At 41.5% G+C, this 72,089-nt stretch overlaps 2 protein-coding genes across 4 annotated transcripts in view; both read left to right on the forward strand.

Moving 5' to 3' along the window:
- The first annotated feature begins 5,816 nt into the window (after positions 1–5,816).
- On the forward strand, positions 5,817–37,843 carry BUB1B (BUB1 mitotic checkpoint serine/threonine kinase B). 2 transcript variants are annotated; one of them, XM_081934226.1, is made up of 23 exons: positions 5,817–6,054; positions 6,556–6,711; positions 7,198–7,257; positions 7,359–7,503; positions 9,142–9,338; positions 10,904–11,082; positions 11,162–11,361; positions 11,718–11,812; positions 13,220–13,437; positions 14,297–14,403; positions 14,514–14,653; positions 14,842–14,891; positions 16,834–16,915; positions 17,047–17,149; positions 19,899–20,173; positions 20,766–20,920; positions 21,173–21,316; positions 23,850–23,959; positions 24,886–25,044; positions 25,287–25,429; positions 28,341–28,512; positions 28,741–28,847; positions 37,294–37,843. In XM_081934226.1, the coding sequence occupies exons 2-23, from the start codon at positions 6,572–6,574 to the stop codon at positions 37,490–37,492; spliced, it is 3,180 nt and encodes a 1,059-aa protein (XP_081790352.1). In that variant the 5' UTR covers positions 5,817–6,054; positions 6,556–6,571; the 3' UTR covers positions 37,493–37,843. The 2 variants fall into 2 exon arrangements, with proteins under 2 accessions (XP_081790352.1, XP_081790353.1); XM_081934227.1 differs by having other exon boundaries at positions 5,817–6,014.
- A 33,305-nt stretch (positions 37,844–71,148) lies between these two features.
- Positions 71,149–72,089, forward strand: part of LOC309385018 (serine/threonine-protein kinase PAK 6-like) — a 45,860-nt gene continuing 44,919 nt past the window's right edge. The window contains exon 1 of one of the 2 annotated variants that reach the window (XM_081939057.1): positions 71,149–71,333. The gene's annotated coding sequence lies outside the window, so the exon portion shown is untranslated. Of the gene's footprint in view, positions 71,334–71,576; positions 71,751–72,089 lie in introns of those variants that run through there. The other variant, XM_081939056.1, reaches the window with a different exon arrangement.

Genomic DNA, 72,089 nt, shown 5'->3' on the forward strand with positions numbered 1-72,089 from the left:
GTGGGTTTCTGCCGGATCGCACCGGATCGCGCGATCCGGTTGGTCAATGAACCCGGAAGTAATTTCCTGCCCCGCCCCCTTAGCGTTTTTTGCATCGGGGCTTGCTGCAAGAGACAGGGAGTAAAGACCTTTTCCGGATTGTTGGTGGTGGAGGTGCGGGCCCGTGCTCACGGAAGCAAGTCCGGGGAAGTCCTTTGCGCCAGCTGGAAAAGGTCTTCACTCCCCCCCTTGCAGCATGCCCCCGATGCAAAAAATTGCGAGATCGACGCACTTGGGGCTGCTTCTGCGATGTCCAAGCCGCGTGCCTCTCCCAGCCACTTTTGTAGCTTCCCGGAGCGCCAAGAACCTTCGCGCTCTTCTCCGCGCTCCTCGGCTCCTCGCAACGGTGATCTGAGCAACACGCGATTGACCTCACTCACTGTCTCCCTGGCGATGGGACGGCGCTTGCCTGCGCTCCACCAGCTTGGGCGCGACCGGAGAAGTTTCTCTTCAAAGAAATGTCTTCAGTGGAGCGGTGGCAGCCTGCATCCCTTTCAGGAGCTCCAGTGAGGAAACTTCTCTGTTCGTGCCCAAGCTGGTGGAGCGCAGACAAGTGCCATCCCGTCGCCAGGGAGACAGTGAGTGAGGGGAATCGCGTGTTGCTCAGATCACACGGGCGCAGTCCGGTCGAGCACCAGGCAATGGGCGGTAGTTTGTTAGGGCAGCAGAGAACGAAAGTAGATAGTCTAGCCGAGGGCAAAGGATCCTGCAGCCTCCTTTATTCCTTCCTTCCCTCAGCGCCCTCCAAAGCGTTCCCCCTGCTCGGCTGCTGTTGCTGCCGCCACGCCGTCTCTGCGTGCCCGCCCGGGCTCCCCCTGAGTGGTAGTGAGCAATGGCGCAGGGTGGCTACTGCTCCGGGGCTAGCTGTGGGTCGCGCTGCTCAGCAGGTAGCGCCCTGACTCCCCGCTGCCACCGCTGCGCTACCTCATGTTCCTTGTCTTCTGGCCGCGGCCCCACTCCGTGGAAAACATAGGCGCAATTACAGCCCGGAGCAGGACCAAAGCCCCTTTCACAACTGGCCCTTCCTCCCTCGGAAGGCTTTGGAGCGAAGCTTCTGCCGAAGCCCTGGTGAGTGACAACAAGTTCCCACCGTTACGAAGTCTCTGAGGCTGTAATTTTCTGAGCTGTGTGCGCGCACCTGTTTTCCACGGCGTGGAGCAGCAGCAAGGCTCTGCGCGGCCAGCAATGATTCCGGAGGCCATCAGTGGGGGGCAGGGTCCACTGTTCCCTTTAAGGTGTGTGGCTGCGCGGCCGCACAGGTAGCAAGAAAACACCGCGCAGCAGTTTCCAACTGCTGCGCAGTGATTTCTACTGTCACAGGCTGGGGAGGTCCTTTGCAGACGGCTAGAACTGGCCGCCCGCAAAGGACCTACCCGGACTTGTTTTGATGAGCGTGGGGCGACTGAGTTCAGCAAAGCAAGCCCGGGGAGGTCCTTTGTTGGCAGCCAATCCTAGCTGCTTGCACCCGGCTAAATTAAACCCCCAAAGCCCCTGCTGCTACCGGAATATCTGCTGCCTCCTCCTCCTCCTCCTCTAACAGCACCACCACATTTGCTGCCCAACACTGCGGCCGAGGTGAAGCCGCCAAAGCTCCCGCTGGCGCCCCCACCCATGGCAGCGGCGCCTCCCCCTCCGTTCAGAGCATCTGAGCTGGGCCCCGCGTTACCCCTGCCCTCTCCTCCTCTGCTGTGCTTTTGAGGAGCCATGAGGCCACAGGAGCCAGTATGAAGGCGGCAGAGGTGGCGGGAGCAAGGGGAAAAGGCCTCATGGCTTCTCAAAAGCACGGCGGAGGAGGAGAAGTCAGCAGGGGTAACGCAGTGCCCAGCTCAGGTGCTCCGAGTGGAGGGGGACACGCTGCCGCCGCTGCCACAGGCGGTGGCGCCAGCGGGAGCTTTGGCGGCTTCACCTCAGCCGCAGCGCCGGGCAGCAAATATGGTGGTGCTGTTGGAGGAGGAGGAGGAGGAGGAGGAGGAGGAGGAGGAGGAGGAGAAGGAGGAGGAGGCAGCTGTTATTCTGGTGGCGGCAGGGGCTCGTCGGCATCTTCAGCAGCAGCCCTGCCCCCTGTGAAAAAAACTGAAGATGGAGCAGATCCACGTAGATGACGTCGCCGCAACATGACTGGAGATGGAATTCTGGGAGTTGAAGTCCACAAGTCTTCAAGCTGTCAGGTTTGAAGACCACTGCGTTTTTTTTCCCTAAAGGGTTAGTGGTGCCAGGATCTTGCAACTTGACAGCTTGAAGACTTGCATGCTTCAATGCCAGAGTTCCTGAGCCAACATGACTGGAGGAGGAATTCTGGGAGTTGAAGTCCACAAGTCTTCAAGCTGTCAGGTTTGAAGACCCCTTGGGGTTTTTTCCCCTAAAGGGTTAGGGATGCAAGGATCTTGTAACTTGACAACTTTAAGACTTGCCAGAGTTTCTGAGCCAACATTTTGGTTGCTAAGCAAGAGCGTTGTTAAGTGATACTATATAACACTTTTAATTAAGCGGGTACCTTGAAGAAACATAACTTTGAGTTTCAAATAATACTGATTTTGTTGTTGTCTTAGGTGACACCTGTGAAAAAAATTCAGGTGCTGCTCAGGCATGAAAATGTGCCACTCAAACACTATACTTTTCTGCTCACACTGAAAAAAAATTAGAGGGAACATTGGCAGGGTCCCCCCTTGCGTTCCTCGTCTTCCCAGATGGCCTCCAGAGTCATTGCCGGCCACACAGAACCTCGCCGCTGCTCCACGCCGTGGAAAACAGGCACGCGCGCACAGCTCAGAAAATTACAGCCTCTGAAACTTCGTAACGGCGGGAACTTGTTGTCACTCGCCCGGGCTTCTGCAGAAGCTTCCCTCCGAAGCCCTCCAAGCGAGGAAAGGCCAGTTGGAAAAGGGGCTTTGGTCCTGCTCCGGGCTGTAAGCTTCCCTCTGAAGTCTTGGGATGTTCTGAGGAGCCCCCCCAAGGAAAAACGCCACTGCCAGGTACTTTTAACCATATATTTTGGTCCTATGACTGCAGAATGCTGCAAAATACCATAAATGCAGGCCAGTTGTTGAGTGTTTCAAATGTGATTGGAACACTCAACAAGGTGACCACAGTGTGTGTGTGTGTGAGTGAGACAGACAGACAGACAGACAGAGAGGGGAACAAAGAGAGACAGAGAGAGGGAGTGAGTGAGGGAATCAGAAAGAGACTGACAGACAGACAGACACAGAGAGAGAGAGAGAGACAGAGAGGGGGAGGGAGGGAGAGAAAGATAGACAGAGAGACACACACACACAGAGTGAGTGATTAAGTGAATGAGTGAGAGACAGACACACCCACATACACGCACAGTGACAGAGAGAGGGAGGGAGGGAGATACAGACAGAGAGAGAGACACAGAGAGAGACACACAGAGTGAGTGATTAAGTGAATGAGTGAGAGACACACACACATACATACACACACAGAGTGAGAGAGAGAGAGGAAGGGAGGGGAGAGAGTCCCGGTGTTTGGAGGCCGTACGGGTCTGGATGGATGGCAACCGACTAAAACTCAACCCTTCCAAGACGGAGTGGCTGTGGCTTCCGGCCTCCCAGTTCAACCAGTTGCTTCCATCTCTGGCCATCGGGGGCGTCCAACTAGCCCCCATGGAACAGGTGCGCAATTTGGGCGTCCTCCTAGATGCCCGGCTGTCCATGGATGACCATGTAACAGCCGTGGCAAGGGGGGCGTTCCATCAGGTTCGCCTGATGCGCCAATTGCGCCCCTTATTGGACCGGGATGCCCTACGCACAGTCACCCATGCGCTAGTGACGTCTCGCCTGGACTACTGCAATGCTCTCTACATGGGGCTTCCCTTGAGATGCACTCGGAGACTACAGTTGGTCCAGAACGCGGCCGCGCGGGTGATTATGGGGAGGACTAGATACTCCCCTGTAACACCTCTCCTGCGCGAGCTGCACTGGCTTCCTGTGGTCTACTGAGTGCGTTTCAAGGTTTTGATTATGATCTTTAAAGCGCTTCATGGCACAGGACCTAGTTACATGCAGGATCGCATCCTGCCCCACACATCCCTACGACCAATTCGCTCACACAGAGAGGGACTTCTCCGGGTGCCGTCCGCCAAACAGTGTCGGGGGGCGACACCCAGGAGCAGAGCCTTCTCTGTGATGGGCCCAGCCCTGTGGAATGACCTCCCCCGTGACATCAGGATTACTTCCGATCTCCGCTCCTTCCGTGTACAGCTGAAGACCCACCTCTTTCAATTATCTGGCCTGGCTCAACCGTAATTTTTCTTACTCCTCCTGACTGTCTTTTTAAATTTTAAATTTTAATTGTACATTGGGCTTCTTACAATTGGGGTATTTTAATGGTGATTTTTAACTGTCTAAATGTTGTAATTTGTTACCTCCTCCGTGCATGTGTGTCTTTGTATATATGTATGTTTATGTGTTTGTACTCATGTTTTATGTTCTATATGCTCCATTGTACGCCGCCCCGAGTCCTGTCTGGAAAGGGAGCGGCTAATAAATTCAAATTATTATTATTATTATTATTATTATTATTATTATTATTATTATTATTATTATTATTATTATTAAAGTTCTACATTTAGGCAACAAAAACGGAATGCACAGGTACATTATAGATGATACCTTGCTCAGTAGTAGTAACTGTGAAGGGATCTTGGAGTCCTAGTGGACAACCATTTAAATATGAGCCAGCAGTGTGCAGCAGCTGCCAAAAAAGCCAACACAGTTCTAGGCTGCATCAACAGAGGGATAGAATCAAGATCACGTGAAGTGTTAATACCACTTTATAATGCCTTGGTAAGGCCACACTTGGAATACTGCATTCAGTTTTGGTCGCCACAATGTAGAAAAGATGTGGAGATTCTAGAAAGAGTGCAGAGAAGAGCAACAAAGATGATTAGGAGACTGGAGGCTAAAACATATGAAGAACGGTTGCAGGAACTGGGTATGTCTAGTTTAATAGAAAGAAGGACTAGGGGAGATATGATAGCAGTGTTCCAATATCTCAGGGGTTGCCACAAAGAAGAGGGAGTCAAACTATTCTCCAAGACACCTGAGGGTAGAACAAGAAGCAATGGGTGGAAACTAATCAAGGAGAGAAGCAACTTAGAACTGAGGAGAAATATCCTGATAGTTAGAACAATTAATCAGTGGAACAGCTTGTCTCCAGAACTTGTGAATGCCCCAACACTGGAAGTCTTTAAGAAGATGTTGGATAGCCATCTGTTTGAAATGGTATAGGGTTTCCTGCCTAAGCAGGGGGTTGGACTAGAAGACCTCCAAGGTCCCTTCCAACTCTACTATTGTATTGTATTATTGTAAGAGTTTGAATTTTGCAAACTACTTATGTAACTAGAGCAAACTCTGAAGTCCAGATACATTTTACTTGAAGAAATTGCTAAAATGGATTCCCCCCCCCCCCCATTTTAAATAATCAACCGTCCTTTTGCAATATTTCAAACGGGTTAGGGGAGGCCTGGATGTGTCTGAATTTAATTTTTGAAGATATTTTTATTGAATAAAGCAGTGTGCGATCATGTGTTGCATGGCTTGACTGAGCTGTAGTGTAGTAATAACAGCGTCTATCAATTTATCTCCTCCTAGTGCCGAAATCTGCGATTCCTTGGCCACCTGGGACAAAGTGAGTCTACAAATAAAATCTCTTAAATAAAATCATAGTCTTATCGCCCTCTCGCGGGACATGAATTAATTACAGTGGTTCCAGCCTTAAAAAAGCCCCGCCCCGCCCACGAAGAGTTAAGTCTACCACGTTCTACGCCAGCCGGCGGAAGCCTGTCTATTTTCATGTTCTGTCCAATCAGAGACGACAACGTTAAGGAAAGAGCCAATCAGACCGAACGAGTTGCTGCGGTTGGTGGCGGTTAATATTTGAACGCAGACGGTGGAGGAAGCGACCGAGCAGCCTTGGGGAATCTGGTGAATACGTTCCGGCTGTGGCGAATGAAGGTGTGGAGGCTCTGTCCTGGGTTGTGTTGGGCCAAAACAGGTGAAGGAGAGACGCGCGTGTTTGCCCGTGTGTTATAATGGTGGGATTTCCGCGGGGTGAAGGAAAATTAAAAGGATCTCTGCCGCTCCGTGCAGCATTTGCGCTGCTTTAATTACTAAGTTAGCTTCTTGGGAAAAAAAATATTGAATTAATTGCAGCAATAGTTCACAGGAACACGTGAAGCCGGAGAAGCGAAAACCATTTAGACTATTATACCAGCGCTCTTCTAATCCTTTGAGTAAAGTTACAACATGCATACATACATACAACTTACGTAAAATTGTTTTCTTTTCTTTTTTAAATGGAGTTTTCTCCCAAAGAAGAGTCATTTGTAAAAGCGATGTCAGGATTTCTGGTGTAATTATAGTTATAAAGCCCTGAACAGGCTATCCTTCACTCTCCACGTTTATTTTGACACATGTTATGTGTAATGTTATGTTACGTTATGATTGCCCTCTTTCGGCACTTACCTTTGGATCTGTCTATGTTATTGAATAATAGGCCAACACAAATTACCATGGCTTCGGATGGGAATGAATGGGAATTGAGCAAAGAAAATGTGCAGCCTCTGAGACAGGGACGAATAATGACTACTTTGCAAGGAGTTTTGGCTCAGCAAGATGTTTCTACTCACACAGTTATTCAGCAGCAAAAGAGGTGTGTGTGACAGTCATTTAACATTACTATATGCATCCATTTACTATTCTTGCTTTAAAATAAGACATGGTTTTATTTTACATACAAATAGAATAGCTGGGTGTTTAATATGGCTCCTGCTGTGAATATGTATTTCATGATTAAACAATTCTGGACATACACATGGTGCCTAGTAGGTTTTTCTCTGTGTTGAAAGTTTAAATTTGGTGTAATTTCAAAATAATTTTTAAGCATGTACAACTACACTTTTCATTTACCATTGCTGTATTCTTGGTCGGATTTTTCCAGTTTATAGCATATCAAATATACACTCTGTTCCCTAAAAATCTGAATTATATGCATGCTATTTTAATTTGAAAATATTTTTTCTAGCTCTTTAGATATTTATCTAGACAGCAGCTTACCGTAAACTAACTCAGCAATATTAGAAAAATCAACAATTAAAACTATGTAATGTAAAAATTATACATTTGATTATTATTTCAGGGCATTTGAATCTGAAATTCGCTTTTACTGTGGAGATGATCCATTGGACATCTGGGACAGGTATGCTTAACTTTGTAATTGAAATATGAAAAAAAACCATAATTTTCAAATCTAGTTATTCTTTTTTCCCTTGTGTTTATATTTATTTTTAAAATCACTAGGTACATCAAATGGACAGAACAGACCTTTCCTCAAGGAGGTAAAGAAGGCAATCTTTCTGCTGTTTTGGAGAGAGCTATTCAAGCTTTGAATGAACAGCAGCGATACTACCAAGATCCCCGTTATCTTAGCCTCTGGCTTAAATTTGTGAGTAATGCTATATTAATTTGGTGTCCAGTTCATTGGCAAACTTTATTTAGATATGATACCTTGTTGTGCTGTGAACAGCAATATTTTCACACAAAACATTCTTTATGGGAATTGTCCCCATTTATGTGTTCATAGAGCAGCAGTACTACACTAATGTGTAATGTGTTGGAAGTATCTGAATAGTTCATCAAATCATGCTTAATCTTCTCCCCTTAATAAAATCACAGCATTACAACAAGACCAGACTAAAACTAAACTGAGCATATGTATACATATCTTCACAAGTTTTCCTTTAAATCAAAAGACCACAGACCACTGGATCAGTGCTTTCCTTGACCATTTCTCAGTAGATCACCAACGCAATATTGTTTTGTCCCAAAGTAAGCCTGAAGCCTGACTAGAATTGATTTAGCTATATGAGTTTTATTCAAAGGCACTGTATCTGAAATTGGTTAACAATCTGCAGAAGGGGTTTAGCCAGAGAGATGTATTAAAGTGGATTACAATGTTAAACTTTTAAGAATAAAATAGACAAATTTAGAAGTCCTGGGTGTAATCAGAAATTCCATCCCTATTAGATGTAATAAGCACAAAATGAAAGGTAATCAACCACATTCCCTAAGTAACATGATCACATACTTGATTCTCAGTGTCATCATATTAGTTTAGAACTGCATAAAATAGATAACACGGTTAGACAAGTAATTAGAATGAAATAAGAAAAAAACGATTACTTGGCCTCAATAGTAAGGAGCGTTTCTAAGGAACAAAAATAACTTTGCTAGATAATATTTCAAGGCAACTAAAATGGACCCCATGTGTGTACCTACGACTTAATAATTCATTTGTTCATCTGTTTCAATCCTTGTAAATTGAGAGAACACAAGCGGGATGCAGTAATGTATGGTAATGTATCTATTGCCATGAAATCCAAGCCCCAAAATAAAGACAAATCTAGGGCCCACAAAACTCAAATTTAGAGACTTTAGAGAAGAAAGAAAATAATTTTTGGCTACTAATTAAGACAGGATTCTATTTCACTTCAGTAAGAATGTGTACAAAAGAGAAATGTGTTTTACGTATGAAACAAACCTTTATGTTCAAAAAATTGTGCCAAACCATTTCAGATCAGGCATGATTCAGCAGAATTAAAACTCAGAATTTTGATGTACTGGGTTTCAGCCAAAACAAAATTGGAGGGTATGTCTGGCCTGAGTAGAGCAAAGTAGTGAAATCTCACTCCTCTACTCCAATTCCATCCTCTGTATCTTATGTGTCCCCCACTGTTCTTTACCTCAGCCATCAATGTCCCAGCAAGGATCAACTCACTGATCTCTGATTTTCCAAGTCCTTCTTTTCTTTTTGCATGTTCCATAGCCAAATAAATCTCTTAGCTTTGTTTCATGCTCCTGCCCATTATCACCTGAAACCACTTCTCAGAGTAAAAATGTTTTGGTCTGCATCTATTACAAAACAACTTTCTGAATAGTTTCTGCATTATTGTAATGTCTGTTTTATCTGCGGATATAAGGGCTAGACATAGGGCTAGATGGAGTTTCAAGTTACTGAATTCTGAGTTCCTCTTTGAAAAATAGTTTATAAATGAGCATTTTTTTTCTTCGTTCTGTTTTTTAGGGGAACTGTTGCAGTGAACCTTTGGATCTTTATAGCTACCTGCATAGCCAGGCGATAGGCACTTCACTAGCACAGCTTTACATTACTTGGGCGGAAGAACTGGAGGCAAGAGAGAATTACAAGAAAGCTGATGTGATATTCCAGGAAGGGATCCTTTGTAAAGCAGAACCTTTGGATAAATTATTGTCCCACCATAGGTAATTGATGAAAATTGAGAGGTGCTTGCTTGACTTTACAGAAAATTTATTGAACACAGTTTTTCTTAGCCCATTGTAATAATTAATTGGTAAGTATTTGTAATCTGTCTTGCATGTAACCTGCAACTGCATAATCAATCTCTCTTCCTCCCCCCAAAACTTTGGCCAATTTAATCACACATTAGCCATTGTATGCCCCATGCAGTGAGCTACAGCTTACAAAGTTTTTGCATTTTAATAATTTAGTTGACCCAAATGCTACCGGACTTTGGATAAGGAATGATAATTGCATGGCTGCACTGGGAAGAATTTAGCGGAATTTGTTGTTAGTTGCGAAGTCGTGTCCGACCCATTGCGACCCCATGGACAACCTTCCTCCAGGCCTTCCTGTCCTCTACGATCCTCCGGAGTCCATTTAAACTCATGCCTACTGCTTCGGTGACTCCATCCAGCCACCTCATTCTCTGTCGTCCCCTTCTTTTGTCCCCAATCTTTCCCAGCATTAGGCTCTTCTCCAGTGAGTCCTTCCTTCTCATTACCGTATTTTTTGAAGTATAAGACGCACCTTTTCCCCCCCAAAAAGAGGCTGAAAATCTGGGTGCATCTTATATACTGAATATAGCTTTTTTTGCCTCCCGAAGCCCAGCGCCCTTCACCAAAATGGCCGTGCATACCCTTATGGAGGCTTTCAGAGAGCTCCTGGGGGCTGGAGAGGGCAGAAATGAGCAAAAAACGGGCCTTTTTTTGCCCCCAGCAGCACTCCATAAGGCTATGCATGCAGTTTTTGTGACGAAAAATGGGCTGTTTTTTGTTTGTTTTGGGGCCCCCACCCCCCATGAACACTCTGCAAGCCCCCCCCCCCCGGCTTTTTTCGTGCCCTTTTTTTTTAAAGGGCCCGTTTTTGCGAAAAACAGGCCATTTTGGGGAGGTTTACAGAGTGCAAAAACTTTTTTTTTCCTTTTGGAAACCTCTTTTACTAATTGATGAGAATTACATTGATCAAGTGCTGTGCCAGCAGAAACACCTACCTATCTACTGTAATTCTCTCTCCCTCTATTTTTTTCTCTCTATCCCTCTGCCTACCTACCTACCTACACACTCTGTCTCTCCCTACCTAGCTACTGTATTTCTCTATTTCTCTCTCTCTCTATCCCTTTATCTACCTAACTACTCTCTCTCTCTCTCTCTCTCTCTCTCTCTCTCTCTCTCTCTCTCTCTCTCTCTCTCTCTCTCCACCTACCTACCTACCTACCTACCTAGTGTATTTATCTTTCTCTACCTCTCTATCCCTCTATCTACCTACCTACTTTTTAAAAAAAAAAAGCCTCTTCAAAACCTTAGGGCGTTTTATACTCCGAAAAATATGGTAGGTGGCCAAAGTATTTGAGTTTCATCTTCAGGATCTGGCCTTCTAAAAAGCAGCCAGGTTTGATCTCTAGGACTGACCAGTTTTAGCAGAGGTACTTTGCTGCAAGAAATCTCCTTGCATAGATTACTTTGGATTCAGACATTAGGAAGCAAAAAGGCAGGAATGATAGCTGAAGTCTTGCTATTTCTGTTTGTAGGGAATTCCAAGCCCGTGTGTCTCGACAGGTTTTGGAAGAGCTAGAAAATGATTGTGATGTAGAGGAGCAGTTGGACAGTACTGTTTCTGAACCACAGAGAACCACACTGGCAGAACTGAAGGGGAGAGGAAAGAAAATCATAAAAGCCCCAATTAGCCGTGTAGGAAATGCTGTAAGAGGTAAGTTGTTGTTATGCTATTATAATTTGCCAATTATTTATGAAACATGGATACTTCATTATGCAATGATGTGTTGTAGTCCCAAGCCAAGGACAGAGATCCCAATACCCACCATCTCAGCAAGCATCAGTTCGTCCCACTTTTTCTGTGTTTGATGAAAACAAAGTGGCAGATTCTACACCTGATTTTCCAGTACTTACACCACAGCCTTGGGTTGCTCCTCCACCCACCAAATCAAAGGAGAATGAATTGAAAGCAGGTCCTTGGACCACAGGCAGGGTAAGAAATAGAAAATCTACTTAATGCTGTTGAAATATATATAGTGTGTCAATGTAAAACAACTTAATGCATTCTTCAGGGGGGAAAGCAACCTATTCTTAAGGATTCATTGTTATCTTAGCACTGTCTTTAGATAGGTTTCTTCTAACCCTTCCTCCCCTAACTAGGCTCCACAAATTTTCAAGGTATTATGAGCGTTTTCTGCTATTTGCATTACTTTATAAATGTGACATAAGTACACTTTTGCTTTGCTTACATCAACTGTCTATTAATCAGACTATAGATAAAATATCTACAAATCAAACATGGTCCATCAGTTGCTGTATTAACATAAAAATGGTTTTATCTTGTTTCAGCGTCCTCGAACCAATACGGATTCCAGTGTTGTGGCTTCTGCTGCAACCCCCAGCTTTACTCCATATGTTGAAGAGACTGCACAGCAGCAGGCCATGTAAGATTTCAGCCTTAGACTATTAAATAACTTGAGTAAGGGGGCGGGGGATAGTACTCATATATCTTCTCTAGTGGGTTCTGCTATTCTGTCATCTTACTCAAAAAATCTGAGAATAAAGCAATCCATATGGGAACTGTCTTTTTTTTTTGAGATTATTTTATTTTGTGTAATCCCAAAGAACAAAAATTGTCTTCCAATTTCTAGGTCAAAGGATAAATTGCTTAGATATTTTAATACTTTTTCTTCCAGCCTCCAAGAATGAAACTAAAACAAAAACAATGAATATAATTTTGCCCTGAAACGGTTAGGAATAAAGCAATTTGCAGTAAATATTTATTTACCCTTACTTATTTTATGAGATGTAACTGACTCCTTCAGTAGTGAGTGTTACCATTTGTATGTGTCTTTTTGGTGGAACTGCTTGTAAGGAATAATGAGGGACAATTTAAACATTTTAGAGGGTTAGTTTTGTTCCCAGTATTCTACTGCATTAATAACCTTTCTAATTATTTGTACTGTTCATAATTACTGTTGTATATTTATCTGGATATATTATTTGCTAAATAAAGTAGTCCTCATGTGGGAAAGGATGAGTGTGATTGTGTTAGGATGCTATGTGAATGATATTGTTTGAAGTGTTAATTGCTTGCAAAATCAGTAGTTGTAAATAGCAAAACAAGTTTCCTATTTGAAAATTTGGCCTGCAGTTGTACCCATTATATAAAGTCAGTTGGGTGCTCTGAATATTTTTATTGGCAAATATGGGCAATAATATAGAAATCAATAACTGCCTCGTTACAAGCTGAGGAATAGTTGTGGGGGAAATTCATCCCTAAAAAGTTTGAACACCTCTTCTGTGGAAGACGTTGGTATAGTTGCAGAAAGTTCCCTCCATACAAACTACAATTAGTGGCAACTTTATGGGGACAAAAAACATCCTTTCAAAGGAAATGCAAAAGCAGGCCTTTTTAAAACCAAGGCTTTCCCTGTTCTCTTGTGAAGCATCAGCTTATGTGAGTTCCACTTTTTTTCCACATGTGTTTTCTTTACCTTTGGAATAAATGGGAGAGATTTTTTTTAAACTCCAAATTTAATGATAACTGAGATTATGATGAATTTAGGTTTGCTCAGACTTGGAGCATAGGTTTTCAAAGTGGAAGTCAGTTTGGAAATTACACCTATGTTCCTTTCACCATCTCCTCCAAAGCTGCTTGCTGTTACTTTTATTTTTCTGGGGAAAATATGTAATTTCTCTTATAAATTTTTGCAACAATTGTTTTTCATTAGAGACTGGGTTTTTTTTATGTACCTTTTCTTTTATGACAAAAAGAAATTAGGAAATAACCCTAGTTCCTTGATTATTTATACTTGGTCCATCCTCTCTTTGTTCCATGTTTCTTTCAGGACTCCTCATAAAATAGAGCCCAGCATTAACTCTGTATTAAGTGCCCGAAAACCTGGAAAAGAGGAGGATCCACTACATCGTGTGCAAAGCCATCATCAAGATGGTCAGGAAAAGAAAGAACAACCCATGTATTGTAAAGAGAGAGTCTATGCTGGAGTAGAGGAGTTCTCCTTCGAAGAGATTAGAGTTGAAATCTACAGAAAAAAGAGAAGGGAAGGTATTAGAGCCAAAAATTACAAAGCAACTTCCAGAATTGCTAAATGTCAGTATTTTAAGAGTTATGAGGGGAATGCACTGATAATTTCCAAAGGTTGCTATATTTAGCATCATATGATTGAAAGAGATTTGAAAAGCACCTTTGGGTTATTCTACAGTTGAAACCATTCCTGTCCTGCCATTGAAATATGGCACATATTTTTTTTTAAAGGTACTCTTTCCCCCATCCCACGGTAGAGGTTTTCCTTAAGCTGGGATAAGAATGCTGCAATTTTTATTTTCTAATGTGCCCTTAAATGTAAGTGGCAAGACATGCCTTTTATGTGCCCAAGTCATTTTTTTTTCTAAACAAAAGTAATGAAGATTTTAAAATTATACAAAAACTATTTTCTTTTGTTTTATTCTAGAATATTTGTGCTAGTTTGCAAATCCTTTTTTGTATTGATTTTACACAACAGTTTTGTGGCATAGGAGTCATATGTTTATTTTAATTATGCTTTAGAATGGGGTTACACACAGTGCTGCCATTATAAATGGCAGGTTCTTTCTAAGTTTCTTTTTTAAAGATCTAGAGCAGTGTTTCTCAAACTTGGCGACTTTAAGTCCTGTGGACTTCAACTCCCAGAATTCCCCAGCCAGCTATGCTGGCTGGGGGATTCTGGGAGTTGAAGTCCACAGGACTTAAAGTCGCCAAGTTTGAGAAACACTGATCTAGAGAATGCTGTTGGTGTTACGATGCTGAGTAGCTGGAGTTATATATTACATAGCAGTTTAAGCAATTTTTTTAATGCAATCTCTAGCATTTTGCTACACAGCTTTTTGCTATGAAGATTATATCTTGTTTTTATTTCATATAAAAGAGCTGCAGGCTTTAGCGCAAAAAAAAGCTGAGTTGCAGAGAAAGATTGAAGAAATGGAAAAAGCGGTGAGAGAGCAGCAAGAAAATAAGCAGAAATCAGGCACTCAGGTAATATTCTAGTTGGCTTTACCATATACATATTATTATTATTTAACTTCGGTGCAATTGCATTATTCTTAATGCACATTGTCAATTTTTTATTTATTTAATGATCGCAGCAACAAGTAGAACAAGAGGCTGCAGCCGTATTTTCTGCCGCATCAAAGGATTTGAAATTTTCCCCAACTGAACAGCAACATGTTTTAGATACTGAAGCAGTTGTTGAAGAATTTCTTCCAGAGTGTTTTTCTATGAAAAGGTAATAGGAAAATTGCTTTGGTGGAGGGAGGGAGGGAGGAAGAAAGAGAGAGAGATCTTTTTTTTTAAAAGCCAATAATTCAAAATTCTATGCTGAAACAAGCGATTATTTGCACACATACATTTAAATAAGTATTAGTAGATCTATTTATTAACCTCTTTTCTGTTTTACATCCTGTCACCTTAAAGCAATTTTGAGTTGGCTGAAAGTAATCAGTGCAAGAATTCAAACTCAAATGGTAAGTTATATTTATAGATTTTTTTAAAAATCCAATCATGAGTCCAACCAAAGGGAAGATGGGAAGTATTTTTATATGAATCTCCTACCTGCTGGTAAAGTGAGTTAGGGTTTTTTTTAGGAGAGCATGAAAATAATCAAATTGCAATTTAAACTTCCTACATTAGTTTGCTTTGCAGGGAAAGAAATTCTTCAGTTCTAGTGAGGGACATACTGCTTCCATCCCAGCCATTAAACAGCCACTCGCCTAGTTTACCAAATTTAATCATGTAGCATCTCAAATTATATTTGTAAGTTTATACAAATATACAATGTTATGGTGTTGATGGGAAAGCATGTAACCATTTTATGGACCATTGGGTTCCCCTTTTCCCCCTCTTCCTATGTTCCTTTATAAAGAGGCTGAATCTGGAAAACTTGGTTTGGATGCTTTAATTGTCTGAAAAGGGATTTGGCCATCTAATCTGCTTGAAAAATTTATCTGAGTGTATCTTTGAGGAAGATGGATACAAAAGACTAGAACAAAGTACAAACAGCAACAGTTGGCAGCTGCTGAGAGGTTTCTTTAAAGCCTATGGACATTGAGAAAATGGAAGAAAAACTCACCTATCACATAATGATATTGTTAAGGACTTTTAGTGGAAAAGCCAGATAACAGTTTTTGGTATGATACTTTTTTATTTTATAATAAGAGAAAGAATTCTGAGACTAGGAATGACTATTGTAATTATATCTCACACTGCTTGGGAGAGAGATTTACATACAGACAATTCTCATGCAGCAACCATTTGAAATTAAAACAGTGAAAAGTTTATAACCAATTATTGCATTTATAGCCATCACAGCATCCTATGATTTCATAACTGACTTGCATACTTTCTGACTTGCATGTATTTATGTCTATTGCAATGCTCCTTGTCATATGATCACCATTTGTGTGTTTTGCGATCACTTGTGGCAAGCAATGTCATTGGAGAATGTGGACAAATGAACATAAAATATGTTGGAGTCACGTGATTGCTTGCATTGCAACTGCATTGCTTCATTTATCAATTGAAGGGGAAGTACGGTTGTAGTCTGTTGTAATTGTGTGATTTTCTGATTAGTAATCAAATTTCCAGTCACAATTGTGAGGATTACCTATAGTGCCTTACTTCCGATATGGTTTCTTCATACCAATTAAATAGGTTAGACCAGTCTTGGCTAACCATTTTGTTGTTAGGTGCCAAAAATGCCAGAGTGCGCATGTGAGGGCCGGCACACATAATGCAAAGCGTGCCCGCACGTGTGCACAACCGCTACCACATGCGCTGCACTACTCTCCTCCAAGCTGAGCTTGGTTATTTCCTCCAGGAAAGCCTCTGGGGCCTGGGGAGGGCAAAAATAGCTCTCCTTTCTGAATTTCTGGTTGTCCCCTTGGTCCCATTTTTCGCCCTCCCCAGGCTCCAAAGGCTTTCCTAAAGCCTGTGGAGGGTGAAAACAGCCTCCCCTGGCCCTCCAGAAGGCTGAAAATCAGCTGGCCCGTGTGCACATGCGTGCTGGAGCTGACAGCTCACATGCCGGCAAATATGACTCCGTGTGCCACCTGTTAGACTCAGTCAGGGTTAGACTGTTATGGTGTTTAAGCCAATAAACCTGAGTATGAGTGGGGATTTGAGCCAATTCAGATATAAACCGTGTATTAATTTTTCTGCTGGAAGACTGACAATTGCTAACAGTTATAGTTGACAAAAGTTGTGTAGATTTTTTAAAAAGTGAGATGTAATTCTCTTTACTATAATAATACAATCTGCTTGTGAGCCGATACCAGTTTCAGAAAAAAATTATAAAGTCAGTGAATGTAGAGTTAGGATATTAAAGTGCTCTTGATAATTATATTAATGTACTCAATCTCTGGAAAATATTAAGCTCTCCACCATAAAACTCAACAATTTATCTTTCAGAAGCTGAGATTTGTCCGGTTGTGACTTCTATGCCTTTCTCTATTTTTGATGAGTCATCTGCTCTAGAAAGTAAGACTGCCAGGTAAATATAAACTTTTAAAATATTAATAAATGGTATATTTCAGCATGTTGCAAGTCCGGTATTTTAAATAACATTCTAGAATTCAGTGAATGCTCAGTGTCATCAAAATAGGCATTTGTTTTATCTTTTAGTTTTTCACTTGGCCTTTTACTGGCAAATGGTAGTCATCCCCTTGCAGCCCGCAAACTTTCAGAAAGTGTCACTGCTAAGGAAAACATACCTCCTGCAAATTCTGTAAGTGTTCATAGTTTGATTGATGCATATTATGAATATATTTTGCTCTAAAAATCCATTATAGCTTCCTGCCTCTAAAATACTACTTTCATAAAAAATATGTTTGCATGCATTAGCACACTGCAAGCCAACAAATTTTGGGTTCTACCACCTTGCATCTGTGAATGTACATATTTAAAAATACATAGATAGGTCTAGGGCAATGGTGGGATTCAAGTTTTTTTACTACCGGTTCTGTGGGCGTGGCAGGGGAAGGATACTGTAAAATCTCCATTCCCACTCCAGGGAAAGGTTACTGCAAAATCCCCATTTCCTCCCGATCAGCTGGGACTCAGGGGGCAGAGAATAGATGGGGGTGGGTACTGTCAGAGGTGGTATTTACCAGTTCTCCGAACTACTCAACATTTCTACCGTTTCTCCAGAACTGGTCAAAACCTTCTGAATACCACCTCTGGTCTAGGGGTCAGGAGTCTGAGCTGGATCTGTAAACCTGTTTCTTAACAACTGATGATTTTCAGTTTAAGTTTCATCTACATATAAAAGCTTTGTTTCAAGCCTGAAAAATAAATGTTTTTGATTAAGGCTGCACTCCACTTAAGGTAATTTACCAGAAATTATATACTGGCAACTTGTCAAATGTAGTGCATAATGGGAGACTTACTAGACCTTTACCCCACCCACCCCTACTATTTTGCATCTTTCAGGGATAGATCACTTTTACAAGAAATATGATTCATTAGTTCAAGTTTCACTCTAAAGGCTGCTTGAGATTAAGCCAAGTGCAAATCATTTTTATATGTTTTCTGCACAATCCCAAGATAAAGTTCTTTATTAGTACCGTGTTTCCCCGAAAATACAACCTGTCCCTAAACTAAACCCATGCCACATTTTTCGCGTGGGCAAAAATATAAGCCCACCCCCGAAAATAACCCCCCCTCCGGCCAGGCAGAGCACCGCTCACTGACCTAGCGTTATTACGAAAGCGGCAAGTCGCAGGAGCCGGGGGGGGAGCGCTCACGTTGCTTGCTGCCTTCGGGATACCGCTAGGTTGGGGAGTGGCGTTCTGCCTGGCCGAAGGGGAGAGTTGCCGGGCGGCTGCTCCCTTGTGAACTGGCTCCCGAAGAGCCGGGCACAGCCTCAGGGGCGAAGCAGCCATGAGGTAATCATGCCCACGAGCAGCCGCCCGGCAAATCCCCTCTCCAGCCGGGAAGAGCGCCATTCACTGACCTAGGGGGTAATCCCTAAGGTGCCAAGCCATGTGGCGCTCTGCCCATCCCCCAGCTCCTGTGGCTTGGCACATTCGGGATACCCCCTAGGTCAGTGCATGGAGCTCTGCCCGGCTGGAGAAGGGGGTTGCGCGAGCGCCTGTTCCGCTCGCAGCTTCACCAAGCCCTTGCCAGGCTCTCCCAGGCCACCGCCGCTGGCTGCTGCTGCCCGCCGCCCCGCTCCGCTCCGCGCAACTTCAAAACTCGGGGCGCGAGCGCCTGTTCCGCTCGCAGCTTCACCAAGCCCTTGCCAGGCTCTCCCAGGCCACCGCCGCTGGCTGCTGCTGCCCGCCGCCCCGCTCCGCTCCGCGCAACTTCAAAACTCGGGGCCGAGTCTTTCAGCATCGGCCGCTCTAGGAGTGCTCTCTATGGTGGGCCGGCTGCTGGAAGACTCCCTGTCCGGCAGGCAGCCCACCATAGAGAGCACTCCTAGAGCGGCCGATGCTGAAAGACTCGGCCCCGAGTTTTGAAGTTGCGCGGGGCGGCGGTGGCGGGCAGCAGCAGCCAGCGGCGGTGGCCTGGGAGAGCCTGGCAAGGGCTTGGTGAAGCTGCGAGCGGAACAGGCGCTCGCGCAACCCCCTTCTCCAGCCGGGCAGAGCTCCATGCACTGACCTAGGGGGTATCCCGAATGTGCCAAGCCGCAGGAGCTGGGGGATGGGCAGAGCGCCACATGGCTTGGCACCTTAGGGATTACCCCCTAGGTCAGTGAATGGCGCTCTTCCCAGCTGGAGAGGGGATTTGCCGGGCGGCTGCTCTTGGGCATGATTACCTCATGGCTGCTTTGCCCCTGAGGCTGTGCCCGGCACTTCGGGAGCCAGTTCACAAGGGAGCAGCCGCCCGGCAGCCCCAAAACAATAAGCCCTCCCTGATAATAAACCCAAGGGCATATTTCGTGGGGCAAAAGAAAATAAGCCCCTGGCGTATTTTCGGGGAAACACGGTAGGTGATGCGTTTGTCTGTCTACACATTTGTACATGCAGATGTTAACAAATGTATAGCATTTTCATTTAATTGACTCTGAATGAGCAAACTGTATATCAATATCTGTCTATATATTGATATCTATCTGTCTATATGAATAAAATATGAAAGCTGTTCAGTTTACCCTATGCATCAGTATATTTCAGAAAATAGTGTGGCACAAAATAAAAGGTAAGCATAATTCTAGATATAGTCTAATAAGCAGGAAAAGATATTTGCCAGCTATCATTATAGTTTTAAAGAACCAAAACTCACTTTAACAACTTATTTGTTTTTGGTTATTTAGAATTGTTCAAAAATAACTAACAAAATCTACTCTATGTGTTTGGGATTGAGCTTTGGAAAAATTATGTGCAAAAGTTTCAGTTGCTGCTGAAATAGTTTAGGAGATAAATCTATATTAATAGAATTCCAAACCAATTATTTTGTGTTGCAAAGCCGATCTGAATCATAGAATCAAACTTCTCTAGTCATGCTGTGATGTCTTCTACATTTTTCTGTAGGATGAATTTCAAGGAATTGAAACCTTGAGTGAAGATGCAATTGTCACAGGCTTATATAAGAACAAAACTCTTTGCCCTAATCCTGAAGACACATGTGATTTTGTTAGGGCTGCCCATCTAGTGTCAACACCATTCCATGGAATAACAGAACAGAGGAATCAGCTGGGTGACAAACTAGAGCAAGGATGTCTGGAGTCTAAGACTACACTTCTGAATCAACAAACAGTTGTTTGTGAAGGACAGTATGAGGAGTCCATCTATGTGAAAAAACTGAGGTAACTCAGTTGGGAGGTCAACACTTTCTGAATGTTTATATAGGATTGAGCATACAGCTGTCTTGGTTGCCTATATTGTTTTTATATAATTTACAGAATTTCACGATGTTCCCCAGGTTGCTTACCTGTTCTGCTATAAACTTAGAAATAAATTCTACTTGCTGATGAGAATATCAGTAGAATTATATATCATCGCTGTATCTAAGAATTTCTGTTACATAAAATTCTGTGTAGACTTGAGGCCTACACCTTGCCCCCCTCATAAGTAGACTTTCAGGACAAAATTATATTTGAATGCTGCTATTATACGAATAATAATTCATGGACTGTGTTAAAAATAATGCATTAAACACTTTTCTCCCATGCTTTTTAATATCTATATGTGAAACTGCTGGGAAAGGTTCTATGCAGCTCTGGAGTAAAGTGGCTTCAGTACATTAATGATATTAAGCACTGTTGCCACTTACCTTCTAACTGCAAGGAGGTTCAGGGAAAAAAATCCACTTTAAATGTGTGCTCTTTGGAGTTTTTGGCATCTTGAATAAATTTGCAGAATGTACATTTGATACAGTTGTTTTCCAATTACGTGTAGTCCAATTTTGGAGGCAAGTGAGGAAGATACCAGATCTTCGGCATCATCAAGTTCCCCAATACAAATCTCTACTGTTAAATTGGAAGACATTCCGGAGAAACTGGAATTGATTCATACTACTGATGAAATCATCAATGATGTTGAAAATGCCTCTGGTGAGTTTGCAACCGAAATTTACTTTCTTATTCCAGGCTCAAAACATATGCCTAATAAATATATATTTGTAACCATGTTCTACAAACTATTTAGCAAAAGTAGTTGATTAACATTTCTTCAAGGGAGGATATTATGGTACTGGTCTTGGAAGAAGTGGTACAGCCTCTATGTAATTATTATAGAGGAAAATTACTATGCTGTATGGAATTGTTATCTGACAAATTATGGTTTGGGGTTTGTTTGTTTTTTAGATGACTCTTCTGAGGGTTTGCAGAATGCTGAACAACGCAAACAGATGTTGCAACCTCTTCCAGATTTCTTGACCGAGGCATTTGGCTTTGAACAGGAGGATCAGATTATGCCTTGGATAGAATTGGAAAAAGAAGTTAATTTGGGTGAGACTTATTATAGTCTTGTTATGGTATAATTTTTTAATACGTTTTAATAAGAAAGTCTAGAGGGAGAGTGGAAAAGCCATGGGCAGCGTGTAACCCCACATTTGCAGTCCCCTTACAATGTATGAAGTGGAATTGTTTAATCTTTTGTTAGCTTGGTGGAATGAAAGGTCAGAAAGAGTGACTTGAACCTTGCTAAGATCCTCCCTGCTTTAGTCTGGTTCCACTAGGTCAGCGATGGCGAACCTTTTTTGGCTCGCGTGCCACAAGTGGGGGGAGCGCAGGGGGGTCATGTGCGGTGTGCCGCACCCATAACGCGCACAACGCGCGACCCCCCCCATTTTTACATGCTTTTTTCGCCCTCCCCAGGCTCCAGAGGCTTTATAGGAGCCTGGGGAGGGCGAAAAGAGCCTCCCCCGCCCCCGGAGGCCCTCCGGAGGCTTCAGGGACCGTCCGGAGGCTTCCCTGAAGCCTTCGGAACCCTTAAAACCACCCTCCGAGCAAACCAGAAGTGACTTCCGGTTTGCTCGGAGGGTGGTTTTAAGCGCACCGAAGGCGTCAGGGAAGCCTCCGGACGGTCCCTGAAGCCTTCGGAATGCTTAAAACGACCCTCCAAGCAACCCGGAAGTCACTTCCGGTTTGCTCGGAGGGTGGTTTTAAGTGCTCCGAAGGCGTCAGGGAAGCCTCCGGATGGACCCGGAAGCCTCCGGAGGGCCTCCGGGGGGGTGGGGGAGGTTCTTTTCGCCCTCCCCAGGCTCCTATAAAGCCTCTGGAGTCTGGGGAAGGCGAAAAATAGCTTTTAAAAGGGTGAACTCAGCTGGCCAGCCCGCACATGCCCTGACAAATGGCTCCGCTTGTCACTTGTGGCACGCTTGCCATAGGTTCGCAATCACTGCACTAGGTCAATTTTATTTTTTCATGCTGGGTTTCTAAAACAAAAAATAGTCTCTTCTGCTCTAGTGATGTCATAAACAGTACAGAAAGGCAAAAGACTGCTTCCGAGATAGAAAATATATCATTCCTGCATTGTGATACATAAAGTGTTGGGAACCTCATTAAGCCAGCATATATATCTTTTCTTCTAGTTCACTTTGAATTCATTATAAATTCTGTGTGAATTGAAAAAATATTGTAAGCATTCAATGTTATTGTGTATTATTGTGATGCTTAACTAGGTTACTAAATTTACCCTAGGTGGGGAGTATCTGGCCCTTTAAATAACAGACTAGTCTTATATGCCCAGAGAGCCAATAGAAAAAAGAAGACTTGATTAGGATTTCAGGCAAGATTGAAAAGTGATTTGTTATTCTTTTCAATTTCAAATAAGTAGTTGGACCTTGGATTAAATTGCACAACCCAGGTCTAGTCTGCTACTTAAGCTAAAATTGTATTAGGTTTTTTGTACTTTATCTCAGTTTTAACTTACCATGTTATCATGCGGATGCTGATCTTTAACAAACCTGATGAAGTGTAATTTGTGAACCCTGAATGGTTTATTTGAATCTAATTGATTATGCCTTATATTTCAGTTGCTTCTTTTTTTCCTCTTGAGTTAATCCTTAGAGCAAGGGTACCCAAATTTGACAAGTTTAAGACTTGAGGACTTCAGTCCACAAGTCTTAACGTTGCCAAGTTTGAAGACCTCTGCCTTAGAGTGATACAGGGAATCACAAAAGTTGGCCAAGGAATTCAGCTGTTTGTCTTGTCACATTTAATACATTTATCCTATTAAACTACTATAGAAAATATCAGTGCCATCAAAAGGTTACATTTACAGCTGGCAACTGTCCAAATAAGAGTTGTGTGTGATTGAAAATAATTTAGGAGATGTGCTTCTAATCTTGGGAAAACATAGTGCTTTCCTACTATTATTTAAAGCAGTGGGTCTCAACCTTCCTAATGCCGCGACCCTTTAATACAGTTCCTCATGTTGTGGTGACCCCCAACCATAAAATTATTTTATGTTTTTTGTATTTTTTTCGAAAATATGTGTTTTCCGATGGTCTTAGGCGACCCCTGTGAAAGGGAGGGTCGTTTGATCCCCAAAAGGGTCCCGACCCACAGGTTGAGAACCACTGATTTAAAGGATTCTAGCTTTTTACAAATTGTCTTGTAAGCCTGAAGGAAAAAATGCTACTGTAAGAAGCTGCCTCTTTAATGCAGCTTTCAAAGCAGGGACAAGTTTGTGCTCATGCAGATGTCTGAAAAAAGTCTGTTGCTTTAATTAATCGCAGGCATGTGAAGTTTGAAGTACTTTTTTCAAAGCCTTTCTGAAACATTGCACAGTACAAATAAATATGCAAGTAGTGCTATTGATTATTATGCAATCCTCCACATGCAATTCATTGTACTATCCTCCCAATAATTCCAGATTAATCAACAACCACATCAACTCTAGAGATGTGTAGTGATGTAGGGTTTTTTAGAATTAAATGTTCATATGCCTAAATATTATTTCTAAATGTGTAAAGATCTGAAGAACATGAAATGTTCTAGTAATTATTTGTTTTTGCAAACAATTCTTTTTCAACAGGAAATACTACTTATCATGTTACTCATGAGTATTTGATAAGTGAACAAGACAAGATATTCTCTGCTGTATCAACTAACGTCGCAAATAAGGATTCAGCATTTTTAATAAAGGTATAGTTATTTTATTTTGATCATCCTTTAACTTTCATACTCCCATATGTTTATTAAACACTTATGAAGCCCTTCAACCTATCGCTTTAATTTGCAATGCAGTTCTCTTGCTTCTGTTCTAAAATGACAAATTACCCAAGCCCCTAAGATTATTTTCTAATTAAAAACAAAAATGTACTCTATTTGAACAGCAGTTAAAAACACATAGATTGTCACCCTAAAAAAGTAGAAAGGCAGCAAAAACCCCAATTTTTTTATTACTGCCTTAAGATGAACAGTAATGCTATTATTTTTTTAAAAGTAATCATTCATTGAAAATAAGTTGAAATAAAATTGTATTTTAATTCTGAAGCATAAGAAAAACAGAATGAAGCTTCCTAATGTTCTGTCTGCCTGAAATGTATCCCGGATGTTATCTAGGGAGCATTTTCCTCTCTTCAGAAAGACATAGTTGCAAAGAATGTTTTGCTAGCAGAATGATACTGTTAGATATAACCAATTCTTTTTAATCCAATCTGTATGTAGTTTCCCTGCATGGTGTGGACCACTCTAATACAATTTTGACTGCTCATCCCACCCCTATTTCTTGGGTGGAATTAGGCAGTGTTTTCAGATTTTCTAAAAGCAGTGAAGTCCAATGCTCATAATAGAATACTTTTCCATGGTGAAACTGCAATATATGCATGGTACTGCTATGATGAGATCCGCCATATTGGCTCAAATTTATCTGCTACCTAAGCATGCCATTTATTTACACGTTTAACTAATTTATACAACCGGCTCTCTCACAAGCAAGTAACTGGGCTGTGTACATTAGCTATAATTTGTACATTATCAGATAACAGAATGATCACTTAAATTTGGATAAGCATAACTGTTGAAGTTTGAATATTAGGAAGTCATAGTTGTAAATATTCTTTATGCAGGTGCATTCTGAGCCTGTGCCATGGGACTTCTACATATTATTGGTACTTCAAGAGCGCCTAGGTGATGAATTTGACCAGAATTTTAGTCACTGCACTTGTTTCTTATATCACAATGGCTGTGTGACTCTCCATGAGATAGTACGCTCTCTCACTGTTCAGGTCAGTATGTTCATTGTTGAAGGAGTAAAAGTTGAACAAATTATGCACACTTATCTTCATATGTAAGTAAAATAGCTGTATAAAGAATTGGAACGGAAGAAGATGATGCAAAATAAAAAGAAAGGTATATGACTAAGAAGTTTGAAAAATAGGCATGATATTTCCAAGATTTAATTAACTGAGTTGGGATCAGAATGATAGAAAAATTGCTTATGCCTAGTTTTTATTCTCCCGTCCCACAGGATATGATCCAGCATGATAAAGTTATCCCTCAAGAAGTGATACTGCTGATCGTTTACAACCTCTTAGAAGTGGTGGAAAAATTGCATAAAGCAGAAATAATCCACGGGAATCTGAATACGGAAACATTGTTCTTGGGAGACAGGTTGGCTACCTTTGTTTATTGACCTCAAACATTGTGCTTCTGGACTGGCACTGTTCAAAATAGTACTCCAAGTAGATGCAAGTTTGATTTTGAGTAAAATATGTCACTGAGGAACAAAAAATAAGAGCACTACAATAATTAATCCTAAATTGGTGTTGGAATAAAGACCGTATGGACACTTGGGTCAGTAAATTCAAGTTTGATTGTATTCTGTCCTAACTTGTACTTAGGATTTGTAAGGTCACCAATCCATTTACAATACAATACAATAGCAGAGTTGGAAGGGACCTTGGAGGTCTTCTAGTCCAACCCCCTGCTTAGGCAGAAAACCCTATACCGTTTCAGACAAATGGCTATCCAACATCTTCTTAAAAGACTTCCAGTGTTGGGGCATTCACAACTTCTGGAGGCAAGCTGTTCCATTGATTAATTGTTCTAACTGTCAGGAAGTTTCTCCTCAGTTCTAAGTTGCTTCTCTCCTTGATTAGTTTCCACCCACTGCTTCTTGTTCTGCCCTCAGGTGCCTTGGAGAATAGTTTGACTCCCTCTTCTTTGTGGAAGCCCCTGAGATACTGGAACACAGCTGTCATGTCACTCCTGCTCCTTCTTTTCATTAGACTAGACATACCCAGTTCCTGCAACCGTTCTTCATATGTTTTAGTCTCCAGTCCCCTAATCATTTTTGTTGCTCTTCTCTGCACTCTTTCTAGAGTCTCCACATCTTTTCTACATCATGGAGACCAAAACTGAATGCAGTATTCCAAGTGTGGCCTTACCAAGGCATTATAAAGTGGTATTAATACTTCACGTGATCTTGATTCTATCCCTCTGTTGGTGCACCCTAGAACTGTGTTGGCTTTTTTGGCAGCTGCTGCACACTTCTGGCTCATATTTAAATGGTTGTTCACAAGAACTCCAAGATCCCTTTCACAGTTATTACTGTTGAGCAAGGTACCACCTATTCTGTACCTGTGCATTTCATTTTTGTTGCCTAAATGTAGAACCTTACTCTAATAATTTGGAGCCATCAGTGACTTCAGTGTTATTGGTCACAAACATATAGGTGTAATCATTAATATTCTAGTTTATTGAGAACTGAGTGTCATGTAACAATTGTAAAGAGGGGAAAAACTTGTATTAGGAAAAGAACTTTTATACATTGTGGTAAACCATGATTTGCTTGATTATTGTTTACAGAAAAAACACAATTGAAAAGTTTTCATAAATTGCTAAGTCATAAACTATGACTTACAAAATCACAATACACACAAACAGGAATAAATCATAATGTGATTTTGTTTAATATATTATAGTTTATTCCATGATTAGTACAATATGAACCCAGCTGCTTTGTGATTTTAATTGTAATGCCATTTTTATGGGTTGCACTGTTACACCAAAAGAGGTAATGCATATTGAGAATTGGATTAATGTAACTAAAGGAAGTCTGGCATAGTAGAAATATATATATATTATATGCTATTCAGTTTTCAGGCCATTGTTTACATATATGATTTCTCCATTTAAATTTGGCAAATGGAGTTCTGTTTTTAAGGGTGAGAATATATATATATAGCTGGGAAGTATCTGGTCCAGCCCTGTCCTTTAACAGATATCCTCCCATATCCTCCTTTCTAGACTTCTTCATATGTATTCAACTTTTTTTCTGATGATGATCCCAATTTGTGCTAAAGTCTTCAAACATAATTTGCGGACCTCTGTAGTTGAAGATATTAAAATGAAACAATAAACTGGGGTTGCACTATAATGAACGATTACTTTCAAACGTGTCACATTAACTTTGGTGTTTATATACTGTTTTATAGCTTGCTACAAAAGAATCTATTTGCCATTTTATTTTAAATATTAAAAATAAATATAATTAATAGCATTCCAAAGGTGGTCAGTCACAGGCATGTTGCCTTTATATTTTTATGCTACAAATATAGTGATTTTATGACCATTTTAAAGGAACTGCCATCTGTTCTATATATTATCTGTTTCTGGTAATAGAACAAGCACTATGAAAACTTAGGGCTGAGTGAAGATCTAGCAGAACTGTATTTACTGAAAAGAAAGATAATCCTGAATTTAAGATACTTCCCCTCTTCCCTAACTAACATAATCCTACACAAAGATTACATGGAAGAAAAATTATAAGTACTGTTGTGTCAAGTACTGTTCGAACAATGCTGAAGACCACAAATGTATAAATGAGTTTCATTGCCCAGAGATCTCATTCCAGAAAAAGGAGGTTCAGGGCAAAAAAATCAGTATTGACTGAGTACAATTTACTGCCTGTTGTAAAATAAAGCATCGGTGTGAAGATTTTATTTCTTATATGTATATATGCACATACAAAACATTTTCTATTTAAACTACTCTTTCGTGCACCTACATAAACGCGGTGGACATCTAAGGGTGGCAAAGATAAATTATTCTGCAATGCCCTATGGAATTAAGTGGCCCTTATTCCAGGCCAGTATGGTAGCCGTAGACTCTTCTTTGCCTTTCATTTGTAGAAGATTAAATCTTCAGTCGAAGAAAACCCTTAACCTATAAATATTCTTTGCTAACTAAAGAGCTGATTTTCATGACTTTGATCACATAGCTGGCTTTCATGAATAGAGAGGGTCTCCATTTCAGACACTCATCCTTCATCTTTTAGAAGCAACAAGAAGAGACAAGACTCATGTGATGGCTCTTTTTTTACTCAAAACAGCCAGTATGGTTTCACATGCATGCATATACACCCATCCTTCCTCCAACCACTTGCTTTTATTATCCTCACATCAAGTACACTGTTAAGAATGAAGCAACTTTTTAGTGCCAACACTAGAGGGAAGCAATAAGACGGGCATGTGAAAATACTGTAACCATTCAATTAAACTGCAAATGTGGTCTCTTTCAGAATGTACAATTCATTTGCCATGGAGCAGACTTACAAAATTCTGAAGATAGTAGATTTCTCTCACAGCCTAGATTTACAACGACAGCCAACTGAGAATTCACTAAAAAGCTTCCCAATAACTCAGACCCAGATTGGACAGCAAATCTTTAATGAAAACACCTCAGTACATCAGGTAAAAAAAAAAACCATTTTTCTTGGTAACTCTTATTTTAAAAATATTTAATTTTGGGGGGATAATTTACTAGAAAACCCCAGAAACAATACATTTGAAGTTGATGTAATGTTTCTGGAATAAGCTGCTTCCAAAGAGATTATTTTTTTCATTATATGACTCGATTGATTAAAGATTATGAAATTACAAGTCATTATTATTAACACAGAAATCCTTCAATCATTCCAGGTGGACATGCTTGGCATTGGAAACATTGCCCATTTGATTTTGTTTGGGGAATACCTGCAAGTTCATTGGGAAGAAGACAGATGGAAAACTAATAGAGATTTATCTCAGTAAGTTTTTAGCATTTCAAAGACTGTGCCTTTTGTTTCCATTCTAGATTCACCATGACAGAAATGATACCATTAATTGAGAGGAATGACATATTTAAATCAGAATAACATGTTAATTAGTTAAGTAATTGTGACAACCACATGTGGTCCTGAATATATGTATATGTGACCCAAAAGTGCTTTTTCTGTGAGGCATCCGGACTTCATTTTTTCTTTTGAAGATGTTTCACTTCTCATCCAAGAAGGTTCTTCAGTTCTGCCTGGAAGGTCGGGAATGGAAGGATTTATATTTCTTGCAGACAGCTGGTCATTATGATTGCAATATTAATCCTTCCTTTCTGCAAGCTATATAATATGTAATAATTTTATTTATAATTGAGAGAAAATGTTTTTTTTTAAAAAAAAACTTTTAAAAAATATTCACAGAACTACCAGTAATATATGGGCTATTTTTTAAATGATATCTCTGAGAACTGTAATTTGAACCAGCTGCCTTTCCCACTTACAAATGTCCTGCTGAGGCTCTTAACCTTGAGGACGATGAGTGTGAATATGTATCTTTCCAGGAGACTTGATCTCTGGAGAGAAAACAACATAACAATTGGATGAGGATGGAGTGCAAGAAAAACAGTGTAGATGGTTTAGAAAAGTGAATTGGAGATTTGATTTTGAGGTTTATGGTGGACAAATAGGAGAGCTGATGGTAATGGAAATCATTGGATTTAATTGTAAAGCTGGCAGACTGTTTTTGAGGGATTTACTGTTATCTAACACAGGGGTCCCCAACCCCCGAGCTGGGGCCCACTACCAGGCTTTGAGCCATTTGGAACTGGGTTATGGAAGTGGTGGGTGAGTATGTGCATGTATCCCCCATTGGCATGTGCAGCAGGCAAGCGTATGCGCACATGCTCCATTTGTGCAAGCAGCAGGCAAGCGTGCCTCCACTCGTGCAAAGGGAGCTGCATGTGTGCATATTTGCTCACACGGAACTATCCCCTTTCTACCCACCCACCCCTCCCGCTAGTCTGCAAAGCTGGAGAGGTTGGGGAACTCTGATCTAACACATTTCATGGAATAATATAAGTATATTACCATCAGTTCTCCAGAGGATAGAAAAGATATTGATTGATTGATTTATTATTATTATTTATTATTTTACTGTGCTTCTAGACCGCCCCCTCTCCCAAAAGGGACTCGGGGCGGTGTACAGTCCATGCAAAGAATATATCAAAATACAATAAATAGAAGAATTAAATATGTACAGTTAACTATGGAGGAGGTTAAAAATAGAATTAAAAAGAACTGTACAGTTAGCCAGTATATATAAATATAATTTTAAAACCCCTAAGACACACACAAATTAAATTAAAAACAATACCCCTAAAATAACCAGTTAATAGGTTATTAGGTTAATAGGTTCCAGGCAGATCTTGGGCCACCTCCTGCAGACCTGCCCCGCCCCCGGGCAGAGGACCTGGTAGCCGCGTGGAATAATGCGGCCGCCGGTGCCTTAGACCGGGTGGCGCCTTTGCGGCCTCTCCGACGGCCACGATCTACCCGGGCCCCCTGGTTTAACGGGGAGCTAAGGGCGATGAAACGCCTTAGGAGACGCCTAGAGAGCAAGTGGAGGTCCTCCCGCTCCGAATCCGACCGAGCACAAGTAAGAGCCTACGTAAGGACTTACCTTGTGGCAATAAGAGTGGCCAAACGTCAGTATTGTGCCACCCTTATAGCGTCCGCAGAGAACCGCCCTGCCGCCCTGTTTCGGGTGACCCGCTCCCTTTTGTCACAGGGGCAGCGGGACCCCCCATTGCTGGGCCGGGCAGAGGAATTTGGAGAGTTCCTGCAGGATAAAATCGATCGGATCCGAAGGGGATGGACCCACCTCAGTGCTCCAGTGGGGACGTCTGAGGCTAGTCTTGAGAGACCATGCTGGGAGGAGTTTGACCCTGTTGTCACCGAAGATTTGGACAGGTTGCGCGGGCGACTGCGAGCCACCACATGTTTATTGGACCCGTGTCCCTCCTGTTTGGTACTGGCCTCCTGGGAGGGCTCACGAGGCTGGCTACTGGGGCTGGTGAACGCTTCGCTGGGTGAGGGCCTTTTACCAACCGCCTTGAAAGAGGCGGTGGTGAGGCCCCTGCTCAAGAAGCCTTCTCTGGACCCAACGGAGCTAGCAAATTACCGTCCTGTCTCCAACCTTCCTTTCTTAGCGAAGGTTGTTGAGAGTGTGGTGGCTCAGCAGTTTCCGCGCCACCTGGAGGAAGCTGATTATCTAGACCCGCGCCAGTCCGGCTTCCGACCCGGTCACAGCACGGAGACAGCCTTGGTCGCGTTGGTGGATGATCTCTGGAGGGCAAAGGATGGGGGTTGTTCCTCCATCCTTGTCCTATTAGACCTCTCGGCGGCCTTCGATACCATCGACCATGGTATCCTATTGCGCCGTCTGGAGGGGTTGGGGGTCGGAGGCACCGTATTACGATGGTTCCGCTCCTACCTCTCTGGCCGGACGCAATGTGTGTTGGCAGGAGAGGAGAGGTCGACCGCGAGGCCCCTTATCTGTGGGGTCCCACAGGGGTCGATCCTCTCTCCTCTCCTGTTCAACATATATATGAAGCCGCTGGGCGAGATCATCCGTGGTTTTGGGGTGGGATACCATCTGTACGCTGATGACACTCAGCTGTACATTTCCACCCCAAACCACCCCAACGAGGCTGTTGAAGTGATGTCCCGGTGTCTGGAAGCCGTACGGGTCTGGATGGATGACAACAGGCTCAGGCTCAACCCCTCCAAGACAGAGTGGCTGTGGCTTCCGGCTTCCCGGTTCAACCAGCATATGCCATCGCTGGCCATCGGGGATGATCAATTAGCCCCGGTGGAAGGGGCATGCAATTTGGGCGTCCTCCTTGATGCCCGGCTGTCTATGGAAGATCATGTGGCAGCCGTGGCGAGGGGGGCGTTCCACCAGGTTCGCCTGGTGCGCCAATTGCGGCCCCTTTTGGACCGGGAGGCCTTGCGCACAGTCACTCACGCGCTGGTGACGTCTCGCCTGGACTACTGTAATGCTCTCTACATGGGGCTCCCCTTGAGGTGCCCCCGGAGACTGCAGTTGGTCCAGAATGCAGCCGCGCGGGTAATTATGGGGAGATCGAGGTTCTCCCATATAACACCTATCCTGCGCGAGCTGCACTGGCTTCCTGTGGCCTACCGGGTGCGCTTCAAGGTGCTGGTTACCACCTTCAAAGCGCTCCATGGCACAGGGCCTAGTTACCTGCGGGATCGCGTCCTGCCCCATACATCCCTGCGACCCGTCCACTCACACAGAGAGGGACTACTCCGGGTGCCGTCCTCCAGAGAGTGCCAGAGGGCAGCGCCCAGGAGTAGGGCCTTCTCTGTAGTGGGCCCCACCCTTTGGAATGACCTCCCCCCAGACATCAGGACAACAACCGACCTTCGCTCCTTCCGTATGAAGCTGAAAACCTACCTGTTTCGACTAGCTGACCTGGCATAATACTACAACCTCTCCAGCCCAGGGCATTTTTAATTGGTAATTTTAGTTTTTAAGGGTTAATTTCACTGGGGTTTTAACTTTTTTAGGTATTGTAACTTATTTATTTATTCTTACCTCCTCTGTACGCTATATAATACTTTTGTACGTCGCCCCGAGTCCCTGTGGGGAGAGGGGGCGACTAATAAGTTCAAGTAATAAATAAATAAATAAATAAATAGTACGTTTACCAGGAGGAACAGTTGTAATTATGCCAGGCCCGCTAATCGGAACAGGTGAGTCTTCAATTTTTGCTGGAAGGAGCGGAGGTCAGTGGTGGTTCTGATGTCGGGGGGAGGTCATTCCAGAGGGTTGGGCCCATCACAGAGAAGGCCCTACTCCTTGGTGTCGCCCGTTGGCATTGCCTAGTGGACGGCACCAGGAGAAGCCCCTCCCTGTGTGAGCGAATTGGCCGCAGGGATGTATGTGGGAGGATGCGATCCCGCAAGTAACTAGGTCCTGTGCCATGGAGCGCTTTAAAGATGGTAATCAGGACCTTGAAACGCACCCGAAAAACCACAGGTAGCCAGTGCAGCTCGCGCAGGAGAGGTGTTACGTGGGAGTACCTAGTACTCCCCATCACAGCCCGCGCGGCTGCGTTCTGAACTAACTGCAGTCTCCGGGCGCGTCCCAAGGGCAGCCCCATGTAGAGAGCGTTGCAGTAGTCCAGGCGGGACGTCACCAGCGCATGAGTGACCGTGCGTAGGGCATCCCGGTCCAGTAGGGGGCGCAATTGGCGCACCAGGCGAACCTGGTGGAACGCCCCCCTCGCCACGGCTGCCACATGGTCATCCATTGACAGCCGGGCATCAAGGAGGACGCCCAAATTGCGCGCCCGTTCCACAGGGGGCAATTGTTCGCCCCCTATGGCCAGCGATGGAATCAGCTGGCTGAACCAAGGTGCCGGTAGCCACAGCCACTCAGTCTTGGAGGGGTTGAGTTTGAGTCTGTTGTCCCCCATCCAGACCCCGACGGCTTCCAAACACCGGGACATCACTTCGACAGCCTCGTTGGGGTGGTTTGGGGTTGAAATGTACAGCTGAGTATCATCAGCGTACAGGTGGTACTCAACCCCAAAACCACGGATGATCTCACCCAGCGGCTTCACATATGTGTTGAACAGGAGAGGCGAGAGGACCGACCCCTGTGGCACCCCACAAGTGAGTGGCCTCAGGGTCGACCTCTGCCCCCCTGTCAGCACACATTGCTTCCGGTCGGAGAGGTAGGAGCCGAACCACCGCAAAACGGTACCTCCGTCTCCTATCCCCTCCAACCGGTGCAATAGGATACCATGGTCGATGGTATCAAAAGCCGCCAAGAGGTCTAATAGGACCAGGATAGAGGAACAACCTCTATCTCTGGCCCTCCAGAGATCATCGACCAACGCGACCAAGGCTGTCTCCGTGCTGTGCCCGGGTCGGAAGCCGGACTGGCGTGAGTCTAGATAATCGGATTCGTCGAGGTGTCGTGGAAACTGCTGCGCCACCACATTCTCGACAACCTTCGCTAGAAAGGGAAGGTTGGAGACTGGACGATAATTAGCTAGCTCCGTTGGGTCGAGTGAAGGCCTCTTAAGTAAGGGCCTCACCACCGCCTCCTTCAAGGCGGTTGGTAAGGATCCCTCACCCAATGAGGCATTCACCAGGCCCAGAAGCCAGCCTCGGGTCACCTCCCAAGATGCCAGTACCAACCAGGAGGGACACGGGTCCATTAAACATGTGGTGGGTCGCAGCCGTCCACGCAACCTGTCCAAATCCTCGGGGGCAACAGAATCAAACTCCTCCCAGAATGGTCTCACAAGACTCGGTGTTGGCGGCCCGTCCGGTCCACTGAAGGGGGCCCATCCGCTCCGGATCTGAGCGACTTTGTCCTGCAGATATTCCCCAAACTCCTCTGCTCTGCCCTGCAAGGGCGCCCCCTGCATCCTCTGTGATAAGAGGGAGCGGGTCACCCTAAACAGGGCGGCAGGGCGGTTATCAGCAGATGCAATAAGAGCGGCATAATATCTACGTTTGGCCGCTCTCAATGCCACAAGGTAGGTCCGTAAATAGGCTCTTACCTGTGTTCGATCAGATTCGGAGCGTGAGGACCTCCACCTGCTCTCTAGACGTCTCCTATGGCGCTTCATCAACCTCAACTCCTCGGTATACCAAGGAGCTCAGGTGGGTCGCCGCAGGAGAGGTCGCAAAGGCGCAACCCGGTCCAAGGCCCCAGCCGCCGCCCTATTCCAGGCGGCCGCTAGGTCCTCCGACCGAGCGCGGGTCAGGGCTACAGGTAATGGCCCAAGTTCCGTCTGGAACCTATCTGGCTCCATCAGGTGCTTGGGGCGGTACCAGCTTGGACCGTCTGGTCCCGCCTCCTCGCGGTGGGGGGTAGCGCCAGGGAAGTCCAGCCGGAGACATGAGTGATCTGACCATGACAGGGGTGTAACAGCTAAATCCCCTATTCCCAGATCACTCATCCACTGCCCAGATACAAAAACAAGGTCCAGTGTGTGGCCACCTTCGTGTGTGGGGCCCTGAATTAATTGGGTCAGGTCCATGGCTGTCATGGAAGCCATGAACTCCCGAGCCACCTCAGATGCTGCTCCCGTTGACGGCAGGTTGAAATCCCCCATAACCACAAGCTTGGGGATCTCAACCGCCGTCTCCGAGATCAGCTCGAGGAGCTCGGGCAGGGCCGCTGATGTATAGCGAGGAGCCAAGTATACAATCAGCAAACCCCACTGCCTCCCTGGGCCCCATTTCACACCAAGGGACTCACACCCGGGTATCTGAGGAACAGTGAACTCCCTCGGCTCTAGACTGATTGATTCAGTTAATCATTACATTTGGTCTGAATTCTACTTCCCTTTTTATCACATGTTGGGATTCAGAATAGTCTCATGAAATCTGGAATATCTGTATTATATAGCCCTTTCTTGGTTGATTTAAGCCACTGTGAGATTTACCAAGAGCTATCCTACTGAATCCTTTCTGATCTACAATGTATTAAATTGTCGGTTTATATACTTATTTGCCTTTAACTTTATTTTAGAGTACTTATTTTTATCAACTATGCAATTAAGGGAGTGTATAAATTATTTCCCATAGGTTTCTTTCTTAGCGCTATAAGTCATCACAACCCATATTTGAAAAATTAAATTACCCAGTTTTGTAGATAGATTTATCTGTTGCATTCTAAAAAAAAAGGTTGCCTTTTTATAGCATTTCTTTTTATGAGTGAGCTTTAAATAGATGAATGTGCATCAACAGCTTCATTGAACTGGCTAATGAAACGCATATGATGAGTTTTCAAGCAGATATAAGCAGAATATTTCTGGCGATCAGACTGTTCAGAATCTCAATTGAAATATTTGCACGTGTGCAGGAACACCTTATTCCAGTCTTTAAATTGTTACTTATATTGCACAGATGGAATATTTTCAGCTAGATAAATCTAACTAAAGTGTTCCCAGTGATGTTCTCTTTTCTGTCTAGGCACATTAGTTCACTAAAATTCAAATAATACATTTATTTGCATTACGTTACATTGCATGTGGGTTTACAATTTGAATTACCATGCTTTTTGTTTCAACATGAATTATTCCGGTCCTTCAGATGAAGTTTTTTGACCTGATAGGGGAAAAATTCAAATCCCAACTCTATTTAAATTGAGAAATAGTTTTGCTGTTTTATAGTTTGTACTTCTGAATGTACCATAGCCTCTTGAGGTCAGCAGTCTATTTGATAGTTCAAATCAAGAATTTTGGAAAGCAAAGGACAGCTTGGTGAGAAAGAAATAGATTTTTCTATCCTTCCTCTAATCCACTTGATTTCTATATTCTGTATATTATTACAGAGAAAGGCAAGGGTGTCAAACTCGTGGTGTTACGTGATGTATCACAACTCCCCCCCCCCTTCGCTAAACTGTGCGTGGATGTGGCCAGCATATGATGCATCCGGGCAGCGGGCTTGACAGCCCTGGAGTAAAGGAATTCAATTCCTTATTAGGCCTGTTTGCAGAATATAACTTCAAAAACTAATAAAAAATCTGACTTGTATTTCCATGCTAACCAAATAGAAGAGACCTGCTCTTTCTTTCAGCAGGCACAGACATGCAACATGGCATTTTTGTGGCAATGTTTAATGTGTGTACAATTGTGATTTTGTATTATTACTCACACACACCCTTTCCAAAACGAGTCAGTAGAAACAAAATATAGCACATTTACAATCTTCATTTTACGTGGGCGGGGGGGGGGGGAATGGTTTATTTTAGGAAGGTGCACTTATCAGTGTTCATTCTTGAAGCTGTTTATCTGCATCAAAACCTGCCTTTGAATAAACACATGCAGTGAAATACTACAAAACTGAAATAAACGGCAAAAGTAGATTTTTTAAAAAGTTACAGTATCTAGTTACAGTATTGTAGTTTTAGATAATTAGACCATTTGTTATGAAATATCTACAGAGCTTTTACTGTGTTTCTGAATTGAGATATGTTTGTAATATTTGAAATTTTGTATTTCTCTTTGAAATGAACAAACTTTTTGGAACTCATGAAATCCTACAGGTGCATAATTATATTAACTCTTAATTTTGTGCTCTGAATCCAATCCATGCTTAGAAATACATTACTTCTTGTGCCAGCTTTTAATTTTTCTTTCTTAATGAGTAGAAGGCATAACATCCATAAATATAATGGTTTGTGCTTTCAAAGATCCTTTATATTTCATCTTATTTAGCAACCAGATAGGTCTCATAATGTGGTTTAGGAAATTAATAAAGCATTTACATCTAGGTGAGAACTTTAGGGCTGTATTCTAGGACAACTGAGAAAGTACAAATTTATACAAGAATCTGAAAGTGGCAGTATGCAGAATATTCTCAAAAAAGTGTTTTTTTTCTTCTTGTTTAGGACCACCAATGGTGATTTGTGGAATACATTCTTTGACAAAATTCTGAATGCAAATGGGAAATCTACTGTGCTGCTTCTGCAAGATCTCAGAGAGGAGCTGAGCTTTGAACTATCATTTGATAGTTCTTTCTCCAAACGCCTTTGTGATTTCATACAAAGCTGGAAGACTTTCCTCATTGGAGACATGACTCTGACATAGAGAAAATGCCTCCCTTAATATTTCCCTGCTTTTCTACTTCCCTCTGTACCACCTAAGGCAAATGAAAGCTGATGCTTGATCTTGGTCCTGCTAGATGTGTAAACAATAGGAACATTTTTCACAATTATTTACTCATAGATTGTCAAATGAAGCTTAGCTGATGCCTTAAGAATCTCTATAGTTGCTATCCATTGGCAATGTTCTATGCCTGCTTCTCTATAAATGTCCAGAATTGACTGCTTTGTAGTATCTTAACTTTTTCATCCTTAAACTGTTGTAAATCCCTTACTTGTTTGTCTTCTTTCTGTGTAACTGCTGTTCAGTAAAACTGTTTTGTTGCCACCATGAAAATTTCAAGAATTATTGGATGACTGAAAAATGTTGACACTATTTCTAGTTTTTTGCAGCTATTTGGATTGCTAGGTTCTTTAAACAAAATTTGGTATCTGAACATGTTCGGAAACAGTACCAAAAAAAGTCCTGCAAGAGGCAAAATGCCAGCTCTTTGATGCGATGTTAGTTACATAATTGGCATTTCCCTACTTTTAGTGGAAGGGGGGAGGCGAAATTATTCCTTTGCGTCTGCATTAGTACTGCCCCCACTTCTGCCGCCTCTGGCTGCTATTTGGATCACGAAGAAAATTCTACTTTGGGCAGTAGCATTTACGTCAGTAGCAGCATTAGATCATTGATTGCCGTGGATATTTTTCTCAAATATTAATAAATTCATTTGGCAGTCTAAATTGTGTATAATTTGTACAGGTCATTCTGTACGTATAAAATGATAGGATATATTTCTACATTTGACAATAGATGGAAGCTGCAATCTGCTAGTAGAGAACATGCCAATCTTATGTAGTAATGCTGCCAACACCTACTCTGCAGCATCTTAATATCTCCTGTGGTGATTGCTCTAGAAGATTGTTTGGATCTCATCCCTGGATATTTTTCACTGAAATGTAGTTAATAACAATGAACTAAATTGATGGCAGAGGCCCAGTTTTCCCTTTCATAGTAGTTAATGACCATGTGGTAATGATTGGCCCCAGTGCATATTATTATAATACTTCCCAGTGGTGCAGATTATTTTTTGCTATAAGAATACTTGGGAAGTTGGTCAAGAGTGAATAACTTGATAATCCTTTAAAAAATGTCTTTGCACTTTCTGGTTCTTGTTTTTTAAAGTATGTTTTGGTTTTAGCACAGAGCTCACCAACCCCGGTAGAGTGGCCACATAGACATGTGGATGTAGAAGAATGGGTTCAATTTTGTACACTTGGTCTTTCAAAATATTTGACAAAGCCATGTCCTTTTATGGATTGCTAATTGGTTAAAGGAAAAATGTAAATATTTACTGGCTGTTTTCTTACTGGAGGGAAGTAGGAAATGGAGTCCTTGAAATTCTGTATAGAATATATAAACTGCTTCTTAGCTAGTTGTTTAGTTACCTTGAATTTAGGATAAGCAAGTAAGCAGGTTAGATTTGGCGATGACAGCAATCTATGCAAAGTGATTAAAAACAGGATGCTATGGAAACTTTAGAAAGAGTTCTGGGTTAATGGCCAACCAAATGACAAATATAATTCCATTTAATTAAGTGTAATATGTATTTTGGGCAAAAAAAATCCATAGGTTTCCATATATAGTAACTGATATGGGGCGTAAGCTATCTGTAACTAAAGAGGTCCTTATATATGGTACATATTGTGTCTGAAACAATGTGCGCACTTGGTCATTTGAAAAAAGTAGAAAAGAAAATGTATAAAAGTGGGCTACCAATATAATGGGAGCACAAATATCTGACTTTCTGTGATTTTATATACCTCAATGATCCCTCTCAGCTGACTTTTTAAAGCTAGAGTCCTAAACTTCACTACCACAAGATATTGTGTTGGCACTTCCGGTTCCGGCGGCTACGGCGACAGGCAAGCCTTTGCCTGCTCCCGCTCTCCCGGTGGGCTTCCCCCGCTTCTGGGGGGGCACAGGACGCCCCGGAGAGGCGTCCTGCCGAGGGAACGGCTCGCGGAGGGTCCTGGCGTCGGCGGCGGCTGGCGGGGGCTTCTCCGCTTCGTTCTAGGCACCGGGGAGCAGTTTCGGAGGGCGCCCATGTGTGCGCGTCTCGCTCCATGCCGATCGGAGAACGCACTCTTGAACGAAGCAGCGGCAGTATGGTGAGAGGCTTCCCTTCTTCACTCCCTCTTTCTTGAATTGATGGACTTTTCAGCATTTTTAAAAAAAGTTAAACTTTCGGATTCCTGCTAGAGGTGCGGCTAGAGGGAGGGGGATTTCCCCCCCTCCCTTGGACAAGCGGCTTGAGAAGATTTTGCTTTCACCCCCAGGGGAAGGAGGAGGGGGGAGAGCCAACTAATGATGTCTTACCCTCATAAAAGTGACTTTCATTGGACTTAGCTCTAGAACTTATGGGTGAACTGAGAACTTTCTGAACTTTTAAAATTTTATTATGCCTCTGAGCCCAAAGCTGGCAGGGCAAGATGGCACACTTCCGTTGTCTTTATGAACTGTGAAACCTGACTCCACCTTTAAAATTCAGGCTTCCGGTCTTTGTCTCCGAGTCACCCAGAGGAATCTCTTGTGGATTGTTATTTTCTGAACTCTTTGGAGAAAAAACTTTCATCTATCGCTAGAGTGACCAAAGAAACCCCCATCTGTTTGGATCCTCTACCTTCTGAATTCGCCTGCCTGCTCTACTTCTCCAGCTGCCCAGTTTCTACTTTGACTGATCTCCTTGCTTTATAAACCATGTCTCCAAAAAGACCACCTCCTGGAAAGCCTGGTTTTGCTACTTCTGCTCCAACGTCCGCAACGTCTAGTCCAGCTACACAGTCAAAGATAACAGAACTGATGCAACCCAAGACTACAGAGATAGACTTTCAACAAATGCTTCAACAAATTTTACAGGGCCAGGAGGAAATTAAGAAACAGTTAAGGGAAATGAAAGATGAAATTAAAGAGAATCAAGCCCAAATCTTTAAGAACTCACAGAGACTGGACCTTGTGGAGGGTGGGGTGGCGGAGGCGAGGGGGGGGGGGTGGAGGCTTTACAGAAGGGGAACAAAGAACTCGACATCCAACAAATGAAAACAGAGTTTGAGAGAATGTCCTTTTATCTTAGATTTCAAAATGTAATAGAAGCAGATGGGGAAAACATAAGGGACATTATGACTAATATTTTAGCTGAATACATACACAAAGATAAACAACAGATGGAATGGGAGATAGACCTAGCCTATAGAGTGAATTCAGCATATGCCAGAACACATAATGTACCCAGGGAGGTTCATATTAAATTCCTTAGGAAAACCACAAGAGATGAAATTCTGGGTGTACAAAGGGGGCAAACATTGACATACCATGACAGGGAGATAACCATTCTAAAGCAGATTCCCCAAAAAATTAGGGAAAAAAGGAAAAGCTATTCGCAATTGGCGAATAAATTATACCAGAAGGGGGTGTGGTTTAGATGGTTGATGCCTGAAGGTATGCTGATATTCTGGGAGGAGACAAGAATCAGAATTAACACACCCATAGAGGCACAGGCCTTTATGGGAAAAAATAAAGCCAACCTAGAAAAAACAGAAGACACTACAACGGTCATACAGGACACGGGAGGGGCCGGAGCTCTGCCAGCGGGGGGTGAAGGGGCAACACCAAGAAAGCTCAGATCACAAAAATAAATAAGAAAACCACAATGTTATAAACAGACCGAAAGTAATAATGAATTTATAACTAGACTATATATTATAACTATATAAACTGATTGAAAATTATCTTTTCTAGAATTAACATGCTGATTTTTTTTTGATTATGTATTATGGTTTGATATCTTGATGTAACCTAGGAGTCTGGAGGGAGGGGGCGTCTGCCACACTTGCAACTGCCAAAATTTGTAACCATTCCACTTACCCTTTTCCGCATAAATGTTTTTAAAAAAACCAATAAAACTTTTTGAAAAAAAAAAAAAAGATATTGTGTTGGCCACTAAATTCAATTACTTTAGAGAAGTTAATTTCATGGCGGACTGGTTTGCAGGGGCTATTATTTTTGAGAATGAAATATGATCTCCAGGTCATGGGCAACATGCTTCAATTACAGGTAGTCCTTGACTTATGGCTACAATTGACCCCAAAATTTCAATTGCTAAGTGAGACATTTATTATGTGACTTTTTCCCCCTTTTACAACCATTCCTGCCACAGTTGTTAAGTGAATCACTGCAATTAAGTTAGTAACACAGTTGTAAAGTGAATCCAGATTCCCCACTGACTTTTTTTTTGTCAGAAGATCGCAAAATATGATCACATGAGCCCAGGGCCCTGCAAACATAAATATGAACCAGTTACCGAATATCCAAATTTTGATCATGTGACCACAGAGATGCAATGGTTGTGTGGAAAGTGGTCATAAGTCACGTTTTTCAGTGCCATTGTAACTTCAAATGTTAGTAAATAAAAGTGTAAGTCAAGGAGTATTGGTACCAGTCACAGAGGAATAGTGGTTAGAAAGGGAAGACGGCTTTGTTTGCTCCCAAGAACCTTCAGCATCTGGCCACTGTAACCAAGTCCTAATTCAGGGATGTCAAACTGGCTGTCAGGCCTGTAATTATATTCTTTTTAGGATCTTTGGCCTGCCACACTTTTTAATAATTCTCTATGCTGTTTCATTAGTGTAGTAGTTGGGAGGGGGGAATAGAAAGGAGTAGGATTGTGGAATGTATGTTGACATTCTTTTATAGAAGCCAAGGTCATCTTTTGTCTCCGCATCTCGACACCTGGCCGGAAGAAGATGGGTGTACATGCCAGCGTGGAAGATGATGATTGGAACATGTGATGGATTTGTGGGTGTGGGGAGAGATCATGAACTTTCAACTGGGTGAACTTACAGGATGTAAATCCAGAGTTGGAATTTCCATAGCCGTGCTAACATGCCTGCGGAATAAATTGCACCTTTAAGGATGTTTTGCCTTGGACAATGATTTATTTCTGCATGGTATTTAGAACCCTAACATTATTCCAACTCTGGCTTCAAAATAATTCACTAGCACCCTCCCCCTCTCAAGGGGGAAGGGCTGGTGATGGAAGATCTGGTGATGGGGTCTCGGCATTCCCAATGCTGACCGGGACAGCGTAAATATCAGCGAAGAATAAATGAAAAGCTTTTGGTGATAAGCTGAGTGCGGAACTTCAAAGGCAATGGAATGCTGCTTCCAGTTTAATTGCATCAGGAGGAATGCAGGAGGAGACATGACAAGACGAAGGAAGGTCGCAGACGTACTTCTTCAGCAAAATGTGAGTGCATGCTCCCCCTCCTTCCCCCCAGCTTGGAAGCAAGGTTTGGGGGAAAAAAAACCTAGAAAAGAGGTTTGGGCTCCTTCCAGACGGCAATATATGAAATGGCTTATCACCCTGCAACTAGCTGGGAGAAAGATTCCCTTTCAAAATGGGAATTTCAAAGGAGGCAGGAAGAAGGGATTTTTCCAGCATCTGTCACTTGCAAGCCACCACAAATGGGGCTGCAACCAGTAAATGAAGCAAATTGGGCAGTAAATTGGGCTTTCCTCCCAGGACTTGGATGGAAGAGATGCTACTTACCACCTCCTTTGCCATCAGCATGGGGAAATGCTCCAAGCCAGCAGAGGGCACCTACTTGGCCCATAACTCCTCCAAGCCAGCAGGAGGGTCCTTGGCACATAAAACCCCCTAGCCAGCCATCATTGGTTGAGCTGCAACCTGTGAAGCAGGCAACCCCGGGATGGGTCTTAACCCCAGGTCATGGATGGGAGGGATGCCAGTGGGCACCTGCCCTCCCTCAGCAGATGGCACCATGGCAGAAAGCTGGGCAGTGGCCAACCGAGGGATTGACCTCCCCACCGGTTCCAGTCTCCCCTGCAAGGCCCAAAAAGGTTCTTACCAGACCTTCCTACAGAGAAGAAATCTCCATGGAAGAAGGGATTACCAAACAGAGGCCTGCATTGTGGATGGCGGGAAAATGTGCGCCTGCAAGGCCCCAAGTGGTTCTTACCCCACCTTCCTACAGAGTAGCAATTACCAACATGGAAGAAGGGATTACCAAAGCCAGGCCTGCAAGATGGGAAGCAGGACAAGGTGCATCTGCAATGCCCCAAAAGGTTCTTACTCCACCTTCCTACAGAGAAGCAATCTCCACCATGGAAGAAGGGTTTACCAAGGGGGCAGCTGCAAGTTGGAGAGCAAGGCAGTGTGATGAAACGGTTCCTAAGTTTAGAGATGTAACTAGGTTCCATTCCTCGTGGGGCCCAATTAAATGCCACCATTGTTGTCAACTTGGCCACAGAGCGTCAGAGTGCTTGGCTCCAGCCCCAATGCCACAAACGTGTGCACCAACCACCACGGCGGTAAAGAGAGGGTCCCAGATGCCACCACAGAAGAGTCATCTGGGCCAACAACCTCTGGAAGAGGATCCCCAACTTAAGGTGAGGAAGTGTCCTACCAAGGGGGAGGCCTCGGAAGAGGAAAAGGGCAAACAATCTCCGGAGGAGGATCCCCAACTGAAGGTGACAAAGAGTCCAACTAAGGGGGAGGCCTCGGAGGGGGAATTGCCCAACCGACCTCTGGAAGAGGATCCCCAACTTGTGACGAAGAGTCCTACCAAGGGGGAGGCCTCGGAGGAGGGAATTGCCGAAGAACAAATGTGTGTACCAATTGCCACGGTGGTTAAGAGAGGGCCCCAGATGCCCGCACAGAAAAGTCATCTGGGCCAACAGCCTCTGGAAGAGGATCCCCAACTTAAAGTAACGAAGTGTCCTACCAAGGGGGAGGCCTCGGAAGAGGAAAAGGGCAAACAATCTCCGGAGGAGGATCCCCAACTGAAGGTGACAAAGAGTCCAACTAAGGGGGAGGCCTCGGAGGGGGAAATGCCCAACCAACCTCTGGAAGAGGACCCCCAACTTCAGGTGACGAAGAGTCCTACCAAGGGGGAGGCCTCGGAGGAGGAACAAGGCCAGCCGTGGATGATTGAATCCAAGAGCCCAGAACCTACAGCACCTGCAGCAGAGAGCCCTAAACGGCCATGGGAGGAGGTCGCAATGGACTTCATCCTGGAACTCCCAGACAGCAGTGGGCATAAAGTAATTTGGACTGTGATTGATTTGTTTTCTAAGCAGGCACACTTCATTGCTTGCTCAGGATTGCCATCCGCAAACGAATTAGCGAAAATGTTTGTGAAACACATTTATCGCCTGCACGGAGTACCCAAGAGGATCGTTTCAGACCGCGGAGTCCAGTTCACAGCCAAGTTCTGGAGAGAGGTCCTGAGATCCATTGGGTCCACACAAGAACTGAGCTCAGAGATTCATCCCAGCATGAACGGCGCAGCAGAGGGAGCCAATGCGGTGGTGGAACAATACATCCGGTGTTTTGTGGACTATCAGGAGGACAACTGGTCGGACTTGCTACCCTTCGCCGAAGTGGCGTACAACGATGCGGTCCACAGCAGCAGAGGATTAGCGGGTTTCCAGATTACCAGTGGCATGGAAGTTGTTGCCATGCCTGAGTTGCCTAGAGAACCTCCTTCTTTCATGTCTTTGAGTGAATGGATGGACATGCTAAAGAAAGGATGAGAGAATACGAAGAAGGCTCTAGCAGTTGCGGCAGAAGCCTACCAGAAGCAAGATGATCAACGTCGCTCACTCCTAAACCCCTACCGTGTGGGGAACAATGTTTTTGTATCTACCAAATACATAAGATTAGAAATGCTTAGCAAGGAATTGGGTCCAAAATTTCTAGGTCCATTCCCAATAGTGAAGATAGTTAACTCAGTTACAGTTCAACTCAGTCTACCCAGAAGTCTAGGGGAAATTGACCCAGAATTTCATTGGAGCTTGTTGAAACCAGTAATTGGGTCTAACAGAAGAGCATCCACCCAAGCTCAATCTCCTCCTTTAGTGATGGAAGGGGAAACACAATCTGAGGTGGAAAAAATTGTAGATTTCAGGCTGAATAGGGGTTGCTTACAGTACTTAGTGCATTGGAAGGGTTACCCTTGGTCTGAAGCTAATTGGGTGAACAGTGGGAACCTAAAAGTGGAGAAGTTAGTAAAGCAATTCAATGGGAAGTTTCCCGAGAAGTCAAGGGGTTCCCCTGGGTGGAGAAGAGGTGGTTAATTTTGTTATGTTAACTTTTATGTTATTCTCTTTGCAGGAAACGTTTTTCTTTTGAGGAGAGGCCGCCTGTCAGGCCTGTAATTATATTCTTTTTAGGATCTTTGGCCTGCCACACTTTTTAATAATTCTCTATGCTGTTTCATTAGTGTAGTAGTTGGGAGGGGGGAATAGAAAGGAGTAGGATTGTGGAATGTATGTTGACATTCTTTTATAGAAGCCAAGGTCATCTTTTGTCTCCGCATCTCGACACCTGGCCGGAAGAAGATGGGTGTACATGCCAGCGTGGAAGATGATGATTGGAACATGTGATGGATTTGTGGGTGTGGGGAGAGATCATGAACTTTCAACTGGGTGAACTTACAGGATGTAAATCCAGAGTTGGAATTTCCATAGCCGTGCTAACATGCCTGCGGAATAAATTGCATCTTTAAGGATGTTTTGCCTTGGACAATGATTTATTTCTGCATGGTATTTAGAACCCTAACACTGGCAGCCCACAGGCTGGATGCATCACACTCAGGCCACACCCACCCTAGCTCCACAAGTGGAAAAAAAAAGTGATGTGGCGAGTTTGACACCTGTGTGTCCTAGATTAAGATATGCCTTGGCTTGATTTAGCAGGACATGTACCTGAATGATCCCACTTGGCATTCTGGATGGATTACAAACTGATTTCAAACTATTAACAAACAGGAATGCATTGATAGACAGCATAGGAAAATACATTAAAACAGATAAAAACAAATCTCCAGCAGTCAACCTCTTAAATTCAAAACTTACTCTACAAATATCTGGGAAGAAGTCCTGATACGATTTCAGTGGAGGCTCGGAATGCCTCCAGGTTATTCTATTTGTGGGGTCCCACAACAGAGAAGTTCTAACCACCTCTCTAATTTCATTTGCATGGGTAAGTATATATCCTACATTCAAATTTTATAAAAGATTCTTTACTAGCTCAAAGCTTGCCCTAGAGGTTCTTTTTTCCCCTCATGCAGTGACAAATTATGAATGTATGTTTCTTTTCAAAGCACATGTTTACGGACTTTAGAGGAAGAAAACACTATTTAAAACACTATTTAAAAAGTATTCATCTTCATAAATAGTAAAAGTAAAAAGTATTCATAAAAAGTATTCATCTTCATAAATAGTTGAGGATAGCTGATGAACCAGAATATATCCTAAACACATATGTAGTTTATTGCTGGCATTCAACCAATTGCTGTAGTGTTATGCATAATTTTTTTAAATACTACAGATTCATTTACTGTGTTCGGGCATGTAACAACCAAAGACTTGTACCATTTGCCTCAAACAATGATTAAAATCTAATTTATCATATATATATATATATATATATATATATATATATATATATATATATATATATATATATATATATATATATATATATATATATATATATATATATATATATATATATATATATATATATGTTGTATTTGTGCTGATAAATAAATAAAGGGAGACTAGTATAGATCTATTTCAAGCTATTTAGCTCTCGTCAACTAGCCATACCTTTACTGGGATTCGAACCAGGGCTGTATTACATATTAGGCAGTTGTATTAGCCACTAAGCCACAGGCTCTCCTCCTTATCAGCTGAGCCAGGGAAATAGGTATGCATTTGTGTTACAACCCCTGGTATGCCCAAATATGGGAGGGAGCTCACTACTCCCTCTTTCTGCCGTTCGGCTCGTTACAGAAGACCATCCAGGCAGAAAACCATATTTTTATTTTTAATGTTGCCTTTTTATATTTGTGTTGTATTTGTGCTGATAAATAAAGGGAGACTAGTATAGATCTATTCCAAGCTATTTAGCTCTCATCAGCTAGCCATACCCTTACTATGGGTAGCTGATGAGAGCTAAATAGCTTGAAATAGATCTATACTAGTCTCCCTTTATTTATTTATCAGCACAAATACAACACAAATATAAAAAGACAACATTAAAAATAAAAATATGGTTTTCTGCCTGGATGGTCTTCTGTAATGAGCCGAACTGCAGAAAGAGGGAGTAGTGAGCTCCCTCCCATATTTGGGCATACCAGGAGTTGTAACACAAATACATATATATCCATAACTATAGCATAACTCTGGGACACACCGAGCAATTTCAACCAAACTTAGTACACAGATGTCTTACTCTGGAGAAAAATACTGTAGGGGTAAGACACCCCTAATACCCCTGGGGAGGGCAGGTGTTCTGTTAAAATGCAGCCTTCTGTGTCTTAAAATGACCTCTACTGTACCGCTGTAAAATGGCTTCTACTGTACAGGGCAGTGGAGTTGCCATGGTAACAGCTTCACAGTACACCACAAGAGGGCTCCCTCTGGTAAGGGGGAAAATCCAACATTGGAAATTATGTTTCGTCCAGACATTTTCTCCCTATAAATAAATACCAGGGCAACACCAGGTTATCAGCTAGTGTTTTATAACCGTGATAAAGGGTCTATAGACTAAATTCTGTAACAAATGACTAAAGGAGCTAGATATATTTAGTCTTAGAAAGAGAAGACTGAGGGGAGGCATGATAGCTGTCTTCCAATACTTGAAGGTCTTCCAGGGAAGAGAGAATCGTTTTATTCTCCAAAGCACCTAATGGTTGCACAAGAAGCAATGGATGAAAGTTCATCAAAGGGAGAAACAACCTGGAAATATTTCCTCACAAAACTATTAAGTAGTAGAACAGCTTGCCTCCTGAGGTCAGTGCTCCATCATTGAAGATTTTTCAAGTAAAGGTTTGAATGATCATTTGTTAGAGTTGATATGAAGACTCCTGCCTTGGGCAGAGGTTTAAACTAGAAGGCCTCCAAGATTTTTTCCCATCCCTATGACCCAATCATTATCAAATGAAGGAATTTTTTAACAAATTCTCTCTGTTTGCCTTAATTCATGAATCATATATTTTAAAAAATGTTTGACACCTACAAAAGTTCTGTTTGTGTTTATAAATGTTCATATAGCTGTCTCTGGTCTTATATTCATTCCCCTATTAATAAATATTCAAGAATAGCCTTTGACTAAGTTGTGCTTGATGTGCACTGCTACTTACTAAAACATAGGAAAAACTACTTGAGCCTCCTGCATGGACTAATACTTGACTGTCTGTTTTAAGACAATTATATTTTTTGCTAGTTATCTAGACTCTTCCTTTCTGAAGGTTAAAATTATCATTTAGCTGTAGGCAGGGAGCACTGGAGAACTGCATAACACCAAGTATCTACTGACTCATAGATAAGATTATTTAGGAAACACTCTACTGTACTGTGGAAGGATTACCAACTTAAATGATTTCACTCTTTTCCTTTTCCTTTAGTTTCTCATGTTATGTGCTGATGCCTTTCTAGCTGTGCTGGAAAGACGGTGCTGATCAACTATTCCCCACCCACCCCTTCATTCAATCGTGCCCAATTCTTGGACTGCTGGACAAATCCCTGCTGTTTTCCTGGCTAGATTTTTCAGAAATAGTTTGCCATTTCCTTCTTCCTAGAGTGACTAGCCCATGGTCACTCAGCTGACTTTGTGCCTATGGCAGGATCTGAATCATAGCCTACCACTTTCTAACCTGACGCCTTAACCACTATATGAAACCAGTTCTGAAAATTTCAATAATTTTAGAACTGCAGTTAATTAGTTTCAATCATTATGATTAATCATTATAATCATTAACTGCCGATTCCTTGGCAAGATTTCAGAAGTGGCTTGCCATTGCCACCTTTCTAGGGTTGAGAGAGAGTGACTGGTTCAAGGTCGTTCAGTACTGGTTGAGGTCATTCGGTTGGCTTCATGCCTAAAATGGGACTAGAAGTCATGGTCTCCCAATTTCTAGTCTGCTGCCTTAACCACACACAAACTTGCAAGCTCTGCTAATATTAGATGGTGTTGGTCAACTATGGCTAAAGTTTATTGACAGATGTCAGGAAGTCAGAGACCAGATCATGAATGACATGAAACTAGATTTTTAAAAAATGCCCTTCCATTCATGTTCTGCTGGGCCAAATGCTAAACAAAAGTGTGATTAAGACTGACTGAAGGCAGATTCAGATCTGAAGGCAGAAACTACTATAGGAGGATCCACATCTCCATACCAACTTAAATTTTTAAAGGTAATTCATTAGTGGTAGAATATTTTGCAAATATTGTTCAAGTTGTCTTTTAGCTTGCAAAATACTGTGTACATTTTCAAATGCAGGGAAAAGCATAAGGAAAGGAAGGGGAAGGAGAAAGTGCCTAATATTCAAGCTACAATCTGTGTTTACTTACAGCATGGCTGGCTGGGGAATTCTGGGAGTTGAAGTCCACAAGTCTTAAAGTTCCCAAGTTTGGACACCTCTGACTTACAGTATCGTATGATGAAATATGGGAGTAGACTGCAGACATACAAATTGGGATCTGTAAGGCACCGAGACGATTTCAGGTTCCACCTAGATCTTTTCCAGGAACATTTAGGAGAAAGAAACAAATGGTTACTCACTGACTTTTCAAAATGTGTTTGCACATTTAAAAGTGACACCATCTTGGAATGTGATCAACAACATATAGAAAAACTAAGCTTAGCTTTTCAGCACTGGATATAATTCTGAGCAATGTGCCAAGTTCACAAAACAACAATGGAAGTAAAATTGGGTAGCATTCTATAGACCAGGGGTGTCCAAACTTGGGAACTTTAAGACTTGTGGACTTCAACTCCCAGAATTCCCCAGCCAGCATGGCTGGCTGGGGAATTCTGGGAATTGAAGTCCACAAGTCTTAAAGTTCCCAAGTTTGGACACCCCTGATATAGACATACTCTTCTTGTCTCAATGCTGAGATGGCATTGAAGACATGTCCTTCTGACAAGAGTTTCATCTTGGTGTCAGCCTACCACTCAGGAAGAATACTGGGGGAAGGCATATCACTATGTGTAAAGGTCCTAATGACTGAATTAGTTTTATCCCCAAAGTTTGAATTTCAGACACTGTAATGTCTATATTGGGAGTCTCCTTTATTTAAAAAATAATTTGTGATCTTGCTTTTCAAGCACAGAACTTAATCCCATGTCTTTCCCCCCACTTGCATCCTAACACTTGTTCACCGGACAAGATGAGTAAGGACACAAGAAAACAGCTACAGGTAGAGGGTGTGTGAAGTTCAATTATTTGTGAATGGTCAATAGTACTGGATGATACAACACTGCCTTCCATACTTTAAGGAAAGGTTCTAGAATCTTTCAAGGTTACTATTGGAAAAACACAGACTTAAGTAGATAAATATGCCTGAATAGTCTGCTAAATGATGCGCCCCCCACAACTTTCCATCCTTTGCTCTGATGAATCCAGAGCATTTCTTGACAAAATCCATCTCAGACAGGACTGAGGAAAATTACTGCTCCCTCTATGACAGCACTGAAAGAAGGAGGCTAGGGTAAGATGCTCTCTGTATAAATAGCCCTGTTCCTGTTGTATGTGTAAATTCAGTGCTTTTTGTGCTAATGACATCAACTTCTTTCCCATAGCAACTTCCCACGAGGTCAAAATTACCAGGCAACATTTAGAAAATGCAATGCTTTATCGATTGGTGATTAACTGAGAAATCAAACAATGAGGGCTAAGGTGTAGGAAGAGTCCTGGCAATGAACAACTGTCAAATTTGGAAAGGTTGATTCTGTTATTACAGTTTTCAGGAATCTTCTTTTTTTCCTCTGGTTGTTCTTTAATAACTATCTTGGTCAAAATGACGGATTAGGTGGGCATCTGTACTACCTTTCATGGGCTTGAAGAAAATATGCACAGGTGACTAAGCAGAAGGCTTGAGAATGACTTATTCTTAAGTTCTCCCTCATTAATTTATTGCCTTCAGTTCTATTTCTTTTTCTGCAATGTTATTTCTCTCTTTGTCATCTTTTACCCTCAGATTCTGATAATTATCAAACATCATTATAGGCCTAGGAAAATGTGCATTTATAGAAATGTAAATTAGGAAATTAGATTAAACAAAAAAAAAAACCAATGGAAACAGAAGTTTAATTTTATTTTATTTTTTGGAGATGATGCCTTTTCTGTATCAAATATTTGCTGATGCATTTCTTCCAAGAAAACATCAGAAATCTGAAAACACTTCCACATTTGTCACCATTTCCACTTCTGAATTCCTGAATCCCGAGGTTAAAGACTTGTGATCATATTCTCTTCCACTGATCTTACAAAGTCGATAGCTAGGAGCGTATTCCAGGGTTCTCCAAAGAGGTCAATATTGACCTCCAAGATTTGATGGGTCTATACAATGGGTCATAATTATCATTATAATTGTTATGATCATTATTATTATAGTACTATTAGATAAAGTGGTAGTTATCAAATTATTTTCATATGAGTGTTTGGCGGTTAATTAACTATCTGAAACTTTACAAAGGGGTTGATGAACTGAAGAATTTGTAGGTCCCTGGCTTATTCCCACTCTAGAGAAGTAGAGATACTTAGTAGCTTGCCATTCTTATTCTTACTATGTGCAGTATCCATTTGTCTCACTGCCGCAAGGGTGGGTTCCTGCCAGTTCTAACCTCTTCTATAGAAGAGGTTCCACAAATCTACAGTGCCATTTAGAACTGGTTTCAGCTCCCTCCGCCCGTCCGCCCGTCATCAAGATAAAGAGCGAGAGGAGGAATTCTGGGAGTTGAAGTCCACAAGTCTTAAAGCTATCAAGTATGAACACCCCTGGGGTTTTTTTTCTAAAGGGTTAGGGGTGCAAGGGTCTTGTAACTTGACAGTTTTAAGGCTTGCACACTTCAATGCCAGAGTTCCTGAGCCAACATGATTGGAGGAGGAATTCTGGGAGTTGAAGTCCACAAGTCTTAAAGCTGTCGTTTGAACACCCCTGGGGTTTTTTTTCCCTAAAGGGTTAGGGGTGCAAGGGTCTTGTAACTTGACAGCTTTAAGACTTGCGTGCTTGAAATGCCAGAGTTTCTGAGCCAACATTTTGGTTGCTAAGCAAGAGCATTGTTAAGTGAGTTTCACCACATTTTACAAGTTGGCCATGCCCACCCAGTCACATGACTGCCAAGCCACTCCCACCCAGTCACATGACTGCCAAGCCACTCCCACAAAGAAAGCCACACCTACAGAAGAGGTTTTAAAAAAAATTGAAACCCACCACTGCACTGCCGGTATATATTAAAAAAAATCAGAGCTCTGCCTCTGAGTGGAAACAGCAAAGTCATAAAATTTCTTTGAAAGAGAAGCTAGGATGGTTGAAGTCCTGGAGCAGAAGATGGGACGAGACAAGAGTTTCAGCAGGCTGGGCAGAAACTCCACACTCTAACATTGTTTCAAATACTAGTTTAATTGTGATTTCAAATACTGTATATTAAAGTTAAACCAGAAATAAGTTAATGTTTATGTCATGAGATTATTGAGGCTCAGGGGGATTCTGAAGTGTCGAAGTCCTTATGTGAAAGTATCCCACACAAAAATTGGTATTGTTGGTTGTAAATATTTTTGTGGACGAATGGGAAATAATTATTTCCTGGCATGTTTACTGAGTTTGACTTGACATGAGGACCCATTATTTTGGAATAATGCCTACATATATGTGCATGTACTTATTGTATATTCCACCTATGAACATACCTCCAAGCCTCCTGTTCAGTCCCTTGCAGCACTACATTAGCTCTAATTTTAGTATGTAATTAATGTGGCTCCCCTATTTCTACTTTAGGTTTGTAAGTCAGGGGAACAGAGTAATGTAGTGAGTAATGACAGAGATAACATATTTTTGCACAAGCTCCTCTCTCAATCTAAAAATCATAGGACAGGCTTTCCATGAAGTATCCAAATACCATAGGCAAGGGAATCCAAAGTTATGGGCTTTGGAGTGGATGTAACAATGTTAATTTCCAACTTCTATTTTCAATCTTTATGTATCCTAGAAAAAGGTGGGAAATTGACACGTAAGACTTTGTTTCTAGGTACCTAAATACCAAAGCTTTTTTCCTTGGATATGACTTTTTAGTTTAGACTAAAAGCCATGGCATTCCCTGGTAGCCTGCTGTCTTAAAACTAACCAGTCCAACGGTGCTTGGACTGGTTAGTTTAGGCCATAAAAGTTTATCTGTTGGGGATATTGCCTTTACATTAAATTGTTTCCACCAATGCAGAGCTAATCAATGAGAAATGTCATGTAGATGTAGCATGGTTTTTCACACAAGGAAAATTATTCCCTATGCATTTGTATGCACTTACCCTACTATGCATGTACATTCTGTTTATTCAGTATGACAGTACAAGACAATGTTTTCATGACAAAAGAAATATTCTTATCTTGAACCATATGAAAAATATTTGTGGCTGCTACAATAGCATTTTACAAAGTGTGTTAATCTTTGCAGTTCATAAATGGCTGCTGCTGCTGCTTTCATTTGATATCATAGGCACCAGAAGGGCCAAAGAGCTGCAAGTGATAGCACATGCAATGCAGCATAATCATGCAAACATGCAAACACTTAAGTATTTGTGTTCAAAGTCAGGATGCAGGCAATGAAGGGTGGGGTTTGTTTTGCACATATTGCAATGTTTTTGTCATCATAGTTAATAATGGAAGTCTATGTAATGACTTAGTCATTAGAGCTGATGGGGATTATGAAAGTTGTAATGTAAATCATCTGGAGAAGATCAGCAAGAAGGATTCATTCTTCCATTCTTCCTTTCATTCCTTGCTCTATTTTCTCTACAATATTAGTCCTCAATAAATGAAGGTGCCTTAGGGAGGTTGCAGAGAAGTCTTTCTCCAGTATGAATGCAAAATATAAAATAAATAATAGGAAATATGCAAGGAAATCTAGTCTTGTTCTCAGTAATAATTTATAGTTAACAAATCGAATATGGCCATTCCCCCTCTTGCAAGTATTGTGCACCCCTTCCAATTTCATCTCCAGCCAGGATTAACTTTAATTAATACCAGTATGTTACCTTCTTAATCCATACAGTCCAAAAGTACCCTCAAAGTGCATGAAATCTATTAGGTTTTGCACCTGTGACCATACAGGGAAGTCTAGCTGGCTATGAGAACTACAACAGAGACAATAGATAAAGGACAAGACTCTGCAATGGGACAAAACATTTCAAATGGGAAAACCTCTAAGGCTGGAAAAGATGGAAAGAAAGAAAAGAGGATGGCCAGTACTGAGATGAGCAGACTCAATTACAGTGGTGATGAGTGCAATGCTGGAAGACCTGAAGAATCAGGTTAGGGACAGATGATCATGGAGGAAACGTGTGAGGTTTCTAGGAGTCAAAAACAGTTTGGTAGCACAAAATCAAATCAAATCATTTTTAATTTTTGCTTAGTCAAGAATGGGTGGAGAGCATTTGAGCTCAGTAGTGGGCAAGGGCTCCAAACCATGTGAAAATGTTCCAACGTGGACAAAATTGATTAAAGGGAATCCTGCTTATTCTTCTATTTTGCCCATGAAAATCTATTAGGGTTTCTTTGGAAAGTAGTGAGAACATTTAACCAGGATGACTATGTGCAAAATCTAGGCAAAGTAAAGTGCACATTTACAAGGAGGTCTAGTTGTTCCCTGACTGGTGACTTGAAGCAACTCAAGTCACCGCTATTTGAACATACCACCTGCTTTCATATCTGTTAAATGGGCACAGAGACAATTGAATGGCACTATTGAATGACAGAGGGAGGAAAAGGGCTTAGTCGGAGTAAACAAGAACATCTGATGTATCACTCTGGTCCATCCTTCCCAAAGGAAACTTTGTGTTTTGTTTCTTTCCCCCCTTCCTTTCCCCCCACTTGCCTGGGAGAGGGGGCGTCTGGCATTTTTATAATGCCTCCCACACAGCAGCTGGCTGGTTGGCACAAGGGAATGCTGGTAGCAAGCAGCTGCAGCAAGTAGGATGCTCAGGGATGCGTGAGCCGTGGATAAAGCTGAACCAGAGTGTTTCCGAAGCTCAGGAGATGAAATCCTGGAGAATTTTTGCCTGAAGCAAAGGATGTTTCCCTCCTCCTAAAACAAGCAGCAGCCTGCAGTCCCGGGAGGAGGGACCAGCAGAGCAGCTCAGAAGCAGCTCCTCTTGTCTCTAAGGTAAGATCCTGGTTTTCTCCATGATGAGCTTAGCTGATTTCTGGTCTTACAGGTAGACCCATCCCCTCACCTGTCTATACCCAGACCTGTCTATACCTCGACCTGTGTGCTTCTTTGACCTAGGGTAAAGCACTTCTGTTACCTTTGGGAATCTCTTGCTCTGGTTGCTTTGAGGGGGGTAGGGCTTCTGCCCCAAATTCCTGCGTGATGGTTCTTCCCTCTCATGTTATACAAGCGGTGTCACTTCAGCTAATGAAGAGAGTTGCGGGAAGCAGGGGAATTTCATCAGGGACCATGCTGTGCGTGCACGTGTTTGTGTGTGAGACAGAGAAAGACAGACTAAGGGTTGAAATCATCTAACCTGCGAGCATTCCAGATGCATGAGGACGGTGCTCTAACACTTCCTCTTCAGATTAAGCATTTGAATTAGCCAATAGGAGCCGCATATTTTTTTCCAGTTTATAACTTCCAACGAGTGGAAGGAAAAGGTAAGGCTTTTAATGCCAGGAAACCTGGCGTAACTTTAACCAAACGGGAATAGGGATAGTTTCTGAAGAAACACCCTAAGCCCCAAACCATGGATGGGAATTTTAGATAAGAATTGTGATGTACCTAGATATATCGGGACTCACAAATGAGGTTTTCACAATTATCTATTGCAAATAGAGCAGCGTTTTTCAAACTTGCCAGCTGGAAGATGTGTAGGTTTTCATTAACAGAATTCCATGGCTGGGTACTATTGGGAATTGGAGTTGGCATCTTTAAGTAGCCAAGTTTTGGGGAAAAAAACCACACTTAGAGCGTGTTGATTTCTACATCAGAGAAGTAAATGGTGGGTGGCTGTGACTGCGAATTTGGCAGTTTCTGAAGCTTTACTATTATGCTTTGACTAAAGATTTAAACATGTATTTCTCCATAATGATTTTATTGAAAAGTGGGGGAGGGGGGTGTTTGCTGACGTACCTCCAGGTATTAGTAAATATGCTGAAATCTCAGTATCTATTCCAAACTCTCTCCCTCTTAGTTCTTAGATTTCCTTATTAAGTTCTTGTCAGGAAAAAGTAGTCTGTTTAGTGCAGGCAGGTGTGCAAAGGGAACAAGTCCCAAAGAATTTATGTTCTGAACACAAATAGCTTCATATAATTATTTAATTCTTATTTCCTATGTAGTACATTTGACAGATATTGATCTTAGTTGATTTGGGAAGGATTTTCTTTAAGAGCATGAATTAACACCTTTACTAATTTGTGCACTGAATTCTGAAATCTAAAGTGTTAATATTTGAAAAATGAAAAGTTGAGAACTATATTGTCGTCTTCTGTGTGAATATGCTGCTCAGTTTGAACTGTTCTGAAATGTATATTTATATAAAATACCTTGCAAAATTAGACCCTTCCTCAATGGAAAAAAGCATGTGGTTGTGTGGTTTGCCCTATATGTATACAACTATGATATTGTGAAAATATTACTGGTGGATAATTGTGAAAACTAGCTGTCAGATTCAGATATATAATAGTCCTCTATGATGTTTTTATAGAGAGTATGAATAGTTTTTTTAAATCATGTGGAAATAAAGATCACTTATTTGAATACAATATCTCTTTACAGCCTTAGGAATAATTAGAAATAGAAATTCCCTCCAATTTTACTTGTATCCAGTAGCACACTTTCAGATGTTAAGAGTTTTTCAAACCATCAGGATAAAGGAAAAGGAGACAAATATCTAATTTGTGTCTTTTTGTACTATAAACATATGCATGTAGCAAAACATTCCAGAATTCAGACTAATAAGAGTTGGAAGAGACCTTGGAAATCTTCTATCTAGTCCAACCCCCTGCTCAAGCAGGAGACACTATCTATACCATTCAGACAAATGTCTGTTCAATGTCTTCTTAAAAGCCTCCAATAGTGGAGTACTCCTAACTTCTGAAAGTAAGTTGTTCCACTGGTTAATTGTTCTCATTGTCAGGAAATTTCTCTTTAGTTTTAGATTGCTTCTCTCCTTTATTAGTTTCCATACATTGCTTCTTGCCTTGCCATCTGGTGCTTTGGAAATAGGTGGCCCCTCTCTTCTTTGTGGCAGCCCCTCAAATATTGGAACACTGTTATCATGTTGCCCCTAATTATTCTTTTCCATTGGTTTTCAGTTGTGTTTCTTTTAAGGTAAATTCTAAAAAAAATTGTATTGGGCTACAAATGAGTTTTGTAGCATGGTGAAATTTCATCCCCAGCAATTCCCAATTTGTTGAGTTACCTCATACTGTATATTGTAAGATCTGTGATCCACTGAAGGTGAGGAATCTCAAAAACTCTTAAGTACCTGAGAAGACAAAGCAGAATTGGAATGGCTAGCTCCTATATTTTTTTTTAAAACAAATATACAGAATAGGAAACTTTGGTGGTACAGCTTCTTAGGCAGAAAATCAAAAGATGTTCTTGAAATTCTCATGGCATAACTATTACATGTATATAAAATCTCCATCCCTGTTTTTGCAGCTGGAAATCAAAAAAGTAACTCAAAATATAAAATAGCTGAACTTGTCTAACATACATATTAAATGGTTTTTTTATATTTCTTCTCTATATTTCAGCACTTTCTCTGTTTATATGTCTTTACTTAATTAAAGCGAGCTGGCCAATTAACAGTGTTAATATTCTTCATGGACACAAACTTTTGATAAACAAAATGCAGGCATGTTTTAATTAATATTGATATTGCTTGCCAGTTACCGCACTATTAATATTAGATACTGGTGAAATACAGGAAATGAGATGTTACAGGAAGTTACCAGTACTGATGAAATATAGGAAATTAGAGCATGGATTATTAAAAGCCCTTCATATCAAGGAATGAGTAAGAGCAACATCTCCTGAAGGAGCCATGAATAATAACACCCAGAAGGTGTGAAAAACAGGTACACACATGAATATAACAATAAGGTGAGTTTGTAACTGACAGAAACAGCAAGAAAGTTTAAATGCAATTCAGGAAATAGAAATTCTTGAATTTTGATGAAATATGTCAAATGTTCATTGGTGATTTGTTTTTCCATTGAACCATTAACTTTGTTAGAGGGCTTCCACAAAAGCTACAAGATGAAGATTGTCGTCATAAACTGTCAAACATGAGGGAAGTATTAGGATATAGGTAGTCCTTGACTTACAAACATTCATTTAGTGACGTTTAAAGTTACAATGGCACTGAAAAAAGTGACATACAACTGGTCCTCACACTTACAGTCCCCACAGTCAGGTGCTCAAAATTCAGGTACTTGAATTCCGACATGTATTTACGATGGTTGCAACATCCCAGGGCTACATGGTCACCATTTGTAACTTTCCCAGCCAGCTTCTAACAGGCAAAGTCTCTTCCAAATCTTTGTTAGTCTGAATTCTGGAATGTTTTTCTACATTGGCTTAATGACAGAATGATTCGCTTAACTGCATTAAAGTGATTTGCTAAGTAACCAAGGCAAAAAAGTTGCAAAATCGGGTATGACTCACATAACAACTGCCCTGCTCAGCAACAGAATTTCTGATCTAAATTATGGTTGTAAAATTAGGACTATCTGTAATCTGGTTCCAGGGAGACCATAAGGCAATTTCATTTCTAGAATCAAAATCCTCCTACACTAACTTGCCCTTCCCAGTCTTCTTGTGTTTTTTGATGATGTCAAATTAAGAGATTCAAGAGTTTTCTAGGGTTCAGGGCACTCTGCCCAACTTTATTATCTGCTCTGGAATGGCTCAGCCAGTGACAGACTAGCAAATTATTCCCAATCATCAAGGATGCCAGTGTAGGATATTTTATAATCTTGTTATATAATACCCATGCAATATATTTTGAAAGTGCCCAAATAAAGTTACTTGCCAGAATTTCATCCAAAAGCAAAGAATATCTTTTAAAAACCCTTAAAACACAAAACCAACTCATGCAGCAAACAGAATTATAGTTTTTGAACGCTTAACAGATGGGCAGAGAAATTAGTGTAGTGGAGGAAACTGTGGGAAAAGAATCATCAAGTCTCATGATCATAGGATGTTTAAAGTGACAGGAACATTCTGGTTGGAAAAAACCTTAGAATTGTGAGTCAAGGCACCTATATGGTTTTCAAGAACAAATATTCTGAGATAAACTGTTGCCTTGGTGATATCAAATGTATGCATCCACCATAGCATGTGTTAGGATACGTATACTGGAATAAGACATGGTTGAAAATGATTTAATTTTCTACTAGTAGCTGCTAATAAGCAGAATTCCTCTGTGCAGTTATCAGATTTTTCCACTTCCCACCCCCTGCTGTAAATTTCTACTCCTATAAAGTTAACAACTGGTCTCCTCTGTCACAAATGTCTTGGGAACCATTAGTTCAGAAAGTAATCCCCATTCTCCTTAATAACAATTGTTTATGGGTAAATCTTTGGAAGCATTAATTATATTACAGATAACGGTGAGTAAGAAAAGCACAAAACTGGATTTTGTTTATACTTAGAAACTATTAAATACTTTTTCTTGTTAGCAGCTTTGTGCTTAGTCATTTTTGGCATTACCTAGGTTAATCATTGTTTATTTTATCACCCACACTAGATTTCTTGTTCTTTGTAAGTACTTGCCTTTAAGCAGTAAATGACCTGGATCTTAAATAGAGGCTGTCTCGCTTCATATGGACCAAGGCAGTCTCTAAGCCTTTCCATATCCTGCACTTCTTGAGTTGAAAGTTTACATTAAAGTGTAGCATTTAAATGGAACAACAGTATGTGTCACTTTATCCTGAGTGTACGCTATAAAATGGGATATGTTGCTACCTGGCCTAACTAATGGTCCATGAATTTGTTGAATGAGTTAGAACTTCAGCCACCAGCCAGTATATGTGTGTCTTCCGAAACAGCATTGACTCCTAGAGGCAAATCCCTGCAGTTTTCTTGGCACAATTTCATAAGAGGTTTGCCACTGCTTCCTTTCTAGGCACGAGAGAAAGTGACTGGCCAAAGTCACCCAGCTGTTTTCATGTCGAAGGCAGGACTAGAACACAAAATCTCCCCATTTTTAGCCTGGTGCTTTAACCACTACACCAAACTGTAGCCATCAGCCAAACTCATTACTTTTTTCTTTTCTTTTTTAGGTTAGCTCGCTGGAACCATAGCATACAAATTCACACGAGGGCAGTAGGGTTAATTAGTGGTATTCCCTCTTCCTAGATCTGGATATAAAATCAGGCAAGAGCGCATCTCGTAACAGTTCACTTGGCCAATAAAAAATTCAGTTCCTATTTTATCCTATCCTATTCTGTCCTGTCCTGTTCTGTTCTGCTCTACTCTACTCTCTACAGGTAGTCCTTGATTTACAACAGTTTATTTAGTGACCATTTGAAGTTACAATGGCACTGAAAAAACTGACTTCTGACCATTTTTCATACTTACAACATTGCAGCATTCCCATGGTCACATGATCAAAATTTGGACACTTGACAACTGACTCACATTTATGACGGTTGCAGTGTCCTGGGATCGTGTGATCTCTTTTTGTGACCTTCTGACAAGCAAAGTCAACGGTGAAGCCAGATTCATTTAACAACCATGTTACTAACTTAACAACTGCAGTTATTCACTTGTGGTCATAAAATGGGGCAAAACTCAATAAATGTCTCACTTAGCAACAGAGATTTTGCGTTCCATTACGGTTTTAAGTTGAGGACTACTTCTACATTGAGCTGAAATACCTGTTGGGGAGGAGCAGAAGTAGAAAATCAGTGCAGCAGTTTTCTTGTCATATGTAATGCAAACACACCCACGGTTAAGGTGCCAAATATTCAAGACTAAGTATGCTTTTTAAGGACCTATGATGCAGAATTCCACAAGCAACTTTTTCCTTCCTTCTAAGTAAAAATATAAGTCCTTGCTTAGAGATTGTAGCGGAAATTTATGGATTTAAATTAGACATAACTTTCAATGCAAAGGTTACATTGAGTCTATGAATGAATCTGGATCTAATCCAGCAATATTGTGATGTCTTTTTATGACATACTAAGCTGCTGCAGCAGGCTGTTTCTTCATTCTGCCTCTGATAAAACTGACCAGTATCTGAGGTCAACAGTACTGTATTATAACAAAACTACAAGGAAAAATAGAAATCAGTTACAAGTAATTGTCAGCACCTATGCAAATATCAACTCCCTTTGAAAAGTTGGAAGGGTTTGAAGAGGAGCGATTTTACTTTTACATGCTCTCATTTCAGGATTTGTTATTTGGTTTGTCTCACATGATGATACAAGCTGTCACCATTTAACAATTTATTTTTGACCTGACATTAGATGATGATGATTGGTAATCTGTAAATGGCTATTTTGCACATTTAAGTTAAGAACTGAACATGACAACCTGTGATGAACTATGCCCCAAATCTAAGTATAATTTACAAAACTATTAGGTGAGATAAGCACATATTTTCTTAGCCTTTAAATTAGCAACTTAATTACAATTTTAATAAGGTGTTTTATATTTCTTTTTTCATCCAATTTTAACAAGTGATTATATCATAGGCAAAATATTCAAGAATAAAATCTTGAATATTTTGCTTATGATATAATCCCTTGTTAAAAATTGGATGAAATTGTGATGCATGTTTTAAGGTTAAATCAGAGGCAGTATTTAATGGGCTATGCATGGCATTTTAATTACTGTAGGCTAAGTAAGTTTTCTCTAGATATTCTATCTTATTAAGTAGGAATTAATTTCCCAGGAATGCTTTATTACAGCCATGTTCTTATTTTGATTTTTTACTTTTTAAAGTTGCAAAATAACAAAAACAGTGTAATTCATCTATACAGTAATCATCACTGGGATAAAGGGTATAGAGTTATGGATTAATTTAAAGATTTAGAATAATTCAAAGATGTAATTTGAATAAATGGCTCCTTTGATAATTCTAGGATCTATATGTGCAAGGAAAAAAAAACCCTTTTAAAGTTTGCATTTATTTAAGGTCAGTCATAACAGGCTTTTCTCTCATAATATGCAAAGCCACTTCTGTGCAGTTTCTCTAACATGGATACCAGCAAGTAACAATACTGGATTAGTGAGTTGTTTCCAGTGTTCAGGAGGGAGATATAGGAGTTCTCAAACTCTCTTCATGAGTCATATGTCTATTCTCCTTTTTCTCAAATTAAGGCTGTACATTTGTTTGTAACCTTATATTTTCATAAATAAAGCATGCAAAAAAGCACCACGTAACCTACTAAATCCAGCATTTTGTGACAGAACTTTTGCTTAGGCCTGTGGAGTTCCCCTTTCCCTCCTTTTAATCAGCTAGTTCCCTGGTGCACACCAAGGGCTTTTCCCCACTGCTGAAGTGACATGCTATCCACCCATCCTTGAGTCAATAAAAAACTATTGCAGCAGGACATCTGCTTTCCGCATTGCCAGTCCTTATCCTGGTTCTATTGTTTCTATCACAGCATTGTCTGACTTCCTCCAAGGCAATGGGAGACAAATCCTATCAGTCTTCATAGACATTGAAGCTGCCCTCATTGGAAAAGGAAGAAATACCACTTTAACAGTAAAACAGTTATTAATCATTTAAGGCTGTTTCTCTGATCCAAAGGCTGAGGGTGAGATGAAGGCAACATGATAGGGACAGACGACCAAAAAAAAGCATGCTTGAGCCATGGTTATGTGCACATATTGAAGGGCCCCAAAAATGCACCAGCCCCTCCTCTGTCAACAGATCCAAACATACAAACGAGATACAAATGGAAGAGGGAATTTAACCAGCTAGTCACTTTAACATTCTAACACCTTATATTGTATATGCACTCAAAGGCCAAATTCCGATTTAAAAGGTATTACTTTAATAAGAAGCCTTGATGACACAGTAGCTAGAATGCAGGATTGCAGACTAACTCTGCTGTCTGCCAGCAGTTTGATTCTGACCAGCAAAAGGTTGACTCAGCCTTTCATTCTTCCAAGGTTGGTAAAATGAGGACCCAGATTGTTGGGGGCAAGTTGCTGACTCTGTAAATAGAAGAGTAGAAACTGATGCAAACTTAAAAGAACAAAAACACACACAAATAGAATATGTAGAAAAGAAAAACAGAAGAGAGAGAGAAAAAGCAAAACTATGGTAGAGAAAAAGAATATATAAAGAAATAACTCCCCATTTATCACAATAAGTACAAACAATTTTAGTAATTTACCACTTTCACTTAAAATTCAACAAATGTCTCTTCTTCCCATATCCCATATCTTATCTATAAACAAATCCTTAAAATGTCAGTCCTTTGGTCAGCAGAAATCCATAAAGGGTTACCAGATAACAAAAAAAAAATTAACCTTGATTAAATTAATAATAAATAAAATTATTTAAAGGTTTACTAAGTCTTTTTTGTAAATCCAGTTTGAGAAAATTGTTCAGGTACATATTGGTTTGCTATTTGTATCATCCTTTTAATTATTAAAATGTCAGCTGGTTTCTTTTGTATGATTAGTGTAAAATCTTTTTCAATATTTCTTGTAGCATGTACTTTTAAAATTACTTTCAAAGCAGTTTCAATCTTGTCAAGTGAAATATATTGTTTTTCCATAACATCTTTTAAACACAGTCTATCCATAGAGGCTTAAAATTAATTCCTGGTCACTGTTCAAAAATATCCTTCAATGTGTGTAATGTTTAAATACTTTGCTTCATTTTATATTTGTAAGTCAAGTTTGAGCATTCTTCTCCTTTACATTCTTTTAGTTCCCTCTATTGTCCAATTTTTAAAGTCTTATCTTAATGTTGTTTTTTAAACAATTCAAAATGATATGGTAGTCAGTAATTAGAATGCAGTATTGCAGGCTCACTCTGCCCAAAGCCTGGAGTTTGATCCTGACCGAAGGTTGCCTCATCCTTTCCATCCTTCCAAGCTTGGTGAAATGAGGGCCCAGATTGTTGTGGGCAACATTCTGATACTGTAAACTATTCAGAGAGTATCTGAACTGGCATATAAGCCTAAGTGCTATTGCTATTTTCCCATGGGAAGGATTTTTTTTTAATAATTCCAAAATTTATTTGGATCCTTAGTCTGTTTGTAATTTTCTAAAACCCAAGTTATAAGCTTTTGCTGTTTATTAAAACGTTTTTAAGTCCTTAAACCTATCTTTAAAAACATATTTCACTAAAGTTTGATGAAAGCTCACAAGGGCTATAGAATACCTTGATCCAAAAGTTCCTAATAGTGGAAAAGCAGTTAACAAACAATTTCTAAAAGTGAGTGAGAAAGAAATATGCAAATCTAATATCCTTTCAAAGGTGCTGAGTACAATTTGAGCAAGGTGCTATTCAGGGGTAGGTTCCAGCAGGCACTACTGCTAGTTTGCTCGTGTGCGCACTTCGCATATATTGACGTGCTTGATGCGCGCTGTGCGTGCATGCACAGTGCAATTAAAATTGGTCTGCACGTGCACAGAACTGAAAAAAGAAGATGGTGGTGTCAATGGCGCCGCCCAGGGAACTGGTTTGGGGGCATGCTAGGCCTGGGTGGCTGCCGGTTCCAGTGACCTGGGCCACCAAATCACTACTGGTTCAGCCGAACCGGTCCAAACTGGTAGGAACCCACCACTGGTGCGGTTCCCCCATCTGTCAGAGCTCTAAACTCACTGAAAACTCCTCTCTTGCAGTCTCCTTTTAAGGAGCAACTGTCTGGAGCACTTGTGGGTGATCTCAAGTCCTCGTCTTGTCTAGAGAAGAATTATCAAAGAGTTGGACTATTCATCTCACTTTTCACAGCTGATTTCCTTTTCAATCCAATATTTCTTCCCATATTGTAAACGTTTGATGGAATACACAACATTTTATTTCAGACGTCACATCAAGACAGTGAACAATATTTGTGGTCTCCAAAGCAATCTAGACAGTTGATGGAATTTACAAGATTTGCATCAGTTATATAAACTGAACTTTTGAACCTCATTCACACCAATATATATGATGAAGAAACATAATTAACATAAATATGCAATAAATAAAATTATGTAACTGACATAAATACTTCAATAACATATGTCCAGATTTGGTGGACAATTTGATTTAGGGGATAACCTTTCCCTCCATAATTAAACTGAGGTTTTTCTGTATCTGAAAATTGGTGTATTAAAACATGGCATATGAAAAACGGCTCCTGTCATATTTTGGAATATTCCTTGCCGTCTCCATTTGCAAAGAAAGTCTGAGGAAAGTAATACGAAGAAATTGTTGACACCAGCATATTAAGAGATGGATTATACAAGTTGGAACAATTCAGTGAACGACTTGTTTTTGTGCTAATTCAACACCCAATTGCCTATTTATTTTAGCAACACATTGAAAGATGACATAGAACTGGCATTTGACCAAGATGGGACAATATTAGTAACAGAAAACATTGCCAAATATTTGGATAACTTTGACTGCAAGTCTTGGGATTGTTTTCTGCCCCTCCTCTGCTTCACCTAAATTAGGACACACAGAAAAAAATTATATGGCATTCTGTGGTTTTCTTGCAAGGTTTTCTAATAGAAACTTTTTCAACATTTTTTTCTGAAGGGCTGTTCTGTTCTTACACCTCACGTATAAGTTTTGACATTTTTTCTCCAGAGCCCATTTCTGTAGAAGGAAGTTGCTGAAGATTTACTCTGTAATGTTTCTCTGGAAAAAAAACAACAAGAAAACTCTACCACATTGAGGGAGAATAGCAAGTGCTCTGAATGGTCAATCAGCATAGCTTTGCTTATGAGTTAAGACCCAATTTACTGCCCGCTCATCATTCAGAATAATCATTTAATTGTTTCTAATGTATGTCTGCTGTGTAACACATTTTCCAGAATCTGTGGTTTCTATCTGCACTAGAAATCACTGCTCTCACCTTACCATACCATGTGTTGCTGTGAGGATCAGTGCAATGTTTGTACAGTAGCTATTTGACTGGCAAGGCAGAAGGTGAATAGATTGCAAAAACATTGGAGCAGAGAATATGAGAAGCATGAAACAAGGAAAAGTTGAAATGTTGAAGAGGAAATAGAAGATTCTGTATTGAATGTTTTGAATAAGCAAATGTGTGTGGATGGAAGAGCCATCCACTGGTTTGAGAATCAGTTTGATCTAGTGGTTATGGCACCAGCTTAGAAGCCAGAAGACTGTGAACGTTAGTCCCACTTTAGGCATGAAAGCCTGACCACTTACTCTCAGCCCATAACATCAGGCTTGGGTATCAAGTTGGTTGGGTAACAAGCTGTCACAACCAATGATTCAACACTTATTAGTTGATAAAAAAAAGCAGAAGTTGCTCTTGCAAAAAGAAAATTAGGAAGAAAAAAAGTGGGTGAAATGGTCAGTTTAAATCAGATAAGTGTGATATAGTGCTTAATAAACAAAACATACTGATTAACTTTTGGTCAGTTACTCACTCACTCTCAGTCCAACCTACCATATGAGGTTATTATTGTGAGATAAAATAAAGATGTCCCCAGCAAGTTGCCTTGACACGAGGTATATTCAGAATGAATGAGATAAATGGATGGATTTCTGTCTATCTCAGACCATGGTTCCATACAAGGAAATGAAGCAGCAAGGATTATCAAAAAGCACATTTTGTTCTATAGCCAGGTTTGCCATCGACTATAGCCAATAAGCCTATATGAACATATTCTTAGAATGGATATCTATTGAACATCAGAGTCATACAAGGATAGCTACCTACTTCAGAGCTGTCAAGGAAGGATGCAATGCCACTAATGGACAATTGGAATGTAGACACCGGTAAAATGAGGGAATTTTGAATTACAAAAAGGCTTGGGAAATGAAATAATGCAAAGATGCATCAATAATTGATGTACTCAGTATTTGGATTGGAAGGAGGCAAGGCTGCTTCATATGACATTTATGTATCTATACCTATCAGCTGATCTTAAAAGAATTGCATTTTTCCTAAATATCAATATTGGGTCCTGGAAAATACAAATTTAAGGAGGCATTAAGGAGACAGTGACAAGGATTGCAACATGTTATACAGTATCAGCAGTATTTAACCAAGAGGACATGCAGTAAGAATGTAAGTTCACTGAAAGGAACAGATTCCATATACTTAAGAAATCCAAGCAGCTTTCAGAAGAAGCTATCATGGTAGACATAGAAAATGAAGGAAAGCCTTGGAATTGACTTATCAGTAATTTCAATGGCAAGCAAAACAAACCAAACAAACAAAAACAAAGGATCTCAATCAAGAAAGTCAGCAAAAAGAGGGAAAGAACAAAAAACAACAACAAATGGTTTTAGGAAGAACAGAGAAATCACAGCAGGAAATAAGAATATTCAAAGGTAGTATACAACACAACAGAGGAAAATATGATTAAGGAAGTTAGGAAGCTTATAGTGAAAACCCTTTGTAAACAGAATTATAGAATTCTTTTTAGAAAGAGGCATCAAATATATTCAGGAATGACTAGCTGGCAATTAGGAAAGCACAAATGACCTATTGAACTGTTTCAAGATGAAGGAGAAACAGCAGTTAAAGTATAACAGCTCTGTGTTAACAAATGAGAAACAAGACTGTGTGCCCTAGAGACTGGAGAATATTGAACAATATATCTATACTGAAGACAACATAGGCGAATGTGCCTATTTCTGAAACTTTCTGCAAGTTGCCTCTATTTGACTGATATAACAAGTGAACTATAACAATAGCAGATTTGGAAGAGATGAATTCAGAATGAAAATTAGAAATGAATCCTAAGAAAGAAAGCAATGACGACTTTAAAAAGATTGTGTGGCATATGGATATTTCCAAGATATATACAGCCAATGAAGTTGGACCCTGAGAACAAGACAATAGACAATTTTAAATAATGGCTCTGGAGATGATTCCTAAAAATACCATGGACTGCAAGAACCAATCAACCCAGGCCCCAAAAAAGATTAAGTGCTCAAGGAAATACTCAGTAAGCAATAACTCACTTACATTGATCATGTGATACAAACAGCTGAGGGATTAGAGAAAAAAAACCTCTGCTTGACAAGGTTAAGGAAATCAAAGGGAATGGTAATGAATAAAGTGCCTAGACAGGATCAAGGAGATTACTGGAAACCAATCAGATTGTTAAGCATCAGTCCATTCATCATCTGAAATCAGATGTGAATTGTTGACATTTAATAATTAGCAATATTTAAATGTTCATCTATACTTATAAATTAGCATATAGTTCTTTAATGTAAATAGCTTCCCTCTTTTGTACTTTTTGGAAGGAACAGATTTCAACTTTTTTTTGGTGGGGGGAGCAAGGTGTTACCATGATACACATTCCAACTTTATGGATTAAAAGGATTTCTTCACCAAGAAAAATACTTGAATGAATAATCTAGCCCAGTGATGGCGAACCTATGGCACGCGTGCCACAGATGGCACGCGGAGCCATTTGTCAGGGCACACGAGGTGTTGCCCTATCAGTTGGCCAGCGTGCATGCGTGCGCTGGCCAACTGCGTTCACCCTTTTTTAAAGCCATTTTTCGCTCTCCCCAGGCTAAAAGAGCCTCCCCCACCCCACCCCCGGAGGCTGTATACACTCTCCCCAGGCTCCTATAAAGCCTCTGGAGCCTGGGGAGGGAGAAAAAAGCATGTAAAAATGCGGGGAGTGCCTGTAGTGCGTGTATGCGCACTGGGGGGTCGCACATTGCATTATGGGTGCGGCACGCCCGCACACGACCCCGCTGCACACCCCCCACTTATGGCACGCGAGCTAAAAAAGGTTCGCCATCGCTGATCTAGCCTCTACCACACCACAGTACATCTCATTCCTTCCCTTTCCCTAAACAAAAATAATGTGAATCTATATTCATATTCCAGTAATTATTCAAGATAAATACCTCCTAGAGCTATTTGTAAGTAGGGATGCAGTGGCTCTGTAGCTAAGACACTGAGCTTGTTGATCAGAAATGTCAGCAGTTTGGTGGTTCGAATCCCTAGTGCCGTGTAACGGAGTGAACTCCTGTTGCTTGTTCCAGCTTCTGCCAACCTAGCAGTTTGAAAGCACATGAAAATTCAAGTAATAAAATAGGGACCACTTTGGTGGGAAGGTAACAGCGTTCCATGCACCTTTGGCATTTAGTCATGCCAGCCACATGAACATGATGTCTTCGGACAGCGCTGGCTCTTTGGCTTTGAAACAGAGATGGGCATTGCCCCCTAGAGTTGGGAATGACTAGCACATATGTGCGAGGGAAACCTTTACCTTTATTAGTAAGTACCTTGTTTGATCAAACACACTTTAGCAAACCATACTATAACAAAATGTGTTTTCCTAGTAACCCTGGACAGGTGGTGAGACATATTTAAAATACAAAGCCTCTTTAAATTTATTTTGATCTTTGGAATTTTCCATTTTTTAAATTCTTCATAAACTCTTGGTCCTTCTATCCTGGATGGCTTGTACATAGTGATGGACTCTGTGGCATTCACAAAATCATTTGATAAAGAACAATACATGTGGAGAAATAAAAAGGATAAAAATTGAGATTTTGTTTTTTGTAGTTATTGTTTTTTAATGGAGGACTTAATTTAGTTTTCCCTATGTGGTGCTCCTCGGGTGCATTAGTTTTACAATGCTCAAAAATGTTCTGGTTGAGAATTGTAATTTTCACACATCTGAAGAATGCCCAGCTAGGGAAAGACTGATTTAACTAAAGTGAATGTTTTGATTCCCAGCAACTCAGGTAAAAAGACAGGATGACACTTTTATCTTAGCTGTTGGGATAGAGTCTTGATGTTTAACATTCATTGTTTGCTTCTGATCTTTCTAAATAAACCCAGCCTATTTTTATTTGTGAACAGCTTAGCAAGCCATTAAACTGTGACTTATTTTTATTTTATAAATGTCCTTAGTAGCAAAATCTTTTAGATATGTCCAGTTAGCTGGCATACAAAAAAGATGCATTTTTAGTAGTCAGTATGTTGTGAGCAATAGCATACTTGTAGCTAAGGGGCAAGGTGGGAATACAGTACTATTGATTCGATTGGCTCATGTAGATTTTATCTGCATATTTGTAACACTCACACTTATTAATGATAACACTCTCTTCATAGTCCCAAAGGTGCTTTTTCCAAAAGGCAACTGGGGTTTTCCCCCCACTTTGAAAAGGTTTTGGCTTCTCATTCAGGAAAGCTTCTTTAGTTGACATTGAACTAAAGCAGCTTTTCTTGGATGAGAAGGGAAACGTTTTCAAAGGAAAATAATCCAAGAAAAGGGAAGAGGGGGGGAGAAGCACCTTTGGGACAACCATGACCCGGATGATTGAGAATCGCCACAGACGTTCATCTTTGGTATGTCTGTTCCTGTCTAGACAAAGTGAACAAACTGCTTCTGCAAGACATAAGTAAGAAGTCAGCGCTGCTTCTCAATTAGGTGAAGGGTTATCAAGAGCTTTTGGCCTTGAGGCTCGGAGATCAGCTTTTGCTTTGCTCTGCCTCGCCTAAACTTCGTCTCCTGCAGCCACATGGGCCGGCTGTTTCGGCCAGCCAGGAGTGACGAGCCTTGTGGTCCAACGCTTTCTGGAAGGCGCCAGGTCTGAAAGGAGGCGGTTCTTTCCGCAGGTGAGTTCGTGAAGAGGGCTGGGTGGGGGGGACGGGCTCACCGCTGCACCGCAAGTTTGAGATTCCCACCCACACAAGGCCGCCTTGTGCTACAGGGAGGAGGGTGGGGGCGCGACCCCAAGGCTGCTTGAAGCCCCAGCGCCACCTTTTCTGCTGCGGTCTGTCGCAATCCCGAGCTGCGCCTTCCCGGGCGGGTGTTTGCTGTAGGTCTGCCTCGGCACCACGCCCTGAAGTCAAAACTCCCAGGGTCAGGTGAACGTAGCTCCTGCACGGACATGTCAGGTCGGCCTCCGCCCCCTTCCCCGCGCTCCCTTGAGCTCTCGCGCTTGGCGGAGGCTCGGCGGCTCGGCACGCGCGCTAACTAACGCTTCCTTCCCACCCACCCCCCAAAAGGGGGCTGCTTGATTAAGGATGCCGGTAAGCTGGAGCCTGGCGGGCTCGTCGGTTTATTTATGAGGGAGGCCGCCGCCTTCGCTCTTCTCCGGGCGTTGGATTTGTCCGCTTCCAACTAACGTCTCCGCTCCCGAGGATTTAACTCTTTTTCTGCGGAGCTGCACTTGAAAAGCGCACACGCCCAGACAATAAAAGCACCCCCTGGCACTGTGGATGGGCTAAGCCGGGCATTGAATAGGCTCGCAGGGAGAAAGGGAGCTACTTGCCAGGATACCTAGCTTTTGATTCCCCCCCCCCTTAAGGGCTTATTGGGGGGGGGGGGAAGGGGAAGGGAAGAGTCTTTCCTCGGGGGAGGCCTTCATT

Source organism: Natrix helvetica, assembly GCF_964273705.1.
Source record: "Natrix helvetica genome assembly, chromosome: 1".
Taxonomy (NCBI): Eukaryota; Metazoa; Chordata; class Lepidosauria; order Squamata; family Natricidae; genus Natrix; species Natrix helvetica.

What these genes read in the sequence shown, in the direction of transcription:
- BUB1B (XM_081934226.1), top strand. Translation starts at nt 6,572, where the DNA reads ATGGCTTCGGATGGGAATGAATGGGAATTGAGCAAAGAAAATGTGCAG. An exon ending in GAGTGTTTTTCTATGAAAAG is followed by an intron (nt 14,654 to 14,841) that starts GTAATAGGAAAA and finishes GTCACCTTAAAG; the next exon opens with CAATTTTGAGTTGGCTGAAA. An exon ending in ATCTATGTGAAAAAACTGAG is followed by an intron (nt 20,174 to 20,765) that starts GTAACTCAGTTG and finishes AATTACGTGTAG; the next exon opens with TCCAATTTTGGAGGCAAGTG.